The sequence below is a fragment of the Camellia sinensis genome, chromosome 1 (genome assembly GCF_055761805.1).
Source record: "Camellia sinensis isolate YWXY chromosome 1, ASM5576180v1, whole genome shotgun sequence".
NCBI lineage: Eukaryota > Viridiplantae > Streptophyta > Magnoliopsida > Ericales > Theaceae > Camellia > Camellia sinensis.
Window position 1 is genome coordinate 113885602 of NC_138961.1, and position 72089 is coordinate 113957690.

The following is a 72089-nucleotide window of genomic DNA, read 5'->3' on the forward strand; positions in this document are numbered from 1 at the left end:
CTATGTCAGGGCCGATGCTTAGTTCCCCCGCATGCTCCAGGAGCTAAAGAATATGTTTAACCCAACAAGGGGCTATGGAGACTCAAACCCAAGCGTTAAGCGAGGGATTCGAAGGTCTTATCCACTAAACCAACCCCCTATTGGTTAAAAAAAAAAAAGAAAAGAAAAGAAAACGTATCTTTGAATTCTTTTAAAAAAGTGACTAAGTGCTTTTGCTCCCATAAAAACGACATGGATCTAATCTAGACCAAACAAGGATTTTTCCTCACTACCCAAGTTTATTGACATTATTTCATTAATTATAAATTTTGGTTCATATTTCCTTTTCCCATTCAATTAGGTCTTTTAAGCTTTTGGAGAGTTTTTTTTTTTTTTTCCTTTTATTGGGATTCAATGCAATTAATAGAGTATTCAGAATCACTAGCTATATTATTGATAAAAAAAAACAGTACCAACATCTAACTCAGACTTGAAAACAAAATAAATTAAAATAAAGGAAAAAAGAATAGACTCAACTTAATACTAGAAATGACTGACGCGTCAAAATCTGATAGGCTAGTTTCTGACTCACTATTCTATTAGATTCGCCATCATATTTTTTGAGAAAAAAAATTTTCAATTGGCAAGCTTTATTGTCCGGTATTTCATTGCATCCACTATGTGCATGGTGGGATCCTCTTCCAATGCTTCTATTTCCCGTGTCATCACAGAATTGAAGTTCCCCAAGCTAATGTGGTTAGTCTCAGTACTCAAGCCAATTGCAAAGTCAACCTATGTCAATTTTCTTTGCCCATTCCTCAGATCACTCTTCTTCGAGCAAGAACCCTAAAAACCAGTCCTCATCCAACTTTGCTCGATTTTCTTTCTCCTTGTTCCTCCTATAACACCTCATGGCAGTGAATTTTAGAGTATAGTGGACTTCAGCTAGGCCAGCATCCCTCTATTCTAGTATCTCCCTTTCATAATAGCAATCAAGGCTTAGCAATTTCTGTTTCTACCTGTCCCAGATGGATTCTCAGATGTTAGTTATGTTCTCATCCTCCAATTCTGAGTAACCTTCTAGATAGGTTTTAGTTTCTTCCCTTTGTTTTTTATCTTTCTTTTCTTTCTCTTTATTTCTATCTCCCTCTCCCTCAAACTCACTCTCCCACCCTTGATTCTCTACATGTTAGGACCCATCAAAATCACCAGGGTAACCCGAGAGATCTTTTGTGATGGGGTCTACCCCCAAGAAATCAATATCAATGGATTCGGGAAGTATTACTCTCAATTTGGACTCACTGTCAAACACAATGTACTTGCTATGATCGTATGCTTCTGCGAGTTAGGGTTGCTCACTTGTTGTGGATATTATTGGTACCTCCTCTGTTGTTTCCATTTTTCCAATGATGAAGTTTAACCATTCATGTTCAGTAAAGCCTTCACCTTCTCTTGGTAGCCTTGGCTTATTCAGCTCTTCTTCCGTTATAATTAGTCCTTCCATTTACACGAGGAAAGTCACTACCAGGTCAGGCTTATTCACTTGTAGTTCTTTTTGGATGATATCCACTCTCAATTCTTTGGGTATAGGCACCACCGGTTTGGGTAGGTCGGCTAATACGATGTATTGGCTAGGGTTGAAGGTTGTTAAGGTAGTTTGGTTTGCATTAATATTGGGTGGAGAATGAACGATTTTGTTGTGCTCAAGGAAAGGGTTAGTGGTGACATTTGGCTTTTGTGGTGGAGCTGTAACTTTGTTGTTAATGAGATGTTGAATTTCATGACAAAGCCAGACACAGTTGTCGGTTTCATAGCCAACTTGTTGGTGGAAGGCGTAATATTTGTTAAGGTCATGGTTAGCGAGTAGAGGATCCAAGAATGGTCTACGGCCAATAGGTTTCAGGTGCCCTTTGTCTATAAGGATTTGCATTGCTTTAGAAAAAGACATGTAAAGTGGATGGAAGATACTTTGGGTGTGAGTGGATCGGATGGTTTGGGTTGTTCCAGCGAATGGGTCAAATATAGCTTAGGTCTCTATAGCATGGATTTTAGTGGGTTTGGTATTAGATGTCGTGGGAGGTGCATTTCTAGTGAAGGGCTTCTTTTGAGGTTGTGCAGTGGCTTCCACTTTGATGATACCTTGGTTGATCCCATCTTGTATTTGGTTCCCCGTGTCAAACATTTCCAGAAGCTAAATAGTGGCAAATGCAACATGATGCCTAGTAAAAAAGGATGCAAATTCTTCACAATAGTTCCCACTTAATCCTTTGATCGGGTCGGTTAGTTATTCTTGCTGCCTTAGTTGTCCATCTTGTGACAAAATCACTGAAACTTTCATTAGGTTCTCGCTTGGTGGTTTCAAGTTCCCTCATGGTTGAGTATTGTAGGAGTATTGAGCAACGAATGTCTAGCCAAATCGTCCCACTTCCACTTGATTTCATCATCAAGTTTGGCATAGTAGTTGACTGCCACCCCGAACAAGGTTTGACCAAACAAACACAAGGTTTGTTGGCGGGTGAGACCATATGTCTCAAAATGTTAGCAAAGAGTCAAGCATGCACCATGGGGTCTCTTGAACCATCAAACCTATCGATGTGCGGCATTTTGAAATTTTCAGGAAAACACACAGTTACCTGTCATAATCCAACATCTAGAACCAGAATGTAGTCAGGACCTTTAGTCCTCATCATAGCCTTCTCTAGCTTGACTAGTCTGTTAACATTAATGTCAAGGTTTGGCACTTCAATCTAGGGTTCGTTCTTTGGTTGATCTAGGGATGGAATAAGGACAACCGGTACTTCCTTCCTCGGAACTTGTTGTGGTTTTGGCGGTGGTGGTGGTAGTGCAGCCACTTGAGCTTGTAGTTGATTCAGAGTTTGTTCTTGAGCGTCCATAGTTGCGCACAACATATCCACAGACCTTTTGAGCACACAGATCAAATCAGTCAACTCTTAGGCTTAGGCTATTGAGATCTCCGATTTTGGGCTAGGAAATCTGAAATGTTCTAGGTTCAGAGGAGCTGACAAATGTGGGTTAGCCTATTCCAGATGTACTAACTCTGGGTTAGGCTGAACTGTTTAGACGGCATGGGATTATGCTTGCAGATTTTCCTTTCTAGTGGCTTGAGTGAGACTAATACAGGCTTTCTGACAACTATATCTTGAGTACGAGACAAACAACTGAGTCTGGCCCACGTAGCTTGGAAAACTTTCATTCCAAGAGCAATAATTGCAAAACAATCCTATGAATAGGTAGATGTACCCTAGTCAAATTTTGTTTAGACTCACCGTGGAAGTCTCAATACCATCATCATCATCAATTAGGTGATTGTTTCCCACCCAAGGAGCTTTAAGGAATTTTTAGAATTTTTTACTAAAGTGATCAACCCAACAATTGTCTTTCCATTACTTATTACTTAACCATAGAAAAATGCCTTATTTTTATTCAAAAGCACATGATCAAATTATTATTTCCATTTTTCAAAGTAAAACTTTTTTTTTTCCTTAAAATTTTTTGAGGAGTTTAGATTTTATTCTAAGGAATCAATCAAACAATCATCTTTTAGCTAAATATCTCGTAGATGAATCAAAATTTTATTCAAAATGCCAGACTTGGTCACCACTTCCTCACCTACTGTGGAAGCCGAATAATCTTATATGTGGGAAAGCCAAATGAATTTGAAGAAAATCAGAGTATATACTATTCGGCTCCGTCCTGGGGGATCCAGAAGCCGAATAACTAGATCGGCCAGAGAATCAGCCGTGCAAGCAGCCGAGTGAGAATAGACATACAACAGAATGGTTGAGTGGGCAATTATGCACTGGATTAAAAGTGGGGCCGACCCCCGAGATCAGAGACGAGTATAAAAGAGAAGAACATCAACCAAAGAGAGGTATGTGAGAACCAATAAAAGAAAACTTAAGACACAAGCAAAAGAGTGAGAGTATATACTAACTTGTCCGTCGGAGTGCTAATTCTGGCACCCTCGACCAGACTGTTAATCCTTTTTTCATGTGGCAATCAAAGGATCAGGGATGTCCTTCAGGATCCAAGAGTATTTCCAAACCACTTCTCCATAATTAGTGCCATCTGTGGGAATACTCAAACACATCCATGGAGGGCATAACAGAAGATCCTCTGATAGTCGCTGACGAAACTACGCCAAGAGACGACCTCACTCCAAGAAACATGCTTGGACCGGAGAATACCACCGCACGACGGGCCTTAAACTCCGATTTAGCAGCTCAGACCTCACACTCAACTTCAATGCATGAGACAATGCAGACGATTATGGATCAAGCAATGCAAAATGAACAGCGGCTGGAGAACGTGATGGTTGAGAACGAGCACCTACGCCAGGACTTGGCCTTGGAGGTGGCGAAATCCCAACAGGTCGCATATCAAGACCGGGGTTGACCTTCCGGAAAGAAGGATAGTCAACGACGTCGACTTTGGAAATGCGATAATGACAGTAACTCTGATTCACCATCCCCGGAACCTAGAAAAAAAGGACGAGTCGATGTATCCAGCTCATTTGAAAGAAGTCCGTATGTATGGCATAAACGAGGGAGAAGTGATGATTTGGATGAGGAAGATAAGCATGACCCTTTTGTGAGACGAATTGCAAAGGATGTGCTACCCAAAAAGTTCAAAGCACCGTCACTCATCCTTTACGACGGAAAATCGGACCCCACCAATAACATTTAACATTATAAGTAGGCAATGATGCTTCATGTTGACGATGAAGCCCTCATGTGTCGAATATTTCCAAGCAGTGTGGGACCACTGGCTGTCAGGTGGTATTATAAACTAGAACCGGCTTCGATCAAGAGCTTTCACCAACTCCAAAAGTCATTCAGGGCGAGATTCATCACTAATGAGATCCAGTCGAAGCAAGCCAATTCTCTTTGAGCCATGCAAGTTAAACCAGAAGAAACCCTTCGTGAATACTCGCCTCGCTATTGGGAATGCTTTAATCTGGTAGATGATGCTTGCAATGACTCCATGGTCATCACCGCCTTTAAGATGGGATTGTATCTTGATAGTCCCCTCCACAGTTCATTGACTAGACGGCCCCATAAAACAGTCTGGGCATTAATGAAGAAAGTTGAAGATTATTGCAAAGTGAAAGATGGTGCCCTGCGGGTTAAAGCCAGGCAGAAGCCGTTGAGATGGCTCCGTCGGGAATTGTTCAGCTGATTAGCGTCATGCCATCAACGAGCCCCAAACTGCAGAATCAGGCTAAGCGAGACAAAAGGCGTAGCTCGTGCAGATCAAATGATCAATGTTCACATCGAGCGAATGAACAATATCAAGTAGATAACAGGCGCACAAGGCGCTCAAACAAGAAGTACACGGAGTTAACCGAACCGATCACTAAGATTCTGTCGAAAATCCAACACCTTTCGTTCTTCAAGTGGTCGCCCAAGATAATGGGACCTCCCGATACGAGGAGACGGGACAAACGGTGTGAGTATCATAAAGACCACGGTCATGACACCAACAGTTGTTATGCACTGAAGGATCACCTGGAGGAGCTAGTGCAAGACGGCCGGCTGGCGCAACACGTCTGAAAGAATAGTTCATCGAACACAGTAGCCTTACGGCTAGATTCGCCTCCACTCAGTGTAATTCATATGATATACAGCTTGCCAACAACATCCGAGGTGCATACGATTCAGGTGCAATCTAGGCCAATCACACTAGCAAAACAGCCCCGAGAAACTGGAAGGATTAGTTTCGATGACACCAACTTAGTTGGAGCAACTCTCCCCCACACTGATCCCCTCATAGTCGAGCTGCGCGTGAACAGATTCACCATTGAACGTGTTCTCATTGATCAAGGAAGTACTTCGGAAATAATTTACTACAAAATATTTGTCAATCTCGGCTTCACTGACTCGGATCTATCGCCGGCTGATTATCCATTATTCGGCTTCAAGGCTAACCAAGAGTACCCCTTGGGCAAAATCACACTACCAGTTCGGGCGGGCACCAAATCAGTAGATGTAGAATTCTTGGTTGTTAAACTTCCTTTGCCATACAACCTCATCATGGGAAGAACTTGGCTGCGTACCATGCAAGCTGTTCCGAGCATTTATCACCAGCTACTTCGCTTCCCAACTAAGTACGGCATTGAACAAATTCATGCTATCTGGTGGCCGCAAAAAGACCAAAAGAGCTAGAAGTGAACTCGATTGAGGTACCGGATTGGGAAAGCCTTGAAGACGTTGGGAAGATACCTAGTGAAAAGGCAACAGAGGCCCTAGATCGGGTCAAAATCAATGGCAATCTAGACAAGTTCTTCATGATCGGCGCTTCCTTGAATGAGGCCGACAGGGATGAGCTCATTTCCTTCTTACTCAGAAACCTTGGCGTGTTTGCATGGACACCGTATGAGATGCGAGGGGGTAGATCCATCCATGGCTTAGCACCGCTTAAACGTCGATCCAAAATGCAGGCCAGTTATCCAGAGAAGTCGGCAGTCTACCGCGGAGCATACTTCGGCCGTTGTTGAAGAGGTTGACCGATTACTTAATGCCGAGGCAATCTGAGAAATAACATATCCTACATGGTTGTCCAATATCGTGGTGGTAAAAAAGAAGAATGGGTCTTGGCATGTTTGTGTGGATTTCACAGACTTGAACAAAGCTTGTCCCAAGGACTATTTTCACCTCTCCATAATAGACCAACTTGTAGATTCAACGGCATATCATCAATGCATGAGCTTCTTGGATGCCTACAAGGGCTACCATCAAATTGCCGTGCACCCGGAGGACCAAGAAAAAACCGCATTCCTCACCCCAAGAGGAACCTATTGCTATAAGGTCATGCCCTTCGGGCTGAAGAATGAGGGGGCAACTTACCAAAGACTAGTGACTGCCATGTTCAAAAAATAACTCGGCCGTACCATGGAAGTATACATCGACGATATGGTGGTCAAGCCCATGGAAAAGAGAACCCATCTAGCTGATTTGGCAGAGACATTTGGCATTCCTCGAAAGTACAAAATGAAGTTGAATGCCTCCAAATGTGCATTTAGCATCGGATCCGGCAAATTCCTTAGCTACATCGTTAACCACTGCAAAATCAAAGCTAACCTAAGGCAAATCACAGCAATTCTGGAGCTTGTCTCTCCTCGATCGGTCAAAGAGGTTCAGAAGCTGATGGGAATGGTTGCCGCCCTTAACATGTTCATTAGTCATTCCACAGATCGCTACCGACAATTCTTTCACACATTTCGGCAAGGTAAGGCTTTTGAATGGACCCCCGAGTGCCAAGCCGCTTTGGACGGCTTGAAGACTTATCACCAGCCAATACCACTCTTGGCAACACCTTTGGCAGGCGATCCGCTCATTTTGTATCTGGCGGTATTTGACCAAGCGGTCAGCGCCGTACTGTTAAAGGAAGAACTTGAGAAGCAGCGACTAGTTTACTATGTAAGTAAAGCAATGGTTGACGCCGAAACACGTTATCTTCCGTTGCAAAGCTCATCCTTGCTATCGTCATGGCTGCAAGGAAACTGATGCATTACTTTCAGGAACATACCATTGGGGTACTAACAGACTATCTCATTCATTCAGCGCTCTGCAGCGCCGAAGCATCAGGGCGCATTTCAAAATGGGCACTGGAACTCGATCAGTATAAAGACTTTATCTTCCGTTGGAAAAGCTCATCCTTGCTCTCATCATGGCTGCGAGGAAACTGATGCATTACTTTCAGGGGCATACCATTGGGGTATTAATGGACTGTCCCCTCCGTTCAGCGCTCCACAACCTAAGCCCAACTGGAGAGTATATGTTGGAGACATTTGGCAAATGTACTGTGACGGGTCATCCAACCAACGTGGAGTGGTGTAGGCATAGTAATCATGACCCCCGAAGGGGCAATAATCAAGCAGGCTGTCAAATTGGGCTTCAATGCATCAAACAACGAGGCCAAATACGAAGCACTATTAATTAGCCTACGGAATGCACTTTCTCCTTGGTGCGTGGTGTCTGCTTGTTTTCTGTGACTCAAAACTAATCATCAACCAATTGAAGGGAGATTATGCAGCCAAAAATGACCGCATGTCAGCCTACATGAAAACAGCAAATTCTTTGCTCGCAAAATTCGATCATCGTGAATTGAATCAGATAACCCGGGATCAGAACATGCATGTGGATGCTCTGGCTTGGCTAGCCTTTGCCATCAACTCAGAAATCAAATGGACAATTAAAGTAGGATTCATCCCTGAGCCAAGTATTGCCTCTTCTGAATTAGTTCAGATCAACATTATTGAACCAGGTCCAAGTTGGATGGACCCTATCACTGTATTCCTGTCATCCGAGCAGCTCCCGACAGATAAGAAAGAAGCACACAAACTGTGAAACAAAGCCCTGCGATACTACTTGGATCCGCAGGAAAAGCTCTACAAAAAATCCCTTTCTGGTCCGTACCTAGAATGTGTTCATCCGGATAGAGTCGAGGAACTCTTGGCTGAAATACATGAAGGCAATTGTGCTGCCCATTTTGGCGGGCGTTCTTTGGCCCATCAAGCCGCAACACACGGGTACTATTGGCCGACCATGAGAACAGATGCCGAGTGTTATGTCAATAAATGTGAACAATGCCAGAAGTTTTCCCTTCGAGATACTGACGTTAAGCGTTTCGTATGGAAAAACATCATAACGCAATTCAGCATACCAAGAGCACTTGTTTCAGATAACAGCACCCAGTTTGATTGTGGCGTCTACCAAGAATTATGTAACTCATATGGTATTCGGCCCTATTTTTCTTCGCCAGCTTATCTACAAAGCAATGGTCGAGCGGAGGCCTCTAACAAAGTCATTATGGATGGCATCAAGAAAAGGTTGGAGAAAGCTAAAGGCAGATGGGTAGAAGAACTGCCCAGTGTGTTGTGGGCTCATCGCACTACTCCAAGGCGGTCCACTAGGAAGAAGCCGTTCGCCTTATGCTTTGGAACCCAGGCAATCATCCCCCTGGAGATCGGCCTACCCACTCTGAAAATGAAGGTTTTTGACTTGGGCCGTAATGACATGATGCTGGCATTGGACTTGACTCTGATTGAGGAATGCCGAGACCGTCCCCTTGCTTCTATGGCGCGGTATCAACAACAGCTCCCTAAATCATATAATCAACACGTACAGCTGCATCGTTATACACCAGGAGAATTGGTCCTCAAGAAAGTGCTTCCCACTACTAGGAATCCCACTGATGGAAAGTTAGGTCCCAATTGGGATGGCCCCTATGAGGTCGAATTAACCGCCAGCACAAGGGCATATCGGTTCAAAGACATGTCTGGAAGAAGTTTGCCACATCCCTGGAATTCCACGCATTTGCGTAAATTTTATCATTAACCCAACTTGTATGGCATGTTAGCTTGTTTTGAATTTTTGCTATGTACAACTTTCATTTTCCCAATGCAATGCCTTTTTTCTCCCTGCTTTGTGTAAATTTGTGAATTTTGGTTTGGTAACAAAAAGCTCCTAAATTCGGAGCCCCATCCCTAAATGAGACGTTTGGGCCGAATAAGCCTCCGAATTCGGAGTGCCCTTCGTGGATATCACGATTGGCCAAGACAAAAGCCTCTGAATTCGGAGCCGCACCCGTGAATGACACGTTTGGGCTGAATAAGCCTCTGAAGTCAGAGTGCCCTTCGTGGATATCATGATTGGCCAAGAGAAAAGCCTCTGAATTCGAAGCCCCATCCGTGAATGACACGTTTGCGCCAAAAAAGCCTCCGAATTCAGAGCCCCATCCATGATGACACGCTTGGGCTGAATAAGCCTCCGAATTCTGAGAGCCTTCGTGAATATCACGATTGGCCAAGTCAAAAGCCTCTGAAGTCGGAGCCCCATCCGTGAATGACACGTTTGCGCCGAATAAGCCTCCGAATTCGAAGCGCCCTTCGTGGATATCATGATTGGCCAAGTCAAAAGCCTCCAAATTCAGAGTCCCATACGTGAATGACACGTTTGGGCCGAATAAGCCTCCGAATTCGGAGCGCCCTTCGTGGATATCACGATTGGCTAAGACAAAAGCCTACGAATTTGAAGCCCCATCCGTGAATGACATGTTTGGGCCGAATAATCCTCTGAATTTAGAGTGCCCTTCATGGATATCACGATTGGCCAAGTCAAAATCCTCCAAATTTGGAGTCCCATCCATGAATAACATGTTTTGGCCGAATAAGCCTCTGAATCTGGAGCGCCCTTTGTGGATATCACGATTGGCTAAGTCATAATCCTCCAAATTCGGAGCCCCATCCATGAATGACAAGTTTGGGCCGAATAAACCTCCGAATCCGGAGCTCCCTTCGTGGATATCTAGATTGGCCAACGCAAACGCGATCGACATAAAGTAATAGATGAAGGTCATGACTTAATTTAGAAACAGTGATTGAAGCAATACAGACATTCAAAATAAAATGTTTCATTAAATAGAATGTGAATACATGATTTGCATCTAAATGGAACAATGTGTTCAATAAATTTTATTCGGCACCATCTTCGTCGTCGAAAGCCTCGAAAGGAAAATTGTAACTCTGATATAACGGCGACGTCGAATCAACGCCCACGGCCTGGAGAGCCTTGATCCACCCATGCTTAAAATCACAATTTTCGCATCGACAGACTTACTCAGCTAGCTTTTCCTTCGTCTTCTCTATTCTAATTTTCCGACCGTCATAGAAGCCTTGTTCATAGGATTTGGTCTTCGTTGCTTCTATTACGAACATGCTCACCGTTTCTCGGTCAGCAATCGCATGATCCAAAATTTGCTGGTTTACTCTTTCTGCAATAATCAGGTTCACTTAACTCACCGACCGAGTTTTAGAAATTTTAGCTTTCTTCAGCTCATTCTCGGCTTTATCTACGCGCGCTTCCAAGTTTCGAATGCGATCGTCTTTCTACTCAATCTCTCTTCGTGCGGCACGAAGACGCATGCCAATTTCATAGCAGGTATATAACCCCTTTATTGCTCCATGGACGCCCTCCCGAAAAACTTCGTAATCGGGCCGGCCGACCATCGACTGCTGGACTTCTGGTGGAAAAATTTGTCGAGCAAACTTGACTGCCACGTTTGGATTGCGGATAATCAAATCTACTTCTGTCATCAGTTTGTTCCAAATGAAGACTGAAAAACTCAACGAGCACGGTGGTTCACTGCTTTTGCCTCGCGAGCTGGGGGAGTTACCTCGTTGTTGCTTCTCCTCCCTAGGTGACCTACTTCGACGATGTGGGGAATGACGCCTCTCACACTCCCCCGACGTCCAACTCCTCATGCGCGTAGGTTCTCTACCGCGATTCATCTTTGAGTCCAACTCAACCAGTGTCCTACTCTCCCCTCTGCTGTTGAAGGATAGTCTTCTTGACATCCAAATTCATCCAGCTTGGTTCGACACAATGCTTTTTTCCCTCTCACAATTTGTTGAATTTGAACACAAAAATGGAACTTAAGTGCACGCAACACTCACCCTACTTATTAATTACAGGTGCAGCATTCCCGAAGTGATCCCTTCAGTACTTTGCGCTAATCCATGAACTACCGATATTCAGCGGTTGCATTCATTAATCAACTGGGGCAAGGGAAGATTCATTAATCTATTCGGCCCAGCCTCATCGCTTTGTGCCGATAAGATTCTATGCCCCAGCCAATCCATGAACTACCAATATTCAGCGGTTCTGTTCATTAATCAACAGGGGCAAGGGCAGATTCATTCATTTATTCGGCCTTGCCTCATCGCTTTGTGTCGATAAGTTTCTGTGCCCCAGCCAATCCATGATCTACCGCTATTCGGTGGTTCCATTCATTAATCACCTAAGGCAAGGGCAGATTCATTAATCTGTTCGGCCCAGCCGCATCGCTTTGCGCCGATAAGTTATTGTGCCCTAACCAATCCATGAACTACCGATATTCGGCGGTTCCGTTCATTCATTAACTAAGGCAAGGATAGATTTATTAATCTATTTGGCTAAATTGCAAAGCTATGCAGTTATTTTATCACCGAATTAATTTACTCATTTCAAAGCTTTGCGCCGCTAAGTGGATGTGCCCTAGCCAATCCAAGAACTACTGATATTCAGCAGTCCTATTCATTCATCAGCTGAGGCAAGGGTAGATTTATTAATCTATTCGGCTAAATCGCAAAGCTAAGCAGTTATTTTGTCGCCGAATTAATTTACTCATTTCATGATTTTACATCATCCTACTTAGCCGTTAACTAGCACATGCAGCAGATAGACAGAAAGGCAAAGACAATTTTCATTAATAAATTGAGTACAAACAGTAGTTATTTTACACATGAAAAATACCCTACATTTAACTTCTAACCGAAATAAATAAACAAAATTATATAAAACCTACGCACACAAGATACCAAACAAAAATCAAAATTACTTCGACCCTAGTCAATCTTCAGGGTCAGACTCCAGGGGCTCAACACCTATCTGCTCATATGGAATCGGCTGTTCGAATGTCACATTAGCGGCAACGACGGCTTTGAGCCAGACGTGTTTGAAGCCCCTATTCTCGAACTTAGGTACTTCCTCCATGTAATTTTCTAAGGCGGCGTCCTTCTCGGCTTGGAATACATTGGTAATCTCAAAGTCGGCAATTTCCTTTGCCTTCTTTGATGCCTCCAAATTGGCTTCCAGTTTAACAATCACTTCCTTGGCCAATTTGAGCGCGTCATCGTTTGCGCTCGCCCTTTCTTCGGCGGCCAACTTGAGTTAGTCGGCACTCTTGGCCTTTTCTGCCTCAGCATCGGCCCTCGCTCGTTCTTCCGCCGCTTTCATCGCCTTGGACTCGGCTCTGAGAGAGGCCTCTGTTGCCTTGTTCTTTTCATTTTCAACTTCGGTTGTGAGAAAGCCGATTTGTTCAATAATGTCATGTTAGCAGTGACCAATCTCAGCTATCCTTCCCGCCGCCTGCAAAACAAGGAATTAGTAAGATAGCTGGCATAAAGAAAAAAAATAGACACAAGACTGCAAACAATCCTCAAGTCATGTACCAATATCGTCGATTGAGCAGCCAGTGCTATAGACAGCAAATCCAGCTTTGCGTGAAAGCTTACTCTATCAACCGGCAGAGAAATTGAGGAGGCCACGCTCAAGGCCACATCAGCGTCTTTCACAACCGATGCATCAGAAGTAACTGGCACATTCTTCATCCTTGGTTGTATGATAAATGGCACAACCAGGTTCGACTACTCTATGCACGGCCGTTTATCAGTTAGGCTTTTTGAAGAGTCGGCTTCATGCTCGATAGAACGTTTTTTCCCCCTATGCTCGGCCTCCTAACTGTCCTGTTGATCGATAATGTTCTCCATTTTAGCCATATCAACATGCGTCGTTTCTTCAACAAGAGTAGGTGGAGAAGACTCAGGCCCCAGCAATGGGTGGAGGTTCAAATCAGTCGACTTCGGCCTGTCTCCGGTCGGCTTCGGCCTTTCTCCGGGCAACCATCCTCTCGACATTTTTTCTCGTGGCCATCTGCGTGAGCAACTCCCTAGCCATGTTCTTAGGCTATGCATTGAGAAGGTCCCCTAAGTGGGTGAAAATATCTTCAAACGGGACGTCTACTCAGCCCGAAGTGGATGGAGGGTTGAGGCCGGCTTCCTCAAAAGCCAAATTTAGAACCGTGTCAACCTCCTCTTCTAGATTAACGGATCTATCATTGATTCGGCTACTCAACGACTTCTTCGACTATTTGTTCGTCCATCGCCTCTGAATCTGAAGCATCAAGACCAATCTACTTAAGATTTTTGAAGTTCAGGAAAATAAGCGCTGTATGCTACTGTTCACCCCTTGGAATCAGAATATGATCTGCGGCCGAGAACGTAGTTGGCTTGTAGCTCATAAGTATGTGGGCCGCCCTCCCTTGCTTTTGGAGGTTCGAACGGCCGAAGAATTAGAGCGCGGTTTTGATTTGCGCAAGTACAGCGTCGTCAGCTGAGACGAGAACTTTTTTCAAATTGTTACCTATGTAAATGAAACGGTAAGTGCATAGCATCTAAGCCGGGTAAATATATAACAAATACACATGAGGGACTATACGGCCACCTGGTTTGCCTTTTCGTCTAGGCACAGGATCTAGGCGATCTTCGCGCTCGCTGAATTCCCAGTTGCCTCGGACAACAACCATAACATCGTCAACACGCTTGCCAGAGCTGGCAAGCATAGTTACCAAATGATGGTCGGTGTTCTTAGCCCTGAGAAAGTAACGCCCCTGCCGACCAGAGGACTTGGCCAAGGCATAACAATGCCGAATAGCAGGGATTCAAAGATTGAACCTGAGGCGTCAGTTTAATTCTACAATTCCCATTATGATTCGATAAAAATTTACATTAAGCTGAGATGGGATTAGACCCCAATGGTGAAGGACGACCCTCAAAACGGGTAAAGGGGGAAACAGACTCCGCTCTCAGTGATTGACAGGAGAGAAAAGATGATTGTACTCTCATCAGTCCTCTCCATGTCAATTACGCTCTCTGCCATGAGTGACAGATGGACATCGTCAGGAATGGAAAAATGGCGATGAAAACCAGAAACTTGATTCGCAGAAAGAAGGGCTTTCAAATGTTTCGCCATCCTAGCCAGTATAGGAAGTACTCTAAACTAAAAACAAACAAGGAAATGGGAGTCAAAATAGAGAAGAGGAGAACTTACAAGAAGTAGAGAGGATAATGAGGAACGGGAAGAAGTTGCAGAGGTCGTGGAATAAAGGAGGTAAACTGAGAGGCAACCAAGAAGCTTTGCATATTCAAAAAACTTACATTTAAAGGGATAACATGGTTTCAAATTGCATTAAATGAATGAAGCGTACGAAGGGGCGGGAAATTATAATGAATCCTAAAAAGCACAGACGATCTGACGCTTGTGTTGGAATGAGGGTAACCGCCGTATTTTTTGACCCTCCAAGTTCAAGACCAAACATGCCGACTAACTGGCATTAGTAGGATGTTTGGGGGGCAATTTTGGGAGCCGAATAATCTTATATGTAGGAAAGCCAAATGAATTTGAAGAAAATCAGAATATACACTATTTGGCTCCATCCTGGGGGATCCAGAAGCTGAATAACTAGATCGGCCATAGAATCAGCCGTACAAGAAGTCAAGTGAGAATAGGCGCACGACAGAATGGCCTAGTGAGCAATTATGCGCTAGATTAAAAGTGGGCCCGACCCCCAAGATTAGAGACGAGTATAAATGAGAGGAGCATCAACCAAAGAGAGGTATGTGAGAATAGATAAAAGAAAACTTAAGACACAAGCAAAAAAGTGAGAGTATATACTAACTTGTCCATCGGAGTGCTAATTCTGGCACCCCCGACCGGAGTGTTAATCCTTTTTTCAGGTGGCAAGCAGAGGATCAAGGACGTCCTTCAGGATCCAAGAGTATTTCCAAACCACTTCTCCACACCTACTATTTTTCTAATAAAATTAAGATCACTCCAAATTCAGCAGCCCATAGGTTTTTATTTAATTATAAACACTTTCCATAATTTTCAAATTCTATTCAAATTTTATTTCAATTTTTTTTTTAAGAAACTCCAAATTTCATTCCAAGCATCTAATTAAACAATCATCTGCTAGTCAAATATCTTCTAAGGAAATTCAAAATTCTATTTCAAAGGGAAAAACCTAGTCATCACTTCCTTGTCTAGCACTTTTCCATAAAATCAAAATTCCCTCCAAAGTCAATGACCTAAAGATTTTCATTCAATCAAACACCTTCAATGATTTCCAAAATTCTACTCTAATTTATTTTGTTTTCAAAAATTTTTCCCTCTAAGGAACTTCGGATTTTATTGCAAGCACTCGATCAAATAATAATTTTCTAGTCAAATATCTTTTAGGGGAATTGGAATTTTATTCAAAATGGAAGACTTGGTCATCACTTTCTTATCTACCATGTTTCCATAAAGTTGAAATTCCCCCAAAGTCAATAACTTATCGATTTTCATTCAATTAAATATTTTTCATAATTTCCAAGGCTCCACTTAGGATGGAATTTTTTTTTTTTTTTCCTTTAGAAGTCATCCTCTAACCATTCTTTTTTCTTTTCTTTTTTTAATTATTGGAATTTTCTTTTCTTTTAAAATTCTGGAAAGGCAATCATTCTCAATTGACCACTAAGGTAAGAATTTCAAATTCAAACTCAAATCCTTTAAGTTTGGAAACCACCCCTTAATTCATCACCGATTGCTAGAATAAAGACCAAATCAAACCACTGCCTAACTTGAAAACCCATATTTCATAATCAGATTATTGCCTAGAATTCCTCAGATTTCCCCATAATCAAATCATTACCTAATCAAACCCTTAGATTTCATAATCAAATCATTGTCATCCTAACTTCTGATTTCAGAATCCAATCACACCATTTCCATTCAAGGCAATATATCATATAAGCACATAATTTGCATTCATAGCTATTTGGTGGTAGGGTTGCCCTATCCTGACTTGGAAATAGGATCCAAGATTCACTAAATCATATAAAATGGCAACAATACCATCCTAGAAATGAGGGTATCTAGTCCTAGTTTGGAAGGTGCTAAAACTTTCTATATGCCAAGGTAGGTTTAGTTTAAAGATGACCATCAATATACCTCTCATGCCACCTTGGAGTGCAAGGGAATGATCAAATGGTACTAATAGCAAAATCTGATGCTTGCTTGTTGACATAACATAACCTGTGAATAGTATCTGAGATATCATGCAACGAAGCTAGGTTTTCCTAGCCCATAATGATGCAATGCAATTAATAATTAACCACTAATCTCATAAAATAGAAATTTTCAAGCTAGCTAATTTAATTCCCCAACAGAGTCACCAATTGTGGGCAAAATGCCTTGAGGTCCATTTCTCACGCAAACATTGGACTAACTTGCCTTAATAACAAAGAGTCACCACTTAATTTTTAAAGGGGAATTAAGAAAACCTATAACGATGAAAACTAAGTTAAGGCCCAATCCGTCATAACCAAAAAAATTCTAAGTTCGGGAGCTTAGGTACAAAAGGGGAAGACCATTTACATAAAAGCATCCCCTTTTACCCAATCCAAAGATTGCCTCTACTCACTCTATATTTTATGATTTTAGTGGTTGATTATTTCATACAATTTAGTTTTAAGCCTAACATCTTTACTAACCCCAAAAACTAGGTGATTTAAATAAAATAAATATCATTTATTTTAGTTTAAATGAATGAAGCCATCTTTTCTATAAAATATGAGGCTTTCAATGAAAAAAGTGGGTTTTTAATAGTCCATGGCCTTAAAGATAAACTAAAATAAATAATATTCATAAAATCAACCAAACTAAACAATTTTGCAAGAAAAACATTTAAACTTGGATTATCGTAAAACAATGCAAACAAGGACATACATATGCTATGAAGGACAAAGAGAACTTACCCAGATGTCCACTCAAGCGTCTTATATGCCAAATTTGAAGTACATATGACCTAACATGCAACTAATACACACAATATGCAGCCTAGTCCCGATTTGAGGCTATTAGAATGATGATTGTGCAAGGAAACACAAACAACAAGTCATGAAAAGAAAGATAATGATGTGAGCTACCTACATGATGGTTCAAACCGGGCCGAACACATGACTTTTACATGGTTAAATGAACCTAAACAAGCTATTCTAATGAAAGTAAAAGAAATATAATGAAAGAGGCGAGAAAAAGTGAAAATATGCAAACTTAGATGACATGTGCATGAACTAAACCCTAAGCATGCTTGGCTACTGAAAATAAATGCAAAACAAGTTATAAAATTAACAAAAGAAGAGGGTTTACCTTCTGATTTTCAGGAACCGAAGAGCACACAAAAAACAAGCCAAAGAAAACTTTGGCTCCTTGCTTGTAGGCCTTTATCGAGCTTTGGTTTTTGATATTAGTGCATGTTTCCAAGCTTTAGGAGGCTTTGATTGCTTTGGGTTGTTGAGAGGATGAAGGAATTTCAGAGTTAGGGTATGGAGAAAAGGTTTCTTTCTCTCAGGCTCTCTAATACTCTTAAAAGGCTTTAATTATGTAACCCTTGCAGAGGGAGAGGGGAAGGAGTAAGAACTCTTTGGTTGGGAAAGAAGCCAAAGGAGGCTGTTAGGGTTGAGCATCTCTTTCTTCCTAGCGCCTCGCCTCAATTCTGCATCACTATCCTTTCAAAGTTTCATTTCCTGTTTGTTAGGTGAAGGTGCAGCCTCATAAAGGAAGTGCGACTGGACAAGATAAGTGCTGCCACACAATCCAAGTGTGGTCATAGTCTGCACGAGCAAACATACTTGCAGCTAGGGGTCCATGTGTCAACTTTGTAGGTTAGGTGGAGGTTTGCATGGCTATGTACAATTTTGCATGGCCTTTGTCTACTTATGGCCCAAACGAGCTCAAATTGTTGTCAAATCAATGTTTTCGATAAAGTCGGTCAGTAATTTTGGAAAATACTATCAATCCAACTACAATTGGGCTTCCCTTACTTCTCGGGGTTGAAAATTTTGGTTTTTGGCTAAAAAATAAGTTGAAGAGTATTTTGGTCTTTTTTGAAAAAAGTCAGTTTTTGGCCAAAATATGGTGTAACAGCGACTTGAAGCAATTTCCAACATTCTAAGGATGGAGGCATCACCATTTCATCATCAGGAGGCCTACAAGAGCTCGACGTCTTAGGGTCAGTCAAAATGGCACGTTTACGAGATAGAAAGTCACCACTAGTGACTGAGCTTAGCCATCGAGGGACTAGTTCTCATAGAGAAGATTTTGAGGGCCATGAGGCAGCAGAGGTTGCGCCAATGGTTGTCATAGGAGGAGAGGACAATGGCGGTGTGGTTGTAGCCAAAGTAAGAATGAAAGTGTAATTTATTGAGTTGTCTTCATCAGAGCGAAAGACGATAAGCTCGAATATCGAGAAGGGCTCTTGATAGTGGTGGTAATTGAGAATCAACAATTGTGATGCATTCTTCAATGGTTGTAAGTGGTGACAGAACTAATGAAGAAAAAGTTGAGAAAGAAAAATAAAGATTGGAGATGGAAGGTTTGAATGTAGAGAGAGAGAGAGAGAGAGAGAGAGAGGAAATATGAAGAGATTTAAACAGATAGTAGACGACATTTGAATAGTTTTGAGTTTGTTTTGAACAAATAAGTCCATATATCTATCTATCCATATATATATATCAAAATTTTCATAGATAGAATAAAAATTGAATAGATAGACAAAACAACCTCAGTGAATTCTAATAGATAGGAAAAATTGGCTTTGCAATTTCAACAAATAAGAAAAAAATAGGCTTAGTGAATTTCAATAGATAGATAAAAATTTGAACAAATATATTTTAAAAAAAATTGAACGTATAAAAAAATATTTGAACAGATAGGTTGAAATGAAAATTTTGTAACCCTTATGTTCTTTAAACTATTGGCAAGGGTGTTTGTTTTCTTTTCTTTTGTTATGGAGATCCTTTGGGAGATGTATTGTTGTATTGGTTAGGTGAAAATTTGATCTAGAATTTGATATAATTGTTCTTTTGCACTTAGTTTTGTCAAAAAGTGTTTCAGAACCTTGAAATTTTATCCAAGGTGTCGACACTAGCATTTCCAAGGTCAACACCAGCATTCCTGTCTCCTTTTTTTTTTTTCTCTCTCTCTTATTTCTTCTTTTTGGGACCGATACCTAGGCTCATTTGTGTCAACACCGCTGGGCCTGAGTAATATTATTTCAGTACTCCTTTCTAGTGTCGACACTAGGGCTTCTTGGTGTCGACATCCAGCCTGATTCAAACATACTTGAAACACTACTACTTTCCAGTATCGACACCACTCCTCTTGGTGTCGACACTTGACAATAAATTTTAGAAATCCTTTAGCGTATTTGGGCTCTATTTTTTTTTGGGGGGGAGTGGGAGTTTAAACTTATTCTTTTAAGTTGACTTTTGGGGATAAGAAACCCACTTTTGTCCTAGTATTATAAATAGACCCTCGCACATCCTTTTTCTTCACTTTTTTTCCTTTTTTCTTCTCTCTCTTTTTTTTCTCTACACCGTAACCCAGCAACTTCTCTCTCTAAGCTTTTGCTTTTCACACAAACTCTCAAATTTACTCACATCAGGTCATCCTCTCACCTTGCTCCTTTGAGATGGATTATTGAGCGCATCGTGGGCGTCGTTCTAATCAAAGATCATCATTTCGTCATTTTTTACTTTTGGGGGGTTTTGCTCTTCTTCTTCTTCTCTTTGCTTTGAGGTAGGGATTTCTTTGCTACTTCTCAATGTTTTGCTATAGAAAAATGTATGGTAGATTTTATTGCATAAAAACTAAATTGTTGAAAGAGATTTTTGAAAAACATGTAAGTGGAAGTTAGGGTTTTGGGTTAAGAAGTATATCTTCGTGTTTTATCTTTGATTACAAGAATTTTATGCTAATGGTACATGTTTAAAAAGAGTATTATGAAATGCCTTAAATTTTTAAATGATCTTATGTGAATTGGAAAGGATGAGTTGAGTTGTTGACTTTATAATTATTTAAAACAATATTGACTGTTGTGAATTAGGGTTGAGTTTGTGAAGAGGAGAGAAAAAGTAAATGATTTTGAAAATTTGGAAGTGGTTTATGATGTGTATATATTGGGTTATATGTGTATAACAACAAATTGGGATTTTGATAATTATAAAGGGTGTTGGCAAAATTGTAGGAGGATTGGGATTTGGAGAAATGAAATTGGGTTTGAAATTAAAGAGATGTTGTAAAACCTTTTTATGAATTGAGGGGAAAAAATGGGTTTATATTTTGGGATCCATGTTATTGTTGCAGTTGAGCTTATTGCTTTATGAGGATTGTGTTGTTAGAATTTTGCCCTTAGCTATCGGTAGAGGATGGTATTGTTTGTTGCTAAATAGAACATATGTGTCAAAGGCCATGTGTTAGACTGTATAATCTAGAATGATGTGTTATGTGATGAGTTGGATGAAGAAGGTACTATATAGTTTGTTTCCTTCCGGTTAGCACTCTGTAAAGCGTGATGCATTGATATAGTTACCTCTCCCTTTCAGGTTGTGTTCGGTAAAGTGTGTTGAGGTTCCTCTCTCTTCTGACTTAGATCTAGTAAAGTGTGGCGCTTTGAGACAGATTTTGTTCCCTTTCAGTTCGTGCCCAGTAAAATGTGTTATGGTAGTTATGGCTTGACGAAGCCGGGTTATTTATGTGTTAGTGTTGCTAGTTTATTTTTGTATATGTATTGTGATATGAGAGGTGCACCATTTGCCTTCCATGCCAATAGTCGGTAAAATATGGGAGTACGTATTGTTGTTCAGGTGACTTCATTTGGTTATATATATTGTATTGGGCGCTCCATTTGCCTTTATGCTAAGGCCATAAAATATGGTAGATGTCTTTGATAGTTTTATGGGGTTAGAGTTTGTAGACACCCCATTTTTGACTGTTCTCAAGACTCGGACGTCATCTCTTGTGCACTCAATGATTATGATTTCATGTGTTCATTTTAAGTGCTCAAAGTTCTTGGTGGAGTGCCCTGCCTTTGAGCTTTGAAACCTTATCTGTTTTATGCTTGGTTTTTGACCAATTCTTGTTGTTTTTGAGTTTGGAACCTTTTTGATGACCTATCGGCCACCACCATGGGCTGTCGGCCATGGATGATGGTTGTCGGCTAGAGGTGTGGCCAATCGGCCACCAATGCCTTTTTTTGGATATTTGTTGATAGCTATGCCAACTGTTGGCACAATAAGCTGCATCCCCCTACACGTGTATGGTGCGATGTTTGTAAGCTTAAAGGGTGTTTTTCTATAAGTATGGGGGTTCCTCCCCCATTTTGAGAGGTTAGCAATTTTGGAGTAAAATTCTCTCTCTCTCTCTCTTGCAAATTTGTGTGTGTATGCTTGGTTTCTCTACACTTTAGCCTATACCTCTTAAACCAAATCTCCTTCTCTTTGAGTTGAGGTTCCTTGAGACTTGTTTTGAGCTCTAGCATGTGGTTTTAGCTTGGATTTGTGCCTAGAGTTGCTCTTTGCTTCAAGAGATAGTTTACTTGCTTTGTTCACTTGTTTAGTATACTTGTTTTCTCATCTTTTTAAACTGATTTGAGGCTAGTTTTGAACCATAAGAAACTCTATTTTTGTGGCCCAAAAGTGATAGTTTGAGCCTCTTTTTAGTTAGGGGTGGTTCACCCTTTTTGCTTATTTGTTTGTATAGTTTTTTTGTTTTTCATTCATCACTTTCAAACCAACTTTTTTGGGCCTTTTAACCAGTGAATTTCAGAATATTCTCAGTGGCCAAAAACTTGCTTTAAAGTCCAAAATTGGAGGGGTTAGCCTCCCCTCCCCCCCCCCCCCATGTCTTATTTGCATGCCTAGTTAGCTTCACAGGTTAGCATGTTTTTCTAGCTTAACTTAGCTCAAGTCCAGCATGTTTTTGCTTCTGAAATAATCTGTTTTAGCTCTGTTTTGGACTGGTTAGCTTGTTTGATTCTTGTTTTGCATAGTTGTAGTGTTAATTCATTCGCTAGTTTAGTGTTTTAAGGCTTTAACCTTCATTGATGTGAGTTGGTTGCATGTTTTTAGTGTTTTTATCACTCAATTTCAGCACATACAATCTCTGCAACGTCCATCATTTCTTCGCTTTTTCATTTGTTTTGAGGGTTGTTTCAACCTTAGGGTTGTTTAAGCATGAGGTTGAGGCTCATGCTTAATGGTTTAATCCTCCTTTGAGGGTTCATTACCAATGGCATGAAGCTTCCCTCATGCCTTGAACTACCCCTTGGTTGACACTTCTTTCACTTTAGAAGATACTTACCAATGGACAAATTGACTAATGAATGGTTTGGTAACTAAAATGAGTAAACAAAAATTGACAAGTAAAAGTGTGCAAGATAAGCATTCTTTGTGTTGCATTGCATGTGTTCAAATTGGACGTTAATTTGAACACAAGGCAAATGGGACATTTCATACTCAAAGTGATAAAATGTGTCATTTTCCTTGGTCACCATTGCCCTTGATCATGTATGATAGGGTGGTGGTCATTTTGGTCTTGTTTGTGTATTTATTAAACTTGTACAAACTTGGTCCCTTAGCCATCATGCATGGAAATTGCTTGATTGATGGTTTGAGGGCTAAAAGTTTCTCTCTTTTGAGCTTGTGTGATGATAAAGAGGGTAAATAGTACACAAAACCTATGAGAATACACTGTGGTGCTCTGTTTTGCTCTCTGTTACAGCGTGGAAGTGTGAACCAGCAGTGGCCAACTGCCCACCAATGGTAGCCGACCGACCACCATTGGTAGCCAACCGGCCCCTTGTCCCCCTTGTTGAGCATCAATGATTTTTGCACAGTGTGTTCCTGAGGTGGAGCAGAGATATTCTGGAAGTTAGTAGAATTTTCAGTGATCATATATGCAAACAGAGGCTTGTAATAGCAAAACGGTGGCTTTTCGGGTGAAGGATCAAGCATGCATGCATTCCTCGTTTCTTGTGATTAGCTAGTTAGTTTAATTAGCGTTAGATCAAGCATGTGTTGTAATTAATTAGTTGTAGCTAATTAAGTGTTTTCAATAATTAGTTAGTTCAACTAGTTATTCGTTTTCTGTTTGTAATAATTAGTTAGCTTAATTAGCGTAGCTAGTTAGTTAGCTTATTCATTCGGACCCTCCTTCGAGAGGACGTAATGTTGTAATAAGTGTGCGTGCATGTGTGTATGTCTTCCAACCCTACGTCTTTCTCCCTTTTATTTAATCACTTTTGATGGTTAGATTAGGGACATGTTTCAAATTAGCATATCGCATGCTTGCATTCATTCATTTGTTTTGCATGCACCGAGGCTCGGCGCATCATACAAACTGCATTGCTATTTCAATATCTTCTTTGAATACGTGTTTAATCACATGTTGTTGAAATCGATTCATATGCCATATTAGTAGCCGAGCCTATTAATTTCATATTGCATGTGTTGTATTAGGCATGCATCTTTCTAACTAGTTTCTGTTTTGGCTTGGAGTACTCGGTGAGTTTTTATGCTTTAGCATCTTGCATGAGTGTGATTGCCATATTTCCATGATTTGCATACTTTCCATGAGGCTATGTGCTTAAATGCTAAACTACATGAATGCCTGTGGATGAAGGCTTATTGTTTGAATTGGAGCAATTCAACAAATGTGTGTTTTAAGCCCGCTTTGTTGAGTGGCAAATTATGTTTTAAGCCCACTATGTTTGGTAGCAAATTCACATCTTTAAGCCCACTTAAGGTGGCAAATTCAAACTATTTTCGTAAACAAACATGAATTGAATTATTCCAAATTGAGAAAACTAGTCTATACTTGCTTGTGCGCATCACATAGTAAAGCTAGTTTAATAACCATAATAAGAACATATAATGTTTATAAAATATCATATCATGATTAGTAGAGACCGATCTTTGATCAGGCGAGCAGGGGGTGCTCATTTCAGGACCTTCCCCTCTCGTACCTAAGTTCCCGAGCCGAGGCAACTTTGGTAATAACGGACACGTGGCCTTCGACACGAGTCAAGGTTTCCTAAATTTTTTCAAAAATAAAATATTTAGGTGGCGACTCTGTATTTGGCAAAGCAGTCCAAATTTTGGCATTATTTGATTTAAAATCGATTTTTCAAAAAGGTTTGTCGGATTTGGACTCTTTGGTGTTTATCAGTTTGACATTGTACTTGTGAGACTAGATTCAGAACTGCGAGAGTCCGAATTGTGAGGCCTTCTTTTCAACCCTTTCCGAAAGGCGGGGCGTGGAAAAAGGCGAGTCCATAGAGTTGTTATTGTGATTCTAGATATTGCTAGATGTGATGAATTTTGGGAGTACCTTTATTTGAGGTGGATATACATATATATATATATATATAGATATTGTTTAAAATTTGTGGAATAAGTGTTGAACTATCATATGGAATTGAGAAATCCTTTGAATAACTATGGTAGGTTACACGAATGAGGAACATTTTCTTGAAAAAAAGTAAAATATTTAGGTGGAGCATGCATGATCTTATATATCAGTAGGTTTGTTATTGTTTAGAAGAATTGGGATCTCTACTTGTCTTTTGTGTTCATTGCAAATTGTTGAAAACTTTTCAAGTGCGAAGACTTGAAGATTGTTTAAGATTTGAAGTCTTTTGTTTTGTTGGCCACGAGGCCTTATATGTATAGGCAGAATGTCCATGTGTTGTAAAGAGGGTTAATCCCTTTTGTTAATTTGTTTATCTATTTTTTCTGATGTAAGTCTAAGGGCATTTATTGTATTCATTGTATGTATTCAAAAGAGAGAACATTTTAATTTGTTCAATTTCTTATTGCTTCTGCATCTCTATTGTTATGAAAATGGACTTGATAATGGATATGGCAATGTTATTCGAGTAATAAAAGTTGAAGCGTTACAAATTCAATAGATAAGTGGTAATGTCCTTTCACCAACAAATTTCCAATAAAATGTCCTTATGGCCCCAATAATTTCACCCTTGTCCTTAATGACTTATAGAGGTGGGAATATGGATTTATCACTAATTTTCTCTAAATAAAATTTCTTTCAAATCTTACGATGAGATGGCATAATGATCTGTCATAAAACCAACTTAATTTTTGTAATAAAACTACTAGTATAGTAAGAGTATGATATCAAATCCACAAGGACTGATTAATTGCGTAAAAATCAGATTTGATTTCTATTTTAATTCTAGAGATTGTTGTTGGAACTTCTCCAAACTATCAAATAAACTACAAATTGATTCTAAAACAAAAATAAAAAAGTAATGATGATGAAAATAAATTAAAAGAGGTCTTGGGGCTTTTGAATCCACCATAACCTTGTAATGTGATTTGGCTTTTAACTATGGAAATTAAGTTTTCGTTATGACTATGACCTGTTGCAGCTACAAGTTGTAGACACTTCATTTTGCCTGATCCTATGACTATGGGTAATTGCGAGTCTCCCGATGACGAAATGGTAATTGCCCCATCCTTAGAAAGTTGGAGATTGCTTGAAGTTGCTATATTACTCTGTTTTGGCCAAAAATGGACTGTTTACAAAAATGACCGTTCTACCCCTAAACTATTTCTAGCTAAAAACAAAGTTTCAAACCCACAAAGAGAGAGAGAGAGAGACAGAGAGAGGGGGGAAGCCCGGTTGTATCTTGATTAATGAAATTTTCCAAAATTAGTGACTGATTTTATCAAAAACATTGATCGAAAGGCAATTTAGGTTTACTTTGACCACAAGCTAGCCAACGTTATGCAATTCCATACCTAGGCATGCAAATTGACACCTTGTTGCACATGTGCCCGCACGTGCCTTGTGCGATTGCAGCTAGTTCGTGAGGCCGCACATTCTCCCGACAGCCAGAATTAGAAACTTTGCAAGGCTGTTAAATCGACTTTGGAGGGAGACACTAGGGAAAAAGCGATAGCCAACCCTAGTTGCCTCCTTTAGCTTGTTCCCCAAGCTCATTGTGCCTAAAAAGCACCCCCACCCCCACCCCACTCTTTCAAGGGTTGAACTTTTTAGAGCAAATTGAGAGCTTTTCAAAGTGAAAACATTGTCTCCCCCCACCTTCTTACTCTAACTCCAAAATTCTCATCTAATAGCAACTAAAGGCAATCAAAAGATAACCTAAGGCTTGGAAACTTGGACTAAAATGAGAACCTAAGTTTGAGGGAGGCTTGTAAACTATGTTTTTGTTCGTGTTTCTTCGATTCTTTGAAACCAACGGGCAAACCCTTATCTTTTCTTTATTTCAGTACATTTTCTTACTTGTTTTTCAGTGTGTAGTCATGTAGGTGTGTTAGAATGGCATGATCATCATGTAGTTCATCAAATTTTTTTTTTTTGGCCTTTTCTTGCATGTTTCATCTATTTATTTAAAATAGGATGTTTAGGACTAAGTAATCATGTAATATTCATGCATTAAGCTTGATTAGAATCATGTAAAATATTCTGCACATTTTTTCATTTTTTACTTGTTAGTTGCTTTTTGTACATTATCATCATTTTAATAGCCTCAAACTGGGTTTAGGGCCATCATTTGTATTTTTAGTTGTATATTAGGTTCACATTTATTTAATGTAATGCATGAAAGACACTTGAATGGGCATTGTGGTAAGTCTCCTTGTTCTTTATATCATGTGTGTGTTTCTTGATTGCATTGACTTTTCAATAAATCAAGTTAAATGACTTTCTATGCAAAATTGTATGCTTTGGATGATTTTTATGAGTGTTATTTATTTTAGTTTAAGTTTATGACCATGGATTATTAAAATGCACTTTTACTTTTTAAAAAAAAATCATTTTTTTTATTGAAAAATATGACTTTACTATTTTAATCTAAAATAAATGATATTTATTTTATTCAAGTCATAGTTTTATGGTAGTAATGGGTTTAGACTCAAAATGGACTTGTTTGAAATAATTAATCACTAAAATCATAAAATAGAATATTAGTAAAGGCCAATCTCCGAATTGGGCAAAAGATGTCATCAAAATCAAGCAAAACCCATAACAAGTAAAACCCATAACATAGAATAGAATATTGAGCTAACAAGTAAATTCGAGGGCCTAAATGTGATGTCCCAGGTTGTTGACCTGACTTGAGGGTGTTTTAGGACTTTATTGTCCCACTTTCGGAACCCTTGTACATTGACTTATGTTTAGTTATCATGATTAGAGTTGTGTCTTTATTTCTTATGGATTTGCGAGGTAGAAATTTTTTAATTTCGGGCGTAAGGATGAAATCGGGGAATGTGGGAGTGCCTTAGGAACAATTTTGGGAAACCAGACTTTCCCATACATGTGGCCAAGAGGGCTCGCATGTGTGGATTTGTGCGATGGGAAATTGGATTTTCAAGCATGGGCTTGCACGCATAGTGGGCTGGACCCGCACGTGCGACAGGAAAAGAGGAGCAACTTTTGGGAATCTAACAAACTGCACGTGCAGAGAGGGTGCCCACATGCGCCGCACAGCTTGTCCAGCCTGGAATTTTGTGCACCTTTCACTCAAAAATCTAATCATCTCTCTCTCTCTCTCTCTCTCTCTCTCTCTTTCTTCTCTCCAAAACTTTCTAAGTCACACCAATCCCTTCATCCATCGAGATCAACAAAGATTTAGATACTAGTTCTTTAGACCAAAATGACGACCGTGTTGAGGGTGTCGTTTTAACTGGTGGAGATCAATTTCCAACGAGTTCAAATTTGGGGGTTTGTTCTTGGTTCTCCCCTTCTCTTCAAGAGATAGGGATTTCTTTAAATTTTATTAATGTAGTTTGTATACATGAATACATGGTATTGTATTACACAAATTTTAGAATCATTGTAGAAATTTCAAAGCATGTGTAATGGGAAATTAGGGCTTAGTTTGCGGTGTGCATTTCTTAATGTATTTCCTATCAAAGGTGATTTTTAATGTGTATTGAGATGGGTGGAAAGTCCAAAATAGAAAAACATAATTTTCTAGAATTTCATGAATTGGAGAAATTTGAGGTTTATAATCATTTTGGAAATTTGTTGTAGAAACCTAAGGTTTGGTTGGGTTGTATAAATTTGTAATTCGATTTAAATGGAGATTAGTTAATTGATTTTGGAAAATTTAAATAAAATCTTATCGATTGAGCATTGATAAAGATAAAGAGTGTATTATATGTGATTTGATTGAACTTGATGATAAATTGAGAAGTGCTTCATTGTGTATATTATTGAGTCCATTGAGCAGGATTATTTAAGTTGTTATTAGTTATGAATTAATATTGAAAGTTTGTAGGGCTTAATGTAATTGACTATTGTTGACATAACTAAATGAAACTTGTGTTTAATAGAGAGTGTTTCTAGAATTTCATTTGAATCGAGCAGTTTTCCTCATGTTTTTCAACCACAGAGCCTTTTATATATAGGCAGAATGCCATTGTAATTTATCAAGAGTTAACCCCTTTTTTTCACGTAATTGTAAGCCTAAGGGTATTTTTATCAATTGTAATTATTGGTGCCTCATATGTACGTATGAGAGTGAATTTTTATTGTTTTTTAAGTTAATGATGTAACTTTCGCATTCTTATTTATGAAAATGAACAATCATGATGGATATGATAATGCTAACCGAGTTCTAAAATATGAAACATAACACTAAATGTGGTACATTTCCACACTTATAACATAATAGACAAAAAAAAAAAAAAAAGAGCCCAATGATCTAGTACCGTAATCTACAACCAATTTTTCGTAACCGCCTCTACACGTAACTCATTAAGGAAAATGGATATGCAGTCTCAGTTTTGTTTTTGACTATTGATCAAATCAAAATGAACCAAGACAACAAAATATATAATTTAGTTAGGATTGCAACTTCATACATCCAAAGTATCAAAGACAGAAAAGTCTATGAGCCTTATTCTCAAGCCAATAAATGTACTTCCAACATAACAAATGAAAGTAGAATTTAAATGCCTACCTAGCAACTCAATGAAAATTAGACCAAATCAATTATAATAGTGAAAAATGTAAACATTAACATTATATGGCATTGTTACAAAAACAAGAAAAAAATTAATGCAGCAAGGGAACGAAACCTCCATATCACATCCTGAAACTATAGATATTGAAATACACCTTATATCTCTCAATAGACATGCGGAAGCTTACTAAATCTCAACTATTAAAATCTAAAACATTCCCAAGAACCATATTTCATTAACAAATGTCCGTTGATCCATACAGAATAGTATCATATGCACTTTTACATTCATAAATTCTAGAATATGAATCTATAGCAAGTGACCTATAACAAACAACATCAAATAAATACAAGTTTATGCCTTCAAGACTACAAGTTTCCAAGACATTCCTTGGTTACAACAAAAGTGAGTCAAAAGCCCAATACAACAAAGCCCAATACAAAAGAAAAGAAAAACTAAAACGAGCCTTTAGCTCCAAGATCCTCTTAAACTAATCATGTTAGTGGAGGCACGCCATCAACACCTCAAACCACGTAGGGTCAGCAAAAGCCTAGTAAAGATATCTCAATAAAGTGTATAATGTTTAACCATGTCATGCCAAAATACGAGTTTTACCCTATTTGAAACAATGGATGCAAGACTTCAAAAATCACATTTCTAATACTTTTCTTCAAATAGAAAATAGGACAGTAAATACAGTATTGTAAATCCTCGGTCTAGTATCTGCAAGTAGGCTATAAAAGCACTACCAAAAGCCACTTTACCGACTCCTAACCGGAAGGAATTAGCACCTAACCACGCAGGTTTTCAGACTTTCACCATGGACCTATAACCAAATTAATTATCTACAACCGCACCCCCTACACGGATTCACCACAGCATTTACCTCTTTTTCTCAAAAACAATGTAAGTGTTCCCAACATAACACATTACCAAAGTACTAAGTACAAGGTTCACAAATTATGATAAATGGGATGCGTGATTTGTGAATAATTCAATTGCCTAAATCACATGCACTTTCTATCACACGGCAATGCTATTCTCCACTGATAGCCCAAACAGTTATCTCTAATACAAAATTAAAATATAACAACTATAATTTAATCCAACACGATATCAAGATTTCCAAAATCGTCATGGTTTTCCAAAATCGTCATGATTTTCCACAACTACCACATCTCAAAGGTTTTTATAGAAAGAATAGAACTTTATCTCCAAACTCAATTTTCTTTTCAAAACCATCTCACAAAGCAACAAGTGAGGTTTAAGTTGAACAACAAGCAAAGCTCATGAGTGATCCCCTTTTTATGCACTAACAAATGAGTAATGCTAAGGACCCCAGATGTTTTACCAACATTTTTACCAAATGCCTCACATGTGTGTGGGACCCATATGGGACCCAAATGGTGTGGATTCCACACCCATGTGAGACCTTTGGTAAAAATGTTGGTAGAACATTTGGGATTCTTATCTTTTTCCTAACAAATAGATTTACCAAACCCCTGGCTTTTTCAAGCTCCAAGTTATCAAAATAACACATAACCAAGCTAAATAGAATACAAGTCATCAAGAAGATCCCTACATCAAAGGAAGAAAGAAGATGAAGAAAAAAAATCCCAAAAGTTGACCGCGACAGAATGATGATTTGTTCAGATTAGAAGGAAGCTCTTGACAAGCTCTACTTTTTATCCCTAAAGAGCTAACAAAAAGATGAGCCGAAGTGAGTAGATTTGAAGCTTGAAGGGAAAAAGCTAAGTTTAGAGAGAGATTGAGGTTTCATGGTTTAGAGAGGAAAAAGTGAGAGAAACGAGAGTAAAGTGAAAAAATGGAGAGTGCATGAGGTTCTATTTATAGTCTAGTTCAAAAGTGAGGTATAAGTCCTAAAGTCAACCAAGGAAAAGTCAAAAAGTCCAAAAGAAAAAAACCCAACCACTGAAATAGAAATTCTAGGTTTCTGGCAAGGGTCGACTCCTAGAGGAGTGGTGTCGACCCCAAGAAACAGTGTGCTTTGTTTAATTTTGCACCAGACAAGGTGTCGACACCCAAAGGCCCTGTTGTCGACCCCACAAAGAAGCAACGAAACAAGAATAAAAGGATCAGGTGGTGTTGACCTAAGAAAACAAAACCAAAATGAATAAAAGAAAGGGGAGCTAGTATTGACCCTCCTGGAGTTGGTGTCAACACCCATAATAGAGTTTCTGGATTTTTAAAATACTTTCAGACAACTCCAAGTGCGAAAGAACAATCCTAACAAATTTTTATCAAATTTTAAAGAACAATCCTAACAAATTTATATCATATTTTAACAAACTAAAACATTGATGTATCAATCCTAATGACCCTAATAACACAATTAACAATATTTAATATATTTTCAAAAACTCAAAGGACATAAACGTTACATGTTGTCTGTAATGTTGAGCACAATTTAGCTTTCCCACTATTATCAAAGTAGAGAAATTTACATTGTGTATCCAATTGTGAAGGTTAAATGGGCTCACCTTGGTTTACGTGACATCATATAATTGGTTAAGCCTATTTTGTAGCGCATGGTAATAAGGGAAATGACAAGAATGACCAAAGGAAAATATGCTATTAGAAAGAATATGTTTAGAATATCTTGAAAAACATCTACACGTACTTGGTCTCTAATAAAAGATTTGCTATAAACATACGTCCCTATGGCTTAACGTATGCCATAATTCACCACTCAAAACTCTTACATTTAAAAACAACCTAAAGAATATGAGGTGGAGGGAAAGAGTCAGTGCTAACATTTTTCAATTTGTGAAAATCATTTTTCAGGATAAAAGGAATATCTCATGATAAGATTAAATGGTATGCATCTAAATTTATTATAATTGTTTAATTTAATCATATTTATATGGTGTTTAAATTCTAGATATATAGATCTTATAAATCTTACCAGTGATATCAGACCTCCTAAGATTAAAACCGTAAAATTTTAACACATACATTCGTGACTCAATTTTGTCATTGTATTGAATGTTATTGATTTGTTTATATGGTTTTTATTTGAAACAAAGAAAGTAATAAAATTTCTAATTTTAATGCGGAAACTAAACTTATTTCATGATTTGGTCAAACCATCTAACTTGTATTTTTGATATTATGACCCTGTTTGGCGAGGGCTATTTTAGGTTAAAATTTACAAAAAGATAAAATAAGCTAAAATAGTTAATAAGACAAAATGTCAAATCAAACTCATAATCATTTCACTTTTTTTCTCACAAACATCACATCCAACTAAAAAAAATTTAACAATTTTTCCAAACACAAAAATTTTAACTTATTAAAATAGCCAAAAACTAATTTTTTTTTACAGCATTTCTTGTTATTTATTCACAATAATTTATTGTGATTACCCTGCTCGTTTGCTTCATTTTATATCCAAGTCCACTCTTCCCCTTTGATTCATTTTATACTTTAAGTCCAATTTTTTTTTGAGGACTGATTAAGACCCCTCAAAACTCCCCCCCCCCCCACACACACACACACACACACACACACACATACACACACACACACACACATATGTGGGGGTTGGAGATTGGGAGAGAAGAAGAAAAAAAAAATGGACCAATCAAAAGCAAAATGAGTCAAAGGGGTTGGGGGAAAGGGGGTCTTAAACATTTTTGTTTTTTGTTTTTTTTTGGCGCACCCCCTTGGCTCGCATCCAAAAAATAATTATAATTTTTCATGTTATAATTAGTTTTTTAAATAAATAAATAAAATCTTAATAACAAAAATCAATATAAAACAAATTTTGACATTTCAAAATCATCAACAAATATAAAAATACAACAATTCAAGTCTTAAAATATAAAAGATAAGATATGAAAACAAAATTACAATAATACGAATATTAAGTTGATCAAATCTCATTAGTCTAAAAAAAAAAAACACAGATGGATTACGTTTAAAATCATAGTACTTAATTTCTTTTAATCAATAATTCGTTAGTGATTATAGATAAAAAATAATATTATCATCTCTTTTAAATTAATATGTATATTTTTTTTTTCTTATTTATTGTTGTGCCTTTACACTATTTGTATTAATTTTGATCCATTTAACCTTATTAAATGGATATGTAATTATGTTAAAATTATAAGACTGCTTGTATTTTTTTTTCCTAAACTGCAAGATGTTAATATAATTTACCGAGTAAATTACACCTTGTCCTTTATGTTTGGTCATTTTTCACTTTAGACTTTAAAATTTTTCCCTCGATTTTAGCCCTTCGTATTTTAAATTCTTCTCAATTTATCCCTAAAGTTAATTTTTATTCAAAATTAGCACATGACATAAAAAATATAATATTATATTAGAGTTGGAGTGTGTCAGAGGTGTAAATAATATATAATAAACTACTTTATGCCATTAATTGCTGATATGTTATTGTCTAATGTTAAATATAAATTAATTTTTGAAATAATTTAGAAAAAAATTAGAAACATGAGAATGGAATGCTCCAGAAAAGAGAAAAAAATAAAATAAAACAAAATTTAAGGGGCAAAGAGTAATTTACCCGTAATTCACACTACACAATTTTGGAAAATTTTATTTGCATACTATATAAATTCTTAATGCACATCATAAATTATGAATAAAAATAAATTGCTAAAATAAACATTCCATTTAATTGTTTATATCAGCACAATTGATTTATATTCATAAATTTATATTTAAACATTTAATTTTTATTCAAAAATTTATATCTGAACACTATTTGTGGCGTGTATTGAAAATTTCCATGGTGTGCAAATAGATTAGGTTTGACTTCTCTCAAGTTGGCCATCGCAACTTGATAGAGCATTTGAGTTTAATTGGCCCATTTTGAGACCGATTTGAACCGTTCATTTTTTAGGTCTCGTCGAGTAAAATATTTATATAAAAAATCAAGATCCTCGAATATCGATAGTTTTATTTTTTAATCAAATTTATATTACAAAAAATTGATGGTTAATTTTAAAATTATATTTGTCGTCTATTTTTTTAAAACAAATATGATTCAGACATATAGTTATCAATATCCAATCATCTTCATTTTTTGCATTACTATTATTCTCAACGAGTTTTAAAAAGTGAATAGTTTAAATTATCTAAACCGGTCTTAAAATGGGCCTACTAAGCCAAACGGTTTATTAAATTGAGATAACAACTCAAGATAAAACAAACCCAGCTATACCTCATAATTTTTCATTTTTTCGTTGCACATTTAGTTACGACCTTTGAGTCAATGGTTATATGACCTACTATGTTCTTTAGTTATGACACATTGTGATGTTGTTTGTAATAAAATTTTGATTATGATCTAAAAGTTATTTGGTTATATCTCATTTGATGTTTAGTTATAAGTAGGGATGGATATTCATCAGCCGGGCAAGCCCTAGATAACAAGGGACTTTGTATGTACCAAAGCCCGGTCTTGCTCTAATATCGGTTCTCTACATTTGTTCAAGTCTAGTCCAAAAAAATAATTATAAATCTCAAGCCAACTCATGGGACTATATGTTAAAAAATATATATATATATTCTGTAATTAAATTCAATCACACTTTATATTTCTTAAATAAATATACTGATATTATTATAAATTGAAGAATTTTATATATTCAATAAATTTAATCACACATCACCATAAATATGAGTTTCAATAAAATTAATAATGATAAAGTATAGTTCCCAACAAATATATATATATATATATATATTATAATTAATTAATTAATTTGATAGTAGGTTGTTCTGAGTTAAAATTATAAATCTCAAAGTCAATCTATTAATATATCAAACTAAAAATGTTAGTTTATGTCGACCCTATAAATTAAAACAACTTTCCTAAATCTAAAAAAAAGATAAAACTGAATAGGGCAGCTGGAGGAGCCAAATGAATCAATGTCCATCTCTATTATAAGGCAATTTTTTTTTTAGGGCAAATTACATATATCTCGTCGAAGAGGTTTAGTTAAATTATAAATATCTTCTTGAGGTTTTGAAAATTACAGATATTCTTTGACGTTTATATTTTTATAACAAATTGTTCCTTAAAGTTTATATTTTCATAACAACTTATCCCATAATTTGTTATGCAAATAATACTTTCAGAAAATATATGTAATTTTTCAAATTTTAAAAAATATCTATAATTTTACTAAATCTTAAAGAGGTATATGTAATTTGTCCCTTTTTTTATTATAACTTTCATAATATTAAATAATATTATTTGTGATAATCGCTTGTGTACGCCATAATATGTCCCGAGAATCAGCTGGTCCCAGCCCCCTCTCTCTCTCTCACTCCCAAAGAGCACTCACAGTCCTCACATGGCATGACTTGTGTCCGCAGACCATGTTCTTGCTCTAGCCCTAGTCTCTCTTTGTTTACAAACAAACAGCAATGATATCCTCCTTGCAACAACTCACTAACCCTAAACCCTATTTTCTCTACTCTCCCCTAAAGCCCCCCCAAACCCCAAAACCATATCATTATCAGAGGACCAAACCTTCCTCCCGCAACAAAAGCAGCACTAGATCAGTCCTCCAATACAACCGCAAGCCCCAATTAGCCGGAGAAACCCCAAGAGTCGTCGTCATCACCTCCGGCAAGGGCGGCGTCGGCAAGACCACCACCACCGCCAATGTCGGCCTCTCCCTCGCCCGCCACGGCTTCTCCGTCGTCGCCATCGACGCCGACGTCGGCCTCCGCAACCTCGATCTCCTCCTCGGCCTCGAAAACCGAGTCAATTACACCGTCATCGAGGTCCTCAATGGGGATTGCAGGCTCGATCAAGCCCTAGTCCGCGACAAACGCTGGTCCAACTTCGAATTGCTCTGCATTTCCAAACCCAGGTCCAAACTCCCTATTGGCTTCGGTGGCAAAGCCCTAGTTTGGCTCGTTGATGCTCTCAAAGATCGTCAAGAAGGTTGCCCTGACTTTATACTCATTGATTGTCCCGCTGGCATTGATGCTGGCTTCATTACTGCCATTACTCCGGCCAATGAGGCGGTTTTGGTTACCACACCCGACATCACGAGCTTGCGCGATGCCGATAGGGTCACGGGTTTGCTTGAATGTGATGGAATTAAGGATATTAAAATGATTGTGAACAGGGTTCGGACAGATTTGATCAGAGGTGAAGATATGATGTCAGTGCTTGATGTTCAGGAAATGCTGGGATTGGCCTTGTTGGGGGTAATTCCTGAGGATTCTGAGGTGATTCGGAGTACCAATCGAGGGTTTCCACTTGTGCTAAATAAGCCGCCTACGTTGGCCGGTTTGGCATTTGAGCAGGCAGCATGGAGGTTAGTTGAGCAGGATAGCATGCAGGCAGTGATGGTGGAAGAGGAGCCGAAAAAGCGGGGCTTCTTCTCTTTCTTTGGAGGGTAGAAAATTGAGCCCATTCTGAATTTTGTTGCGTTGAATTGAATTTGTGGATTTTTTGGGTTGTGATTTTGGAGCACAAATATTTTGCTTGTGTTTTTAGTAGTAGCTTTTTTCAGGGGAGATTTAAAGCTATGTACAGTGGGAAGGAGGAGGTAAGGTTCGTCTTTTCTTGTTTTGTTGGTTCTACTGTTTTTATTTGATAAGTTGAATTCTAGTAGTGTTTGCAATTAGAAGTGATGTTTGCAGTTTGTGACTTTGTATCAGCTCAATTGTAATTTATGATTCGATAGCAGTTTTGATTAGCAAAAGGCATACTTTTCGTCTCCAACTTAGTTGTTCATGTGTATGTCCATTGATTCTTAAAATCCATCAAGATGATGTTGATAATGGGTAACAATAACTCTGGGTTCTATGCTTTCAAAGGTGACTTTAAGATTGCGTTACATCTTTAATAAATTGCCTTCCATAACTAAAATGGATTTTGTTCTTTGGGTGGATGTCTTGATGCATAGAAATTAGACTTCTTTTGACATGTAATAGATATTGAAATTAGTTCTACAACTTGATGATTAGTCACATTTGAGGTCATGGTTGTTAAAAGTATTGTTCAGGATTGAAAGCCATATCTTGCTGAGGAGGTAAAATATTTTTATGGCCTTGAAGATTTATTCTTGAAATAAATTTCAATATTGTACTTGGGTTGGAATTTCAATTCCTTGATCAAAAGCAATTTGCAAGCCTCGGTGGAATTTTGCTACACATAAGGTTTACTTTGAAGTTGAATTGTTTTGATAGGTTCATATTCATTTATGCACTTTTAAACCTAGTTTATGACAAGTTAACTGTATATCATGTCCGCGTAGTCAATTTCATCAATTTATTCTTTGTACATATAGAGAGTGTTGGCAACCAACTGTTTAGCTTAGAAGGTTAAAATTTCTATTCACACTGAGCAGTTTCTATCTTAGCTTTGATGATCTGTTTGATTTTTAACTATTGCATGAGTGGGAGATAGTTGAGAAAAGTTGTGGGATTGTTACCCATAAAATCACTTTCACTGGCAGAGCATGACTTTGTTGAAACCTTGTATATTGATGCAGCATAATTTTGTAATTTTGTGATGATCCTTGTGGTTTAAGATAAATTAATGGTCTTGTAGTTCAACGATGTCCATGCTTCGTCTTGTTGTTAATGTTGCTGCATCAAGTCTAGCTAGATGCCTTCACATTAACTTGATGGGCTATATATATCATATTGGTTTTGTGCTGTAGATGTAGTGCAACATGACATTTTCAACAAGACAACACTTTTACATCCACTTCACGGGCTTTATATCCTATTGAGAGTGCTATATTGTCAACAAGATATTTTCAACAAGAGAAACTAGTTTTTTTCAGTCAGTTTTGGCTTCTTTTTTTTTTGATGCTAGACTCTCATTGTTGTGGAACTTGTTTTCTTTGTGTTCTCTCGATACCGTCATGTCTTTCTGAGCCTTCTCCAAAATCACAAGATATTTGGGCTCTCTTGAATGAATCTGTCTAACAGATTTTACTATCTTGGACCATTATGCTTTTAATTTTGGCATCTTATTGTTATGGATGAATATGAAATGATTTGGATCTGTGCGAGACAACATTTTGAGAAAGTTGTTGGAGTGAGTTTTTGTGCATTCGAGCATGTCAATTCCTTGAAGTGACACAACATGACAGAATGGAACAAATCCTCTCCACTAGGGCCCGAGTTTCTAACCCTGGTCTTCCGATTCAGATTTGACTGAGGGAAAAGTACCATCTGGAAGGTGAGACAGAAACCCTTGCATAAAAGTTGTAGAAGTTGGCATAAAAGAATTCAGCCCTATTAATTAAACAGTGCATATCATCTGTAGTGTCATGATCGAATGCATGCTGGTGGCTGTTTAGATTTTGGGTGTTGGGCTTCATTTAAGCTGCCTGTGTCTGCAAAGGTCAGCCATGATTTTGAAGGGGGAGTTTCATATTCACACAATTCATGATCCTCTTATTGAAGTTCTGGCTGCAAGGGAGTGCTTGCTCTGCTAAAGAATTGGGTGAGTTACATTGTGCTAGAACGGGATGCCAACAAGACATTAGGGCTACAAATGAACTAAGTTGTCTATGAACAAATTCGGTTCAGCTCGTTAAGGGCGTTAAGGGCTTGGCTAGACTCAGTTCATTTAGTAAACGAACCTAGGTCGAACTCAAATATTAGGCTCGTTTAGTAAACGAGCCGAGTTCGAATCAAGTTCGGTTCGTTTATCTTTATTTAAATTATATAATAAATATATTATTTAAATATTAAATAATAATATAAATAAATTATTTATATATTAAATAATATAAATAATATTAAAAAAAATTATCGAGCCGAGCCGAACTCGAGTTTCATTAATATTATCAAGCCGAACCGAGCTCGAACTCAGTTCCTTATTGAGTTGAGCTCCAGCTCAATAAACGAGCTTGATAAGTAAATGAGCCAAGCTCGAGCTTAACAAAGCTCAGCTCGTTTGCACCCTACAACAAATGGTGAACATGATTAACAGGAAGGAGTGATAGGATGATCGCTGAGGCTGAAGGAATTATTGATGATATAATACATATTTGACATAGTTTCAATCAATGTGATTTGCATTTTGTTACAGTGCAGATGGAGTTGTGCATTGCTTGATTCATCATGTGTTACCGAAGTCGTACTCATACTTGGAAATGCAGACCTCTCGATTGGCTTCTTTTGTCGATGGGGGGGATAGATGAGTGTCCTAGTTGATGTACATTTTCATCTCTATAATAGGACTACAATTTTGACAAAATTATATATATATATATATATTGAAAGTATATGTTCTCTCTTACAAGAAGAAACAAAAATCCTCTTAACACGAAATGGCATCAGTCTAATCATGCTAGAAATCTCAAAATGAGGGAATGTATGTAGAAAAAAACATGCTACCACAAAACAACACTTGCAAAAGAACATATAGTTGTCAAAGGTCATATACAGTTGCACTGAAAGAGTACACCTTTATTAGACAGTTTGTGAACTTTCTTGCTATGTGAATGAAGCCCATCTATGCAACTCTCTCTACCAAAAAAGTTTGTAAGCACCGCATCTTTCAGTGTAGGCAGCAATGAATCCGACAGTAGTCACTATTGCCAATTTGCCATTGCCCTATAGAGCCTGACTAGATGAGCCAACTTCCCCTTGCTGTCACCACTATTTTGAAGGCAAATGGCTGTCAGTCGTATAATTTGAATTTTTGAATAAGTTGAAAACTAATTTATATCTGCAGCTTGGAAATATTGGGTCTGATGCCCTATTTCTGTAATATCATCTGTTTCTGTTAGAGCTCCAAATTGAGAAAAATTGTGTTCATGAGTTAATCAGAAGCAGCAGCAGGGATATGAGCTACAAATTAACTCTGTAACCTTTGTTGCAGTATCCGGAGCAGTTTATGGCCCACAGTAGTAATATTGCCTGATAAATTAAACAATCACATTTACTTATCAAAATCGTAAAATAAAATAAATTAAACTATTACATTTAAAACTATTTATGACATACTTTTTCAATATATTAATACAGATGTTAAAGTAGTGTGAAAAGAGATTAGAAGAATAAGAGTTTAAACCCTATGGTTAGCTTAGCTCCTCTGATTATTTAAATTAAGAATATTTTGGGACATCGACTTAAATACCCTCAATAAGACTAAGCTAATGATAATTTACACAATGAATACAGAAAGATAGGAATACATACAGAAAATTAAACCATAAAAAGATATCAAAGAATGTAAATGTCAACATGATAAATCACCAAAGATATCCTCATTCCATGGTATCGTCATCATTTTCACAAGAGGTGAGCTCATTGTGTTTACATATATTCTTGAAACTTTTGGGTGATTTATTATGTGAAGGTAGACTTATACAAAGATTTATACCTGCTCCAAGTGTTAAGATGGCAGTTGCGCGATCAGGGTCCTTTGATATGTAACGTGCCAATTTATCTACCACATCCCCCTAATAAACCACCAGAGATACTTAAGAGAATAACAATAACCTAAAACGAGAAAGATGCATGGCCAATCATGTTATGTGCGATGATGATGATAATAATAATAACGAAAACTTTCCTTTTTTGAAAAAGCATGTTAAAACCTACCACTACACCTACTCCACCCACTTCACCTACTACTCCACCTACTACATACCTACCTCCTCTAATCTTCTATATATAGGACTCATTGTAAACATAATCAATATAACATACATCAATCAACCTACTCCACCCACTTCACCTACTCCACCTACTACATACCTACCTCCTCTAATCTTCTATATATAGGACTCATTGTAAACATAATCAATATAACATACATCAATCAATAATACATCATTTTTAACATGGTATCAGAGCAAGGTTAAACAACTTTGTAATTCCGCTTCACCAGCGGGCGGCAACCTCGCCTTGGCCGCCCGCCGGACAAACCCAAATTTCCTTCATTTCTTCTTCAATGGCAGATTCTTCAACAACACTTTCAATAAACAAATCAAACTGCATAGAGGATCTAAGGCCACAGTGGAAGGTGATATGCGGAAGTCGCCCCGGTGCTTCCAATCCCAAGTCACCAACCCAAAATGGCAGACCAAGCAGCATGGTCTTCAAGGAAGCACATACAGTGATTCCTGCCCACATAATAGCAGAAGCCATATCGACACTCCATGGTCTTGACCTAAGATGGTCAGGCCCAATCACACCAACTGAAATGCAATCTGTTGACCAATATGTCCTAGCCAAGTACCCGGAGTACTCCAATGCTCTAGTTGGAGGAGAGAAGACTGACCTCTACAATCTCTGTATCAAAGAAGAGCCATTCAATCTTCTAATCGATGACAAACGGAAGTCGCCCCGGTGCAGTCTCTCTGCTCATCTTTCCTCTGGTCTCGCTTGTGGCCTCGCTGGCCTCTCTGCTGGAATGGCGATTGGGATCGTTGGCGATGCTGGTGTTAGAGCTAATGCACAGCAGCCAAAACTTTTTGTTGGAATGATCCTCATTCTCATCTTTGCTGAAGCCTTGGCCCTGTATGGTCTGATTGTTGGCATCATATTGTCTTCTTGAGCTGGTCAATCCAGAGCAGACTGAGAAGATGGTTTTCTCAACCCCATTTTCCTTTTCTTCTTTTATTCCTTTTGTTCTTATTTTTGTACAAACCAACCCACTGATTTTATATTTTATTTTATCACATACCCATCATGTACCCCACTCTCTCTCTCTCATCTTTCCACTTTCAAACCCACAATCCTTTTTTTTAATCAACCCACTCCCTCACTTTCTTTAAACCCCTCTTTCCCTCACATGGGCTTGTCCCCTCTCTCTCCTCCGTTTGATTTCAAAATCCATTATTTTTATTTATTTTCTCCAAATCACTTTCCTTATTTCCCCCATCTTTCATTTTGATTTCAAATATATTTTTATTATTTCTTTCTCTATTTTTCTTTCACATTATTTTTAATCGTTTTCAAATTACATTCATACCATATAACTTTTCACACCAAACCATATTTTATTCCTCTCAGGGATAAACCCCGATCACATTTTTACACACACAAAAAAAAAACAAAAAAACAAAACAAAACAAAACAGAACAAAACAAAGAAAAAAAAAAAACAACAAAAAAAAAAACAAAAACAAAACGATTTGTTTTCTTTTCTACAGACGGCCACCCACCGACCTCACTTCCTCTACTCTGCCGCCAGTCTCTTCTTCTTGCCTCCGTCCTGGGCGGCCCTTGCCGGTGCTGCCTCCGTGTTTCCCACGCCACCGAGCACGTTTCCTCCCTCCTGCTCCTCCACTACAGCATATGGCGGACCTCCAAATCGGAACATCACGGTGGCCTTCCGCTTCAGCTCCTTGTTTTCCGCTTTCAGCACACATATCTCTGCTCGCGCATCCTTATACATGCGTTGGAGCAGAGCCAGTTGGGCGTTTAACTGCTGCACCTCATTTGTCCTACTCTACAGCCGGTGCGACAAGTTCGTGACCGCAGTCATGGTTTCCACACATGACTTCAATGTATACTGATTAGCTTCAATATCCGTTTGCACTGCCATTTTTTGCTCCACCGACCGCATCGGAAAGTTCAACGGAGCAAAACCAGAGGTGTTTGGTTGAGGTTCACGGGCCACCGCACCAGTTATCTCTCTTGTTGACTCGTTGAGGCCGGGAAAGAGAGTGAGCAAACCACGGGAAGAAGAGGCCATGTTCTGGGTAGCTGAACGGGAAGAAGAGGCCATGTTTTTGGGTTGCTGAGTGTTTCAGCGAAGCAGCGATTTCCGACTGGTACTTTCAGAGAAGGATTGGTTACAGAGTGTTTACAGAGTATTTCAGAATGCAAATGTTCGGCGGTTTCATACTGGTTTGCACAGCCTCTGCCTCAACCTTGGTTAAATAGCCAAGGCAGACACGCGCATCATGCGCCGCTCGGCGCTCGACGACAACATGGGCGCGCCTTTTGATGGCACGCCTTTTTATGGATTGGGCACGCCTTTTGATGGCACGCCTTTTGAAAAATTGAGCGCACCTTTTGAGGGTGCGACTTTTTAAGGGGTCCGACAAGACTCTGTAAACTGTCCCGACATTGATTCCGGTTAGCTCCTTCATGGGTCCGACAAGACTCTGTAAACTGTCCCGACATTGATTCCGGTTAGTTTCTACAAGGATCCAGCAAGACTCCGTAAACTGTCACAACAACTGTCACAACATTGTCTGCTACAACGGTCCGACATGACCCCATAAACTGTCTTCTACATCGGTCTGACAGAACCATCCAGTGTCCTCTACAACGTTATGACACAACCATACAGTGTCCTCTACAACGTTATGACACCACCATACAGTGTCTTCACCATCGGTCTGACACGACCATACAGTGTCTCCTATCCTCTTTTCTTTTATGTATTCGTCTATTTTCTTGTTTTGTTACTCTCTCCAAACTCAAGTTGGTTAGTTCCTATCCCCCTTGAGTTTGCGGGGGGCTGTTAAAACCTACCACTACACCTACTCCACCCACTTCACCTACTCCACCTACTACTCCACCTACTACATACCTACCTCCTCTAATCTTCTATATATAGGACTCATTGTAAACATAATCAATATAACATACATCAATCAACCTACTCCACCCACTTCACCTATTCCACCTACTACTCCACCTACTACATACCTACCTCCTCTAATCTTCTATATATAGGACTCATTGTAAACATAATCAATACAACATACATCAATCAATAATACATCATCTTTAACAAAGCAGATCCCTTACATTCAATTTATGAAACCAACATTACAAACATATTGGAAACCCCAACTATTCCACTTAAATAGGGAAACCCTATCACTGAAAACCTTTCTTCAGAGAAACACATATGTTGAATATTCAGTTCCCAAAATTGACATGAAATCACCACAAGGTAATGCTAACTTAGAAGCATCTTAAAAACACCTTAATGAAGCAAAAGAAGCTTTCAGCTACATCCTAGATCTTTCAATGAGAAAATTTGATCCCTAAAATCATCTAAAAGCATGCTTCTTTGTGCTTTCCTGACCGGAGAGATAATTTTCTCTTGCTACATCTTAATTTCATGCATCGAAAATGATATCTCACAAGGTTTCCCTTTATGTTCTACTTCATTAAGAAGACAATAACATAACAGAAATGAAAAACTAGGATTCTTGCAAGTTGGAAAAGGGGCTGGGTTTTAAAATTTTCCAAATTTCTTCTCCTTTTCCTACAAATTCCCAGCAATCAAATGGAGTGGTAGGTTTCTTAAACCAGAAAAACAAATAAAAAGAAGAAAATATAGATCTGCGAATTTCATGTACGGATTTGCATGGTACCAAAAGTGAAAAAGATAATCAATATTCCATCCAAGTGGATCCGTATGCATGTCTTTTGATATATATATATATATATATATATTTCCAACCTAAAAAAAGCATCAAGTTTTGTCTTTGATCACAAAATGTTTTTTAGCATCAATTTCCTTATCCACAATCTTCTGTTTCAATTTCCAGTTTTAAAAACCACGAACAACTTCCAGAGTGGATTGTGCACATTGTGGATAAACCACTAATTTTCATATCCCAGGAAAAGGTAGGGAAAAAAAAAAGTAAAGAGAAAGGAGGAAATGAATAGAAAAAAATATCATATGTAGAAATTTAGAACCCGAATATCATTCTACCAGAGAAGGGATGTATTCAGATGAAGGGCCGATTATAGAAGTAGCTAGATCCCTTCCGCTAATTTTCCAAAGATTTGTTTCTCTGGCACCATAAATCTGATATCATAAATTAATCCATTAGTGGCTCCAAATGTTGGAAACAGAAAGGAAGATTGATGAAAGATATACTCATACCTCAGTAACAACAACTACATCTGCATCACTGAATGCATTCGCAAATTCATTCTTTAGTGCTGCTAGACGACTGCAAATGTCACCAAACAATTGTAGTTGCCCACCACAAAGTAAATGTCAATCTATTAGTATAAATTGCTTAAAAAATATCTGCATGATTTCCATTTCATACATGTGGATGTGGGTACCTGTAGGTATGAGGCTGAAATACTACCAATAGATCCTCGTATTGAAACCTTTGCCGAGCTGCTTGAAGAACTGCACGAACTTCCGTTGGATGATGAGCATAGTCATCACAAATATGGCATCCACGAACTCTACCAATCATCTCAAAACGTCTAGATACACCTTTGAAATTATTTAAGTGTAACCGCATCAAATCAACTGACTCATAAATATGCATTTGGTTCCTAAATATAGCGGTTACCGTGGTGATAACCTGCGGATTATGAAGAGCAAAGTGACCAAAAAAATGAATCTACCAAACAGCTGAAAGAAATATGAGGAATCAATTATATTAAAACATGTTAACCATAATTAGTCATAGTTTCAAAGTGAGAAGAAATATGAGGGAGGAGGGTTCTTACTGAATAGATATAGGAGTTGTTTGGAATGATCTAAATAAATACACTTTTTGACTTTTTACAAAAAAATGTGCAAAAAAGTAGAGAGGTATGTGACCCAAAAAAGATAAAGATAAAAAGTGTACTATTTTAGTACACCCCAAACGAGCTCATAACTTCACATAATCATAAACCTTGAGATGCTGCAAGTTATTTTATAAGAAGAAATGTTCACAAACTAGATAAGTAAGTTACTCACAGCTAACGAGTTAAGGACATTATGAACCCCTGGTATCTGCAGGCTGATGTCTGCAACCGGACAACCCCTATGACACTGCAGAAAACAATCTTTTAACATTTGGAAAAGTTATGATTGTCTTATGAAGAATGACTATACAACCTAAATATAGCAATATGGGTGCAAAAGAGAGAATCTGAAGCCATTTCTTGTACTGTTAAGATGTTAAAGAAACAAAAGGAGTAAAATATACTACAACATAATCATAATTACCCTGTTCAGGTTGAGAAATTATGACCTACAATTTGGTACTGATGAACAAGTAATAAAGCAAGCGACCTGAACTGTCACTTATAAAAAAAACATATAAATCACTCCGACTTAAAAAGATAATATCTTGCAAAAAATATAATATCTTGCAAAGGATAATATCTTGCAAAAGATAACATTTTGGATACAGGTGTTTAGAGTTTTAAACCTTCCTGTTTATGCAAAAAATCATGTTTCAACTATCAGGTGCCAGGCCACACCTGATTGGGAGGATGATAGCCAGATTTATTTTGAATTTTTGTTTTGGGGAGAGAAATATGCATGCTGATCAATTGTTTTTGTATGCATTTTTTTCCAGCAAGTATTTTTGCATTTGATTTAATTAGTTTGCTTTTTCCACAAATTCATTTAAGTGTCAATCTTAAATTATAGCTTTTATCAAATGTTTAACTATTTTTCCATTACATTGGGGTTTTTTTCCAACTGAAATTTCTTTTAAAATTGATTAAATAAATACCTTGTTTTAAGCCAAATGTGACCACCTTGGTACATCCAATCGAATTGTGGAAAGTATTCTACAAGTATAAGACTTCTTTTTTTTTTTTTTGCTTTTCATAATTGTAAGGTTTTAGAGAATACAAAATTAGATGTCTTAGAGGATCTAAACCTAAATTCAAAAGTAGCCATACTGCAGGTTTTACTTAAACATTCTTTTGAGTTGTGATAAGCTAACATGCTTATGAGCAGAATGATGGCAAGCCAATCACTATCCAAAGAACCAGAGAGCTTTGATTGGTCAAACTCCTTTGCAAAACATTAAAATTACCAGATGATGGGTCAAAGAAACCCCAGTTTCCCCTCTAGAACCATGATCGTCTAATTGTTTATGTATAGATATCAAGTTAACAAATATTTAGGGGGACCACCATTGAGAAAAGCTTATACTTGAGGAAGAACAAGAACAATAAGAAAGAAAGAATGAATGAAAAGCTTATATTTGACACCTCCATGCTAGCCACATATATATCAAAGACATTTCTCTAGCCTTGGGAGTCCATGGCTATGGATGGCAATAGGTCGGGTATGAGATGAAGCCACCCCGTCCCAACCTCGTCCCACCAAGGAGCATGTTGGCCACAAGTCCACCCTAATAGATAATGTTTCTAAACCCTGATAGCACCCATGTGCCCTGATCATATGACAGAAAGATAGAACAAAGGATCAAACACATACCTTAGAATAAGATCTATAGATTGAATAGATTGAACACAACAAATACTAGTATCACATTTAGAGACCAGGTTAATAAGATAAAAAATTAAAAAAAAATTATTCATTTTTGTGATTGCATTGAAAGCATCAATATACCCCAAAGTGATGAAGCCCAAAAAAAATATTGCAAGAGATTATGCTGAGTTCACTTTCGTATATGTTTATGTGTGCACATATTGCATACAGACAGAGACATGGAAGCATGTGTATATGTGAGTATGACAGGTTCCTAAGTTGATTTCTTGCCAAGGAGTAAAGGACGACGGACAACAGCGAGGGATAGCAATGTGAGTAAGCAGAGTGATTTGATTTTTAAGTAATTTTGATATATAATCAAGCCAAAGTGGCCTTAACCCTGAACCAGCATTGGATTCTAGTACTCTTCTCTAGAATGGGCCCTAATCCATTTAATTTCTCCCCATACCTATCCCATCAGGGGCGGGGCAAAGTGGGTTCCCGATTCCTAAATTAGTTGGGCATACTGTAATCCCAGCTATATGGCCCTTGCTACCCCCAGTCCATTTTGGCAGGATAGTACTACTTAAAAACAAATCTGCAATCTCAAAACAAGAAAGAAAAGGAATCGAAAATCTCTCATCCATCTCAAGCCAATTTAAAGATGGAATATATGAACACATACAAGAACATTCTCAGTGTTGGTCTAGCCAATCAAATGTGCTGAAAGGGGTGGATTGGGTACCATAAACAAACATTGCGTTCCACAAATTTATGTAAAATGGCTGCCTCAGACTTGAACCCTTTGTTCTTCTTACATTTGGTAGGTCAAGCTTCCAGCATTGTGTTAGGATTTGTCCACACATGTGATAAATGTGGATCCCATATAGTTATTAGGTTGGTTTATACATGTAGGTTTTAAACGTTTTGGCCATCTCATATGTATTCTCTATTTTTATCATAGTGGAATCTCTCTTTTGTGTGATTATTTTTCTCTTTAGTGTGTGCATAGGTGGGTGTGTTTTTGTTTGTGTTGGTGGGATGTGGTATAAATTTCCAACAAGTGGTATCAGAACTAAAGGTTGTCAATCTTAGGTACGATTGGTAGAGGGTGCGGTTACTACACACGAAGATTTGCACAGAAGAGAAAAATCCCAGTGGTACCAAAAAAAAAAAAAATTTTAAATCCAATGAAGGCAATGCAATGGAGGTATTGATTAATTGGAACGTAGTGCACAGTGGAATGCACAATTGAGGGTTTGGCTTTGTGATTTTGGCTTGTCAATAGGTTATGATCCTGTGTGACAAAAAGTATAAAATCAACGGTTTAGAATATTTGTGTTATACCAATGTGTATATATAATAGAAAAATTCGAGGTGAGAGTTGTTTCCAAGGTTTTCAGTCACTACAGATTCATCAGTATGGCCAGAATTTTCAAATTCTGAACAAGATTAAAGGGAATGAGCAGATTCAAGGGCAATCAAAGGTGATTGCATGTGATCTAGGTGATCTAGGAGCAATTTGGTTCAATCAATGATGGAAACCAATCACTGATGGGCAGTTGGTTGGCAACTTGTACAGACTCGTGGAGTATATTGTGATAAGAAGAAAGTTGTTGTCAAGCATTAGACAAGTAGTACAAGTTATGGGTGAACAGTGGTGAGCAACAGTTGCAAGGATATTTTGATGGCTACCAAGAGGAAGATGACGAGTTGCTGAATGTTCTTAGAAGGAAGCTTCAAGCATAGAACTTGAGATGGTTTCACAACAAAAAGGTGTACACCGAAGGAAGATGGGTCTCTTTTCTATGGAAGTTTGGTTCATGGCACAGGAGACATCTCAAGGAGGTGCATGCAGGTCTCATGGGCTTGAGCAACAGGATAAAGGAAGCCACGAAGGACATGTTTGAGCACTATTGCGTGAGGTGTAGATAACGTGGCCAAACCAAAACATCTAGGTTGGAAGGTGAATATAACATTTACTCTACATGGGTGAAGGGGGTGATAGGCCCAATGTTTGGTTCACACATGAGGAGATTGTTCGAGCATGTGTGAAGGTAGAGTCCTACATCAGATAAAGGATAAAATAAACGAGTCTTATATATATTAGATGGGCTCTCTACTTATAGGCTTAAACTTTTAAATGAGTACGAGTTCCAAACAATGTATCTTGGGCCTTGATGTGGCGTCTGTGGGCTCTTGAATTTGTTCTCGATGGATTGGGCCGGTATTGCTATGTGCTTGTGGGCTCCCTAATCACGTAACACATTGCACCAAGCAATGCCACTTGTCTCAAACCAATTTGAAATATTAACTAATTTTCTAATAAAAATATCCTATCCACAAACATTACATCACAATGTCAAGTTATTTTACTACCCATCCAGATTCTTTCCCAAAAAGAAACATAAAAAGCATAGCTTAATATTGTATTGGGTTTACTAGGAAGTAATCACGAATTGACCAACAATTATACCTACCAGTTGATAATCACTTCCACCTTGCAAGTTCGTACGTAAGGATGATGCATGCCATTCATTAAAACTTGAAATACCATAAGTCGTTACTCTGTAGCTATCACTGCACACCTCTGAGTTTGACTTCACAGGGAAAGAATAGTCTGATCCAGTAACTTGATTTCCGTGATCCAACAAGGAATATGCACCAACGCTGTGTAGACCTCCCAAAGCACTTAATTTAGAATAGATCATAAATCTGACAATTGTTAACTTATAAGACAGGATTTGTGGCAGGACAAGAACACCAAAAAGCATTAAGTTAGCATCCCAGAGTCCATATTTTCCAGTCCATTGCGTGGATTGAAGCCTTTGACCCAAAAGATGACCAAACCTAGAATTTTAAAATAGATGATAGAAATACTATGCGTTCTATTGACAACATAAGGTGAGATAATAATGTGTGAGGCATAAAGCCACTCTTTTATTGCTTGTGATGCTAAATGTTAAGAAGCTTAAAACCTTAACTAAAATGCTCAAGCAACATGATGGCCAAGTGTAACTGATGCAACAGAACTTAGTTAGCAACAAGTACTGTTCATCAAGAGATGCAACAGGGGATAAAGAGAATGCATTTTGCAGAGAATGCATTTTGCACAGAACAATATTCTTAAATGAGCCAACAATCATCACACTAAAATTTTATGCTGTTTCTTACATGTTTCAAATTCAATGAACTTCCAATAGAAATATGGTTCTCCCCATCAATGAACTATAACTATGTCGTTGAGAGCATTTATTTTGGTAACTAATATCACTTAGTGAGCTAATATATGCTAAACTCTAATTGTAATTATGTAATCTAGATACGACATAACCTATGTTACCTGGAACGTGGATCGTTCCAATGAGAACAGGAAAATGGTACGCCATATGTTCTAAAATGTGGTACGATAGGGGTAGACTTGTATATATTATACTTAAGAATTTAAGGTACTTCTAGAGTAACTTTTTTATTTTTTATTTTTTTAACTATTAGATATCTAATAAAATGTAATATTTTCTATGAGCATTATGACCAATTTTTTGATTTTTTGTCTTGTCAAAACTTAACTCACATTAGATTTTAGTTTGTTATATTTGAATTTTTTCCTCCTAAAGTAACATTTAAGGACATATATTGAAAAAAACTTTTGGGATCGCTTTAGAATACTAAATTTACTGTTTTAAAATGGAAGTGTACCATGCTTCGGAACGTGCGTACCAATACGTAATTCGCTAGGATATTATCGTTTTCTGATAACATAGGACATAACTGTATCTTCTTTTATTGGGTAATATATTTTTATGTTTTAAGTTTCATCATTCACTATCAAATTACCAAGGTTATGGGGGGGGGGGGGGGGGGGTGGGGGATTTATGTTGTTGAACCCAAATAGATGAACATGACAATGCAATGCCTGTGTTCAACCATGCCATACTCAGGGAGGCTTGGGAATTGGCTTATTTAGTGGTTTTTTTGGCTTTTTGACTTTTTTATGAGGTGAAAACGTTAATATGTTTGCAAAGAAATTTGGCTTTTTGCTTGAAATTCCCAATTTGACCCTTATTTTAGTTGTATGGAAAAAAGTTACATTGGGTATGTTGGTCTTTTACACTGATAGAAGCCAACTTTTTTAGATGCATGCCAAATATGTTGGCTTTTTTAGTGACTCTTTTATTTTTGGCCAAAATAGTCTCTCTTTTTTTTCTTTTTTTTCTTTTTTTCCAAACAAGGCTTGAAAATAAGAATAAGCAACCAAAAGGAGAACTGATTACACCACATTTGTGAAAGTTAAATTCATTTCACAGCAGCAGCTGCATACTCACAAAATAAATAGCAGGGATATGTTATTTCCAGGATGAGATAATGCTAGCCTATAATCATTCCTCTTGTGGTAGAGGTAGTGAGTATGAGTAAAAGGTCATCATGGAAAAAGGACAAAAAGGAAAGGAAAAAAAAAAGCAGCAGACATTCTTCTCAAAACCTGGTTAGCACAAAATACATAAGCACTATGTGAACAATGTAAATACGAAATTTTACCTATCCCCACATAAAATTAGATGTCCGCCGGCCCTAATTTGCTTCAGGAATCTCCTGAAAATAGTTTTAACTGCCTCCTAATTGACAGGAAAATTAATCATATCAGTCTACACCAAACCAAGAGATTTAAATAAATAAATATTTTGCATTCAATAACGGAGTCACCCACCAACCTCATTTTCAAAGATATCCACATGCTCCCATTCCGCATTTGTTATCACAGCTATATCAGGTAGCAATTCCAAGAAGCAACCATCATATTCATCAGCCTACATTGAGCACAAGTGTAAAAATGATGTCCTTCAGAAGCAGAACCAAAGGGGTTCAACATACACAACAATCTGTAGTCTACATACAAAAAACAAAGAGAACAAAAAGTGAAACTTCTAACAAGATACATTAGTCCCAATAATACGCATGATGTGCTCAAATATCATTAGCTTAATGTGTAAACATGCTGCTTCTGCTACCTTAGCATAGGAGAAGACCATAATTGCATTTGCTTTATGCACAAACCATGGGAAAAATATATATATTCAGCGAAAGAAAATCCATCCTTATAATTTATTTGAAATATCGTACTCACTTGCATTGTAAAAATTCATGCAATCCATTATGCAAAGTCCTAATATGATTGAAAGAAATACCTCTAATACAAAGTTTTGACCACTCCCAAGGATGATATTTCCTCCAAGAAACTGATACAGACAGTTGTAGATTATATTACATTTTTGTTTACAGATAAATTATTTATTGCAAGTACAGAAAATAAGTCAGACAATTACCATTCACCCTGTGTTTAAAATACTGAAACTATCTATCAACAGAGTTGAACTCAGTAACAAAAAGGACATAAAAAAAGGGCATGCCTTAGAACAAGCAGAACTTTAGATAAAGGAGGGGGGAGGGGGATTTGGAACTACATAGCAGTCTTGAAATTCAAACTGCCTCCAAACCTGTGCATGTTAATATGATACCTGTGGCACGTGTGCCCCAACCACAGCAGTAACATCATCTCCCATCGCCTTTAAGACATATGCAAGCATACTCGCTGTTGTACTCTTCCCTGCAAGAATTTGTTAAGTATTATCCAAGTTTTTGAAGAGTTAATGGGTATGAAACGAGATAGATCAACTATCATGGTATTCTAATTATTCATAGGTCGTGGTGGAGACACAAATACTATAAAAAATATATATATAAATAAAATATAAAAACATAGAAGGTTATAATATAATATAGTTGTTACCATGAGTTCCACTAACTGCAATGAGATTGTAGTGCTCAGTTAACTTGGCCAACCAATAACCTCTCTTGTATCTGCAAGAACAATGGGCGATATGTTAATAAGAAATTAATCATAAAATCAATAGTAATAGCATGTACCTTACTCTTATGTATCTACAGCATACTCACACCGGTACTCCAACAGACTTGGCATATAAAATTTCCACATTGTCTGGGGGAATAGAACTTGACACAACAATGGAATTAGGCAAAATCAACCCATTATGGTGCTTTTGCATATTGGAAACAGAATGACCAACATGTAACCGTGCACCAGCATCTTCTAGCCCATCCATGAAGCTGCTCCACACAATATCCGAACCACTAACCTCATAACCCTATAAATCAATTCAAATCATTTTCCTTCCAAAATATACACAATGTTCAAACCATCTACTTCTTCAAATTGAGGAAGTTACAATACAATTGCCATCAGAGAGATGATCAAATTTTGAAAAGCTAGAAATTTTAACTAACTAGGACCAATGAAAAAAATAAAAAAAGAAGTGAGCTGTGAGCAGAGTGCAACTATTTTCTTTCCTTTGTTTTCTGGGGAACCAAACAGAGGGGTTGTTAAGGATTTAGGGAGAGAGAGAGAGAGAGAGCAATTTTACTTGTTTGAGTGCAAGCATGGCAAGAGCAGACAAGCCACAACCGCCAATGCCAACGAAGTGAACCCAACCCTTCTCATTTCGATTGCACAAGTTCACAGCTTCTCGGCTCTGTGTTGCTGAGACTGAGACTCCACGAGCGTGCTCTTTCGAAGTCACGACAGTTGGCCAAGTGCGATTGGTTCGGCAGCCTAGACCGACCTCGCCGCGAAGTGGCAGAGAGGAGGGGCTTCTAGGTTTCCGACGAGAAGTCGCCGGGATGTGCAGCGAAGTGGACGGAGATGTCGCCGGAGACTCCATTTCTTAGGATTTGGAATTTTTTTTTTTTTTTTTTTTTGGGTGAATCAGCCTTTGGAGAGTGAGTTTGTATTTATATATATATATATATATATATGATTATTTTAGTTTAGATTAAAAAGTTAAGATGAATAGCCATGGCCCAATAGCATGCTCCAATTCATAAAGTGGACGGGAAAGAAGCACATCTCATGTATTTATCTTTTTTTTATAGGTGTAGTTTTTGTTCTTAAAAGTAAAAAAAAAGTACAATTTCATAATTTAGCATACTTTTATTTAATGTTTACTAATTACATTATGATTTATGTATTTGTTATTTAGAAGTTAAAACATAGCATTAATGGTAGAAGGGAGAAAAAAAATATATAACTGAATTTCTGATAAAAAAGATAAAATTTAAGTAATTTTATTTATTTTACTATTTAATTTTAAAATTAATTGTTAACTATTTATTTGAAATCGTGCTATGCACTGGTATTATGCTAGTGCGCATATACATAATACCGTCGAAACCGCCGAAACCGCCAAAACCGCACCGAACCGCACCGCCAAGGCAAATTCGTTATTATTTGTCAACCGAACCGCCGGTTTTTGGTAAGAAAAATGGCAAATTCTAGTGACACTTTTATCAAACCGCCGGTTTCTATTTTTCTTCCAAACCGCACCGACCCGCACCGCTATTAAATCATGTTTTATAGGATTCTAAAAATTCTTTTTTACTTAAATTTGCTTGTTGTTCTATACCTTAGAATATAGTATTACATTACTGCTCGAGGGAATTTTATGTATTGTATTTGATCATTATAGCTTCCACAGATGCTTGTAATGAACTGATGATATAGTCGTTGATATTATCATGTTGTTGCTATACTTGCTGCATCAGAAGAAAGTTTCACAAGATGTTTAACATTACGATATCTCTCGTCTTTTTTTTACTCTTTGATTTAAGTTTTGTAATTTGAATTATATTTTTTATAAACCGTCAATCCGCCCGAACCGCCAAGGCAAATCCGCCATTATTTGCCAATCGAACCGCCGGTTTTTGATAAGGAAAATGGCAAATTTTAGTGACACTTTTATCAATCCGCCACTCGCCATACGGTTTCTATTTTTCTCTCAAACCGCACCGACCCGCACCGCGCACACCCCTAACCTTTAGTTATGTAATTTTCTTCTTTAATTGTGACATTATTTTGAAATTTTGGTTATGCCTTTTTTGTGTGGTTATGATTTTTTTTTTTTTTTTGATAGTTATGACTTGAAAAATATGAAATTATACTATCTTCTTCTATAATTATAAGGTATATATAATACACACTCTTTTCCCTCAAAGGGCGTGTACTAAGTTTATGTTCCTTAAAAAATAAAGAAATAAATAAATAATAAATTGACAGCTGTTTCTTGGATGTCATATGATGCAAAGCGAGATACTCTTGTGAAATTTCATTACCTTCAAAATTGTGGATACGACTATCCAAAAGGACAAAAGTAAAATATTTATACAATATGGTGCTGATGATAATAGTGAGTTTTGGTGGGATAGATTGGAGTTTTGGAATAAGAAAGAAGATGAAGAGAAAATAATTAAAACTTGGAGAAGAAAATGGAAAGAGTTAAATATGAAGAATACGTATAAATAGTTTGGGTGTACTTTGAGAAAAAAAATAATATTTTATTAGGCGCTCAGCACGATAAATCCAAATTTGGATTTTCTTTGGCCAGAAGTCTAAGCTCTAATTTACTTTGCCCATGAGGACACGACACTACGAAATGACTAAGATACCCATTTTGTATTTACAAAAAAACTACATATATAATACAAACACGTGCCCGTACAGAAAATACTTTCTCTCTCCACCTGTCTCTCCCCATCTGTCCCTCTTTCTCTCTCTCTATCTATCTATCTATCTCTGCAATTATCTAGGGTTCTCTCTCTCTCTCTCTCTCTCTCTATCTCTCTCTCTGTGCAATTTTCGAAACAAAGCGCTTCAATTAGGGTTTCTCAACTGTACTTGAGCTAGGGTTTCTCTATAACTAGCGATGAATCAAGACACAAACTCACAAATATATGAAATCATTCACGAATTTCTTATTATTTTGCTTTTACTACATGTAAAAAAAAAATATATATATATATATATATAAACTCACACACAAAGAAAAACTACATGTTTGAAGCATCATCAGCACCACCTTCAAAAGAGTGCTCATCATTTTCACTGTTTGAAGACAATAGACTACCTTTCTTCATATCGTTTTCGTCTTAGTTAAAATTTTTAATGATCAACCAATCGACATTGCTTTTGATCACACTAACTTGGCTCTCAATATTGGATTAACGTTCATCTAGTTGATCGAGCCTTTCCGAAATAGAATCAATTATTTTCTACCAATCTGTCATTTTATAAACCAATATTGCTTAGTTATAGTTGCCTAGTTTTTAATTGGAACAAATGAGTGCTTATAACTCAACAAATGCATAGTGAATTTCAAAAGTCTCTAATGATCAATTGCTCTTACTATCTCATTCATGGTATCTGCCTAGAATATTGTTCTAACCATTAAATTTGATACATGTATCTTTGTATCACTATTTTAACAATATAATGCCTAACAATACAAAATCCATAAAAATAAAATAAAAAATCAATAGATAAAAATTCAAAAATTTAAACAAACAAATATAAATTTCAATGGAAATACATTTAAAGATATAATGTGCAACAAATAACTTATTAGTCATGTCTCCTACAAGTGCTATTTGCTAAAAATTTCATTAGCATTTGTATTTCTAGGCACTGTATTTCTAGGCACTATAGTGCACAAATATTTAAAAATACTTATCTGTTTAAATATTTATCTATTGAAAATTTTGAAATTTTAGATGACAAATAAAATTAATAACTTATATGTTAGAAGTTACTAATATATCTGTTTAAATGTCTTTTCATTTTTGTACCTGTTGAGTAATGCCCATTATATTGCATAGATATTTAAAGATACTTATCTGTTAAATTTTTATCTATTAAAAATTTTGAAATTTTAGATGACAGATAAAATTAATAACTTATATGTTAGAAGTAAATAATCTATCTGTTTAAATGTCTTTTCATTTGTGTACCTATTGAGTAATGCCCATTATGTTGCATAGATATTTAAAAATACTTATCTATTTAAATTTTTATCTATTGAAAATTTTGAAATTTTAGATGACAACTAAAATTAACAAGCTATATGTTAGAAATTACTAATCAATCTGTTTATCATTTGTGTACCTGTTGAGTATCGCCCATTATATTACACAAATATACAAAGAAACTTATCTCCTGTTAAAATACTTATCAACTAATTGCACTAATTGCATTTTTATCTTTTGAATTTTATTTGTGATAAGTTATTATGCACTAATTGCATTTTGAGGTTTATCTATCTATCAAAATATTTTGATTTGTCCTAATTTCGTAATCTTGCTGTTGAAACTTACTATAGAGTAATCAAATTTGAAGTTTTTATCTATTGTATTCTTGAGTTTCTTTCTCCTTACATTTGTCTCTTCTAGTTTACAACAAATTTTTTCTCAATTTCAACACCATGGAAAGAAACAGCACACAGTCATAGCAGACAAGACTACAACTTGCGCCTAAGAAAAAAGCAATCTACTAGTCAAGATGATACACAAGTACATTAAACTATGGAACAACCACCCTCGGTAGTTCTTCCCCTAACCCAAAAGACATTTGTAATGCCCTACCAAGACAAATACCATAATGTACTCCAAAAGTCATCTATCTCATTGAACTAGGATTTAAAAGATTACAGTTCAACATTTACATTCCCAAAATATCCTGAGTCCACTTTCCAATTCAATAAACTAGATGGCCTTACAAAATAATAATACGTCTCAAGGGCATACAAAATAACAAAACAAATTCAAAAGTTTAGGCACAACACTTTCTACATAACAGTAAAATATTCTCAAATCAATCTTTCCCAAATCGAACTAGTGTTGGTTCCTTTCAAACTTATCAAGGAGGTGGTGTATCATAAATTCCTGAAAAATAAAATAGGGTTGAGCTATATGCCCAGTAGGAGTACATTTAACCAAGTATTTAATTATTTGAATAAGCATGTGACATCATTGAGACAAAGCACAATAACGAGTTTATGTTCACATGTAATTATTGTAAAGCACGTAAGTACCATGAAAATTAAATAATCACATTTACATTTCACATCAATCATCATCTCATCAAAAGAAAATAACCCATGAGTCCCATGTAAGAGTCCATGTAAAAGCCACAAGTTTTTTTTGTTTAAAAACCATTCCCCACATTTGCCGACTATTATACGACAGGATATGGGCACCCAAAATCATCCGTTTTTCCACTTTTTCTGGCTACAATACGGCAAGAACAGTGGACACCCAAAAATATTTTTTGTAATGCCTCGAAAATAAATACAACGAAACCATTACATATGCGAAAGCATAATCAAAATACGTGCTTTCATTATCAGATTTTAATATACAAAAGTAACTATTACAAAGAGGGATGAAAGCTACACAGTTAACCATATGCCTTACTGGCTTACATCTTTCCAAGTCAATGCTTGGTTATAACAAAAGTGAGCCATAAGCTCAATACACATAAAGCCCTAGGCTTGTACAAAAGGTTAATTACAAAATAAACAAAATCGAGCCCTCAACTCCACAATCCTCCCAAGCTAAGTCCTTGGTGGAGGCATATCACTAGCACCTGAAAATGTTTTTCTCAAGTAGGGTGAGTCAAAGCGCAGTAAAAAAACAATCTAGCACAATGTATGAATCTTACGTGCATATACAATGCTTGTGATAGAACCGTTCATAATTTACAAGATCATAATATGTCAAGTTTTTATATCTCATTTCATTCAATTAACCAATCTTAAGAATACAACTCATCGGGTCTCAAATCAAAATAGTTATCATACAAACACATTCATTTGCCATTTTACGAAAATTTCGTCCGCAGGATCGGCACCCATGTATACAAGCGGTTTTTGGGACTTTCACCCTAGACACACAAGCCAACTTAATTCACTGGAGTCCATCCCCTTTCTCCTCCCAAACATGGAGTACATCTCATTTCTCCTACCAAACATCATACATATACAATGTATCAAACACAGTCATGTTCAATAACAGCCAACAAGAGATTAGTTTTAATTCACCTAATCCTCATGCAATTTCTATAACAATCATAGTTATCCTTCACCGATAGCCCAAAATAGATATTTCTAAACAGATATGCAATCTGAAAGATAGATAAATTATCCAAATTTTCACAAGTGAAAGATAATACACATCAAACTCTACCATTTATATAAACATTCATCTAATTTCATATTTCCAATACCAGTTTTATTATTTATACAAAATAATTATTTTAAACATTTTAAGGCAAAACTCTATTCTCTCCGAAATTCAACCCATGAGTCAAAATCAACAAATTTAACGCAGCACAACCTCTTATCCATTTCTGTAACCATTTTCAATACCTTTATTTGAAAACCTCTCTTTGATTTTAAACCAAAACCCTAGGTTTGTCTAAAATTTTCCAAATTCCAACGTTTCTTACACAATAACAAATAACTAAGTTAAAAATCACAGGAGAGTGTAGTGTCTTAAGTTTAGAAGACCAAAGGAAGAGATGGAGAGACTTCAAAGATGCCAAAACCAAGTTTCGATCGAATCAAAATAGAGCTCTTGAGACACACTACCTTTTAACAAAGGTACCCGGGTAGAGAACCCAATGGATCTAGATGCAAAAATAAAGGGAATGCGAGTTCTAGAGACAGAAACTCAAGATTTAGGGTTTTGAAATGCTTTAGAGAGAGAAATGGATAAAAAAGTGAAGTAAAATGTGGTTATTACGAGCTGATATACGAGTAGTCCGCTTGAGCGCAAGAGTTGACGCTCGAGCATTACACAATAAGCTATTCCGCTCGAGCGCAAGAAGTGACGCGCGAGCGCAGAATGCACACTCCTAGTAGTTTTGTAGACAACATACCTATGCTCGAGCGCAAGAAAGGCCCCTCGAGTTGAGCCCGCTTGAGCGTAGAAAGATCCGCTTGAGCATAGTATACACTCTCCCAATAGTTTTGCAAACCTACAAAAATACTGAGAGTTCACAAAGTTCGCTCGAGTGCAAGAAGTGCCACTCGAGCAAAGGAGCAAAATTCTGGGCAACAAGAGTTTGGAAACTAAGCAACCAACCTGTCCAAACGCAACCACAACAATCCAAGCCAAATTTAAGGAGGTGCAAGGGAAGCAAGAGATGAACAACAATATTAAACCATGAAACACGAGTCTGGGATACAACAAGGGTCGGGTCAAAATCAAAATCGCTACAACCTCCCCCTCTTAAAGAATTTCGTCCCCGAAATTTCAAATCAAGTTTTGTAGCTATGATTAAACCAAACAAAATAACGATAGTTAATCAATTCCAATACCATGACCCATTCTCCGGTCATCCATCATTATCAACATGATAAACGAATTCTCAATACTAAATGCACAATTCATATTTCCAAAATATATATAATGTTTATAATAAACTCATATTTCCAAAACGTAAATAACATATACAATGTTTTCATATTTCCAAAACATATACAATGTTTCATATTTCATTAATATAACAATGATACAATATATGCTCAAACATTAATAAACAAATCCGGATACTTCTCACAGACTTCCAACTCACGTTCCCAAGTTGCTTGCTCAACCCCATGATGTTTCCATAATACCTTAACCAAGGGAATTGTCTTGCCTCGCAAGACTTGGTCCTGGGTATCCAAGACTCTCACCGGTCTCTCCTCATACGAGGCATCCTCATCTACCTCTAAGTCGGTCTAATCCAACACCTGCGATGGATCTGGCTCGTACTTCTGAAGCATGCCAATATAAAACATATCTTGAATCTTGGAAAGTTGTGGCGGCAAGGCCAAATGATCTGCTTAAGGATCTCAAAAGGCCCAATGAATCGAGGGGACAACTTCCCACTCTTTCCAAACCTCATCAAACCCCTCCTAGGTGATATCTTCAAGAAGACATGTCACACCCTCAAATAATACAATAAATACAACCCAAACATCTATTAAAAATAATAAGAATCAGAGTAAATAGTCTTTTCATTACATGAAGTTAATAATACAAAAGGCTTTAACATAAATAAATGCCCTATTGGCTTACATCTTTCCAAGCCTTGACTTGGTTACACAAAAGGAGACTAGCTCATACACATTTAGCCCTGTGCTTTACAAAAATATACAATTCAAATTAAAGAAGCTCTTGCTCCCAAAATATCCCTCCAAGCTATTGCCTTGGTGGAGGTAAGTCACCAACACTTAAAAATATTATTCCCAAATAAGGTGAGCCACAGCCCAGTAGAAATCATCCAGCACAATATATAAAAATTAGCAAAGGTATAAGTGCACAATGCATACACAACGTCAGTGATAGAGACATTCACAGTTATACGTTCATAAAGTACCAATTTCTATTCATTTAATTGCATAGACCAGTTTCATTATCTTTTTGACAATCTAAATGAGACTTCAACTTATCAATTCTACAATCACATCAACAATGCATGAACACTTCATATTTTTCTTTCACGAAAATTACGTCCGCGGGCAGCCGTCAAACAGGACTCATGTAAACGTAGGCTATACAAGCACTACAATTGCCATTTTACGGATATTTCGTCCACGGGGCTTGGCACCCATGTATAATTTCGGGACTTTCACCCAAGACACTCTTGTTAACTTAATTATAATGTAGTCCAACCCCTTTCTTCTCCCAAACAATCATTCATACAGATGCAATGTATTTAAGCACAACATTAAATAATGAAGCACTTCCCCTTTCTACTTCCATATAATCATACATGTACAATGTATATAAACATAGTCATATTCAATGACAAACAACAAGAGATTAGTTTCAATTCACCTAATCCTCATGCAATTTCTACAACATTCATAGTTATCCTCCATCCATAACCCAATAAAGCTATTTCTAAATAGATATTCAATCCCATGACAAATAATTTATTCAATTTTCCAAAGGATGAATTAATACATAACCAATCCCACCATTCATACCAATACCCTCTCAAATTCACATTTTCAATGACAACTTTAATTATCTATATAGAATAATCATGATAGTCACTTTAGGACAAAACCTTCCCTTTTCTAATTATCAACCCAAATATCATTTTCAACCATTTTAGGCCAACATAATTTCATTCTTGCAACCCACATTCGTTTATTTCATGTTCATCAACAATCCCTCTTTCTATATTATACCCAAACCCTAGATTTGCTTACAACACCCTTAAATCACTTCATTCTTACACAAGGTACACATAACTAAGCTAAATATCATATGAAGGTGTAGAAAAGATCCCTACCTCAAAGGAAGAAGATGAGTCAAACAAGAGAAAAATTCCAAGAATGCCGAAACCCACTTCTATTCGGATCAAAATGTAGATCTTGACGAACTCTACCTTTTTCTCAAAGGCACAAGGGTGAAAAGATCAATGGATCTAGATGAAATCTAATAGAGAAGGTGAATTCTAGAGAAAGAGGCTCAAGAACAAGCTTTTTGAAAGGTTTTAGAGAGAGAGAGAGCGAGAGAGAGAGAGAGATATGAAAAAGTGATTCAAAATATCATTTTCTTGGACTGTTATACACGCAGTCCGCTAACGCGCAGTTCGCTTGAGCGTGGAAAGCCCTGCTCAAGCATTAGACACAAAGTTCCGCTCATGTGTAAAAGTTGGCACTTGAGTGTGGAATGCACATTTCTAGAAGTTTTGCAGACGAAGGTCCCCGTTTGAGGGTGGGATTGGATGGTCAAGCGTCCAAAGCACTTTCCCAGTATTTTCAGAACTGCAAAAGAAATGCTGAGAAGTGGCAAATCCTACTCGAGCGCAAGAATGGTCGCTCAAGCGGAGGAGCAAAATTTGTGAAGTCTGCTCGAGCGCAAGAATGCCCACTCGAGCAGAAGTGCAAAAATTTGGGCAACAAAGGTTTGGAAAAACAAGCAACCAACCTGTCCCCCAATGCACAACTATAACCCGATAACTAAAATAAAGGGGAAAACAAGGGAAAGAGACATGAATAGCTATTCAAAACCATAACAACCCGAATCTAGAATGTAATAAGTAACGGATCATAATATGTCAAGTTTTTATATCTCATTTCATTCAATTAACCAATCTTGAGAATACAACTCATTGAGTCTCAAATCAATATAGTTGTTATACAAACACATTCATTTGTCATTTTACAAAAATTTCGTCCGCAGGATCGGCACCCATGTATACAAGCGATTTTCGAGACTTTCACCTTGGACACACATGCCAACTTAATTCATTAGAGTCCATTCCCTTTCTCCTCCCAAACATGGAGTATATCCCATTTCTCCTCCCAAACATCATACATATACAATGTATTAAACACAGTCATGTTCAATGACAGCCAAAAAGAGATTAGTTTCAATTCACCTAATCCTCACACAATTTCTATAACAATCATAGCTATCCTCCACCGATAGCCCAAAACAAATATTTCTAAACAGATATACAATCTCCATGATAAATAAATTATCCAAATTTCCACAAGTGAGAGATAATACACATCCAACCCCACCATTTATATAAACATTCATCTAATTTCATATTTCCAATACCAATTTCATTATATATACAAAATAATTATTTTAAACATTTTAAGGCAAAACTTCATTCTTTCCCAAATCCAATCCATGAGTCGAAATCAACAAATTTAACACAACACATCCTCTTATCCATACCCGTAATCATTTGTAGACACCCCATTTTTTACCGCCCTTAAGACTTGGACGCCTTAAGTTGATCACTTGATGATGAAAGTTATGCTGTACAATCGTTCGATTTCTTCAGCAGGAAGAGCTTCTAAATCCCAATCTTACACCCATTTTTTTACCAAAACTATTTTAACCAAAATTATTTTAGACCTTAAAACCCTCTTTTTCAAAATATTTTTCCAAATGTTTATATGATATTCCAAGGCTCGCATTTCGTTTAAAATATTGTACTTTTTGGTAAACCGAGTAAGGACAAAGTGAAAATAAATAAACGGGAGGTGAACTCTATGAAAAATCTTTAAAAACATCTTATTCAGAGGTTTGGAGTTGAAGGAAATAGGAAGGGATGGAAGAAAACTAGTTGTGAACAAAAGAGCTACTCCTCTTCAAGAGGTATAACTTTGACTATCTCTACACTACTTTTTCGTTATCTTACCCTCTCTTCCCTCATCTTGCACACAATTTACTGGATGAATTGCACTCATGATTCTGTGATGCTATATATATCTATTGTTTGTAGGGTATCCTATGATGCTATATTTTCATGTTCAAATTTTGTTATGATTCTTTGTTTTGTATGGAATTATTATTTTTGGTTGGAATATACTTAGTTTGTACGAAATTTGACATTAAAAGTTATTCCTTTTTGGATGGTTAGAATTGAAATGGATGCAAATTGCGGAATGGTTGATAATATTTGTATTGTTTTATTTATATACATGGTACATGTTGCATAGAATACATATAGGTTGTGGACAAAATAATCTTAAAAAAGATAAAATCATGTTTTTGGTGACTAAACAATTGGTAGCCAAAAACGAAGTAAATACTTTTTGCAACTAAATAGTTAGTAGCTAAAAAAAAATGAAAAAAGAAAGTAGACTCTAGTTGATTAAGACTTTAGTAGCTAAAAAAACAATGGAAAAAAAAAAAATTTGGTGACTAAAACTTTTGTAGCCGAAAACAAAATCGGACTTTAGGTGACTAAAATATTTAGTAGCTAAAAAAAATAAGATGAACAACGAAAACTTTTTGGAGACTAAAACTTTAGTCGTCCTAAATAATTTTAGTTTTTGGCAACAAAATTTCTTAGTCACTGAAAATGTGATATTAATTTTTTTGAAAAGGTTTGGCGACTAAAAAATTAGTCGGCAATTAATGACTTTTGGCGACTAAATTCTCTTTAGTTGCCAAAACCTTTTCCCGACAATTGGTCATCGACTAACGTGGTGACCAAAAATTTTAGTCTCTAAAAAGTTTTGGAGAGTAAAAATTGACTTTTGGCAACCAAAAATTTAGTCACCAAAAGTGTTATTAGTTGGCGCGCATTTTTGACTCTAACTAAAATAAAAAATAAATAAGGAATCGACGGTCTTTATTAAAATAATTCAAAAGTAAGGGTCTAAAAAAAATAACAAATGTCAGGGGCCTCACAATTAAATAATTAATATTAGCGTGTAGAAACAATTACTAATCTATCGAGGTCGATTAGGGTTTATATGGGTTTGTTTGTGATGCGTCTCCGATTCTAGGGTTAAATTTGCAAATAAACGAGGAACTAAGGGCTTTATTATAATAACTCAAAAGTCAAAGACTTCATAGGGTTTACAAAAGTTAGGGGCCTCACATGATTAATGGGCAGAAGTTGCCCGCACTTTCACTTTCAATTTGTCCATCAGAAAAGAGAGACAAAACAATGGAAAGCTGTGAGATAAGTGAAAAAAGTAAGATGGGATGTGCTAAAAACAGAAAAGAGAGATAAAAGAATAGAGAGGTGTGAGATAATAAACCAAGTGAGAAGTGGGATTACCCAACCACGTAACATAATTACATTTATTTAATTTGTGTGAGATTTGAATTTGAATTATGTGCTTTGTGATTAATTTGTGTATATCTATTCATTTGGTTAATTATGTGTTAGGAATTTTGTTTTGAATTTGAAATTGAAAGCCTTAATGACTTCAAAAACCAAAATTGATGAGTTTAATTAGGTTGTCATATTTTTTAGAGCCTTTTGGAAAGTTTAATTAAAATTTGATTTCAATTTAGTAAAATTAAGTTTTTTTTTTATAATTAATCTTAAGTCCTAGTTTAATCTTTAATTAGCATTCTAAGCTAATCTAACCTATATATATATATGTTAAGACAAGAGGTTTAGTCTAATACATATAGCAAAATCTGCTAGAGCATCATATATAGAGAGAGTGAGTTCTAAACTTAGAGAGAGAGAGGAGCTAGAGGATTGAAGAGGAACAAAAACCAAGGAAAGATTGCTTGTATTTCATCTAATTCAAAGCTCTAGGTAAGGAATTCAACCTTAATCCATGTAGATAACTCACTAGCTAATGAATTTATGGTGGATTTGAAATAATAATAAATAAATAAAAAAGAATTTGAAAGAAAAAGACTTTTGATGATGGAATTTGAGACTAGACATACATGCATGCATAATTATGAAGTAATTCATCATGATGAACTTGCATTTTGTCATCCTTGTTGAATTGTAAAGTTAAATCATACATCCATCATTGATTCCCAAGGTTTTGAAGTTTGAATTTCATATATTTAAAAGTTAAATATCATCTCTTTGGAAAGTAAGAAGAAAAGAGGTTGAAACTCATACATGCATTGAGGTTTTAAGCTCCAAGTTGTTAAATTCATGAAGTTTTGAGCATGAGGTTTGTAAATCATCAAGTAATTATGTTTATTAGCATGTTTTCAAGTTTTAGAACAAGCCATGAATGAATTTTTCTTTTGAATTGAGTTTGGAGTATTTTCCTTCAAATATTGAACCTTTTCGCTTGATCGATAAGTCTTTGCTCAAGTGCATAATAAGAGCATCTAGTAGTTTTACAGAATTTTGCATACCGCTCGAGCAACCACTAGTGCACTCGAGCGACCTCAGTTTTTCATTACACTAGGCTCGAGTGACAATCGAGCCTAAATTTCGACCATCTAGTACTTTTGCAAACCATATAGTCTGCTTGAGTGATCAACTGTGCGCTCGAGCGAATTGCCCTATTTTAGCTTATTTTGAAAAGCTGTATTTTGTTCATATTTTCATTTCATTTCTCTCTGAACATTCTTGGTAATGAATTAAGGCTCATAAATGATTTAATAAGTTAGGTGTGGAGTTAAAGGAATTGATTAAGAAAGGAATGATTCAATTAAGCTCTATGTTCCAATGTGTATATATGTTTATGTGTTGTATAAGTTAATCCATGGAGACGTGATGTCATGACCCGAACCCGCCCCCATGGGTTAAGGACATAACCGACCAGTAATCATGAGATTACCTATGGCCTCAAACCAAACCAAACATATTTTAACAGAGTTAATGGGGGCCAAACGGAAGCAATTTAAAACTTTGTCCATAGAGCTGTGATTACATGGCACATCGTAACAACCATACATATGCACATTAATAACTCACAACAAAATATGTACTACATAAGGTTCTGTACAGAATCTGAAATGTCCCAATGTAATGGGGCGACAACTTGCCCTTCTTTCCAAACCTGACTTGGCCTTTCATTGGGGACACACGGCTAAACACATGGTCACCGACCTCATACTCAAGAGGTATTCTTCGAACATCTGCATAATTCTTTTATCAGTCCTGAGCTTTTTTGAGCCTTTGCCGAATAATCTTGATTTTCTCAGAAGTGTCTTGCACAATTTCATGCCCAAGTAAAGCTCTATCCTCGACTTCTATCTAACAAATAGGTGATCTACACCTTCTACCATACAAAGCCTCGTATGGTGCCATACCGATGCTGGAGCGGAAGCTGTTATTGTATGCAAACTCTGTAAGTGGCAAATAGTCTTCCTAACTCCCCTGAAAGTCCAAAGCACACATCCGAAGCATATCTTCCAAAGTCTGTATTGTTCATTCTGATTGCCGATCGGTCTGTGGGTGGAATGCAGTACTGAATCTTAGTTCTGTCCCCATAGCTTCCTGCAAACTCTTCCATAATCTAGATACAAATTTTGGATCTCTATCCGACACAATGGATACCGGAACTCCGTGTAGACGGACAATCTCATCAATATAAATGGTAGCCAATCTATAAGCATTAAACATGGTTCTAACTGGTAGAAAATGTGCAGATTTAGTCAGTCTATCAACTACAACCCAAATAGAATCCATACCTCGAGAAGTCCGAGGTAGGCCAACAACGAAATCCATCGTCACATGCTCCCACTTCCATTCAGGAATAGGGAGAGGTTGAAGTAGACTGCCTGGTTTCTGATGTTCAGCTTTGACTTGCTGACATTGAAGACACTTGGACACATATTCTGCAATCTCTTTCTTCATTTTAGGCCACCAATAGGTTTATTTCAAATCCCGATACATTTTATTATTACCCGGATGCATAGCAAATACGGATCTGTGGGCTTCATCTAAAACCCTCTTCTTTAGCTCCGGAATATCTGAAACACACATTCTATTTTGAAATCTCAACACTTCATTCTCAATGCCAAACTCTGCTTTCGGACTTGTCTCAAATTCATCAATCACTTTCTTGAGGAATTCATCCTTTTTCTACTTCTGCTTCTACTTGATTTCGTCAATGATTGCCGGCTCGGTTGTAATAGCGGCTATCAGTCCACCCTGTTCACACATTACCACTTCAATTTTAGATTTTTCAAAATCTTGCAAGATCTCTTTATGTTCAGTAAGAAAACAAGCCATACTCCCCGTTGATTTTCTGCTCAAGGCATCAACAACTGTGTTAGCTTTCCTAGGGTGATACTGAATCTCTAAATCATAATCCTTTATCAGTTCCAGTCATCTCCTCTGTCGCATATTCAACTCCTTCTACGTGAAGAAGTATTTCAGACTTTTGTGATCCATGTAGACTTCACACTTTGCTCCATACAGATAATGCCGCCAGATTTTCAAAGCAAAAACAACTGCGGCCAATTCTAGGTCATACGTTGGATAATTCTTCTCGTGTGGCCTCAACTGTCGGGAGGTGTAAGCAATAACTTTTCCGTTCTGCATTAACACACAACCCAAACCTTTATAAGACACATCACTGAAAATTACAAAATTTTCCGTACCTGAAGGTAGTGTTAAAATTGGTGCAGTGGTCAATCTCTTTCGTTGTTCCATTCAAACGGTTGCCCTTTACGTGTCAATTGGGTAAGAGGCACAGCTAATTTCGAAAAGTCCTTCACAAACCTCCTGCAGTACCCAGCTAAGCCCATGAAACTACGGACTTCTGTCACATTGGTCGGTGTAGGCCAACTCACAATCGCCTCTATTTTCTGCGGGTCCACTGAAATTCCTTTCTTGTTGATTACATGCCCTAAGAAAACAACTTCATCCAACCAAAACTCACATTTCTTTAGCTTAGCAAATAATTTCCTTTCCTGAAGTATTTGTAGGATAGTTCTTAAATGATGTTCATGTTCAAGTCTATCTTTAGAATATATCAAAATGTCATCGATAAAAATCACAACGAATTCGTCAAGGTAGGTTTTAAGAATTCGGTTCATTAAGTTCATAAATGCTGCCGAAGCATTAGTCACTCCAAATGGCATAATAAGAAACTCAAAATGTCCATACCTCGTTCTGAATGCGGTTTTCTCAACATCCTCTGCCTTAACTTTCAGCTGATGATACCCGAATCTCAAATCAATCTTAGAAAAACACCTGCGATCCCTACAACTGGTCAAATAAGTCATCAATACGGGGTAAGGGATATTTGTTCTTTATTGTTACCTTGTTCAATTCCCGATAATCGATACACAGGCGTAGGGTTCCATCATTCTTTTTCACAAATAATACTGGTGCACCCCAAGGAGAAGTGCTAGGTCGAATAAACCCCTTATCAAGCAGGTCTTGCAACTGTTCTTTCAGTTCTTTCATTTCGGCAGTAGCCATTCTATAGGGAGTTTTAGAAATAGGCTGGGTGCCTGGCACAGTTTCAATAGTAAACTCTATTTCCCTATCTATTAATTCCCCTGGGAATTCGTTTGGGAACACATCTGGAAATTCTCTAACAATAGGGATATCATTCAATTCAACATTCACATATTGTTCAGACAACACATAACACAAATAACCCTGGCATCCTTTCCTGATCAGTTTACATGCTTTCATTGCAGATATCAAATAAGGTGGAGGCACTACCTCATTACCCACAAACACAATCTCTTTTTGTTCTGGTGGTTTAAACACAACCCGTTTTGTCACACAATCAATGGCGGCACAATATTTGGTCAACCAATCCATGCCCAAAATTACATCAAAATGTCGAAAATTCAAGGGCAACAAATCCACATATAGGATAGCATCCTCAACACGCATATCACAAAACTGGTATATAGATTCACACAATACAGATTCCCCAGATGGAGCAGACACACATAGCAGATATAACAGTAATTCTAAAGGTCTATTCAGTCTAGATGCAAATGCATGTCACAAAAGAGTGTGTGGATCCGGAGTCAATTAACACAAAAGCATCCTGATTACATATAGAAATAATACCTGAGACAACTGCGTTGGCATTCCGTGTATTGCCCGGAACAAGCGCAAAAACTCTTCCCTGTCTCACGGTATCCCCAGTGGTAGCAGATCTCAAAGTATTTCCCAGCTTTGGGATCGATGCAGTGGAACCAGCAGCTATCTTTCCATCATTCTGATTACAATCTCGGGCCATATGCCCTTGTCTCCCACATTTGAAACAGGCTCCTGATGCACGGTAACAAAATCCATGGTGCCTTTTGCTACAAATGTTGCACATGGGAGCTGTGTCTCGGGAATAATTCGAAGTATTTGAGGAGCCCGTGTGTTGCTTTTTCAGAATTTTCTTCTTTGAAAAGAAGCCTTGCCTTTTGTTGCCTTTCCATTCTGTCGTTAGCTTAGCCTGTCTAGCTATGTTAGCCTCTGATATGATGGCCCTGTCTAGCACCCCAATGTAGGTTTCTAGCTTCAAAACATTCACTCTTTCTAAAATGTCACTTCGAAGCCCACCTTCAAAATGCCTCGCCTTCTTATAGTCCGTATCAATCACGTGTGGTGCAAACCTGGCCAATTCAGTGAATTTGGTCTCATACTCTGCTACAGTCATACTGCCTTGCTTAAGTTCCATGAACTCTGCTACTTTCCTGTCCCGAACACACTGCGGGAAGTACTTGTCATAGAAAATTTCCAAAAATTTCACCCAATCAACATCCTTGTGATTTTCTCGCATTAACATCCACCATCTTCATGCTTCGTCTTGTAGCATAAAAGTGGCTAAAAGCACTTTCTGTGTCTTCGAGCAAGGGAACACTTCAAACAATTTCTCAATGCCGAGAACCCATGCCTCGGCTTTTAACGAATTTAATCCACCATGGAATTGTGGTGGTTTCATCTTTTTGAATTCTTTAGTGAGAGCTATTATCCGATCATCATTCTGATTATCTGGCACAGGTGGTACTGGAGGTGAAGATGGTGGATGTGGCTGCTGCCACTGCTGTTACCACTCTTGTTGTTGCCTCAAAGCTTTTGTTATTTCCTGTATCAGTCTTTCTATTCGGTCTATTCTGGCAGTAGATGACTCCTCTATCTCATCACCCCTTGTTCTCACCATCTGATTAAACTTGCATTTGTGTCAAAACGACCTTTGGCCCATTCAGATGACAAAATGGCCTTTGGCCCATTCATTTGTTCATGTCGAAACGGCCTCTGGCCTATTCATTCATGTCAAAACGGCTTCCGGCCCATTCATTCATGTCAAAACGGCCTCTGGCCCATCCATTCATGCCAAAATGGCCTCTGGCCCATTCATTCTATTATTCAGATCAGACTGGCCTCTGGCCCACTCATTTGGTATAGCAAACATTGTCCACCAATCGAATCAATGAACTTATAAAACTTACATAG

The 72089-nt window shown here is 37.2% G+C and overlaps 3 protein-coding genes and 1 long non-coding RNA gene across 11 annotated transcripts; 3 read left to right on the forward strand and 1 right to left on the reverse strand.

The window, feature by feature from the left end:
• Positions 1-6890: 6890 nt before the first annotated feature.
• LOC145819197 (uncharacterized) lies at positions 6891-9338 on the forward strand. Its single transcript, XM_082913157.1, has 3 exons — positions 6891-7418; positions 8022-8291; positions 8595-9338. Exons 1-3 carry the CDS (start codon positions 6891-6893, stop codon positions 9336-9338), a joined length of 1542 nt encoding a protein of 513 aa, XP_082769283.1.
• Positions 9339-35715: 26377 nt separating this feature from the next.
• Positions 35716-37172, forward strand: MIND (septum site-determining protein (MIND)). Its single transcript, XM_028209466.2, has one exon. The coding sequence runs from the start codon at positions 35858-35860 to the stop codon at positions 36845-36847; it is 990 nt and encodes a 329-aa protein (XP_028065267.2). The 5' UTR covers positions 35716-35857; the 3' UTR covers positions 36848-37172.
• A 2485-nt stretch (positions 37173-39657) lies between these two features.
• Positions 39658-54372, reverse strand: LOC114268315 (uncharacterized). Of its 8 annotated transcripts, none has more exons than XR_014337566.1 (15): positions 54019-54372; positions 53534-53742; positions 53367-53437; positions 53095-53183; positions 52765-52815; positions 52291-52386; positions 52118-52194; positions 50059-50428; positions 46103-46177; positions 45469-45719; positions 45281-45350; positions 45107-45202; positions 44602-44653; positions 40800-40878; positions 39658-40333 (listed from the first exon to the last, which is right to left on the reverse strand). XR_014337566.1 is itself a non-coding variant. In XM_082882490.1 (14 exons), the coding sequence occupies exons 1-14, from the start codon at positions 54313-54315 to the stop codon at positions 40272-40274; spliced, it is 1713 nt and encodes a 570-aa protein (XP_082738616.1). In that variant the 5' UTR covers positions 54316-54371; the 3' UTR covers positions 39658-40271. The 8 variants fall into 8 exon arrangements, 6 of the variants coding, with proteins under 6 accessions (XP_082738616.1, XP_082738609.1, XP_082738607.1 ...); XR_014337589.1 differs by having other exon boundaries at positions 50059-50248; positions 54019-54371; XM_082882490.1 differs by lacking the exon at positions 44602-44653 and having other exon boundaries at positions 50059-50248; positions 54019-54371.
• Positions 40865-44671, forward strand: LOC145796898 (uncharacterized). Its single transcript, XR_014337590.1, has 2 exons — positions 40865-41008; positions 44179-44671. It is a non-coding gene; the product is annotated as an uncharacterized LOC145796898 (long non-coding RNA).
• Positions 54373-72089: the final 17717 nt, after the last annotated feature.

Coding starts and splice junctions, on each gene's coding strand:
- LOC145819197 (XM_082913157.1), top strand. CDS start 6,891: ATGGAAGTATACATCGACGATATGGTGGTCAAGCCCATGGAAAAGAGA. Junction 7,419..8,021: donor AGCAGCGACTAGTTTACTAT/GTAAGTAAAGCA, acceptor AACCAATTGAAG/GGAGATTATGCAGCCAAAAA. Junction 8,292..8,594: donor GTTGGATGGACCCTATCACT/GTATTCCTGTCA, acceptor GAACAATGCCAG/AAGTTTTCCCTTCGAGATAC.
- MIND (XM_028209466.2), top strand. CDS start 35,858: ATGATATCCTCCTTGCAACAACTCACTAACCCTAAACCCTATTTTCTC.
- LOC114268315 (XM_082882481.1), bottom strand. CDS start 54,315: ATGGAGTCTCCGGCGACATCTCCGTCCACTTCGCTGCACATCCCGGCG. Junction 45,203..45,280: donor ATGTAGTTGTTGTTACTGAG/GTATGAGTATAT, acceptor TTATGATATCAG/ATTTATGGTGCCAGAGAAAC. Junction 40,334..40,799: donor CATCTTAACACTTGGAGCAG/GTATAAATCTTT, acceptor TTAATTTATCAG/GCAATATTACTACTGTGGGC.